The 72,089-nt window shown below is 42.4% G+C and overlaps 2 protein-coding genes and 1 long non-coding RNA gene across 5 annotated transcripts; 1 reads left to right on the top strand and 2 right to left on the bottom strand.

Annotated features, from left to right (window-relative positions):
- Positions 1–18,402: 18,402 nt before the first annotated feature.
- On the top strand, positions 18,403–59,351 carry LOC306840248. The gene is made up of 3 exons (XR_013781301.1): positions 18,403–18,460; positions 47,628–47,718; positions 59,251–59,351. It is a non-coding gene; the product is annotated as an uncharacterized lncRNA (long non-coding RNA).
- Positions 52,619–55,442, bottom strand: ctsl.1 (cathepsin L.1). 3 transcript variants are annotated; one of them, XM_079369397.1, is made up of 9 exons: positions 55,358–55,442; positions 55,046–55,146; positions 54,598–54,740; positions 54,269–54,466; positions 53,996–54,187; positions 53,530–53,695; positions 53,325–53,430; positions 52,952–53,055; positions 52,619–52,832 (listed from the first exon to the last, which is right to left on the bottom strand). In XM_079369397.1, the coding sequence occupies exons 2-8, from the start codon at positions 55,143–55,145 to the stop codon at positions 52,956–52,958; spliced, it is 1,005 nt and encodes a 334-aa protein (XP_079225523.1). In that variant the 5' UTR covers position 55,146; positions 55,358–55,442; the 3' UTR covers positions 52,619–52,832; positions 52,952–52,955. The 3 variants fall into 3 exon arrangements, with proteins under 3 accessions (XP_079225523.1, XP_079225521.1, XP_079225522.1); XM_079369395.1 differs by having other exon boundaries at positions 55,046–55,150; positions 55,358–55,416; XM_079369396.1 differs by having other exon boundaries at positions 52,619–52,826; positions 55,046–55,150; positions 55,358–55,416.
- Positions 59,352–60,920: 1,569 nt separating the features above from the next.
- Positions 60,921–65,880, bottom strand: vgll2b (vestigial-like family member 2b). The gene is made up of 4 exons (XM_079369399.1): positions 65,549–65,880; positions 64,760–65,105; positions 62,530–62,976; positions 60,921–61,925 (listed from the first exon to the last, which is right to left on the bottom strand). The coding sequence occupies exons 1-4, from the start codon at positions 65,633–65,635 to the stop codon at positions 61,882–61,884; spliced, it is 924 nt and encodes a 307-aa protein (XP_079225525.1). The 5' UTR covers positions 65,636–65,880; the 3' UTR covers positions 60,921–61,881.
- Positions 65,881–72,089: the final 6,209 nt, after the last annotated feature.

The following is a 72,089-nucleotide window of genomic DNA, read 5'->3' as shown; positions in this document are numbered from 1 at the left end:
CTGTGACTGAGTGAGTTAGTGAGCGGCTGGCTGGAGATGCCAGCAGATTTACGGGGAGAGGACACTGTCCGTCTCTGATCCCCACAGCACAGAGCACCAACACAATGGAGTTAGTCAGTGAAGTCTATCTGCCATAAACTAAATCCCTCTCACTCTCCGCAACTCCCTGCATCCCCCTCTCAGCTGCCCTGTCCCCCCTTTCCCTCACACACACTCTCTCTACACACACACACACACACACACACACACACACACACACAATAAAATGCTCTTAAACTTTGCTGAATGCCACAGTGCAACACCCCCCCCCCCCCTCACTCGCCCTCACTCGCTCTCCATCCCCTCTCCCGTGCTCTCATGCCGATGCATTGGGTGGGATTATGCACTAAGGCTGTGCGCTGTGCCGTCCCCCTGCCGCGAGGGGCCGTTAGCCGCCGGCCCCTGTCTGCATGGCTGACTGTATTAAACATAAGCAGCTTTACTTGATAGGGCTCCATCCAGCTTTAATTACCACAAACTCATGAAATCCACGGACAGCACTCCTCGCTTGACAAACGGGCCAAAAGCCACTCGTCTAGAAATCTGCAAGAGGAGACAGGATGCTGATGTGACAATGAATATTCTGATGGTTAACCATATGCAACATATGCAACCATCTTCATAACAGTCAGCTCTCATAGTCTACAGCATGTTATCGTCATACAGAAGTGGGGAATACTCAGCAGCCAAATTGAATTAGTCTTTGCCTGCTGGAAGTTTGACCAAATAAGACAAAGACAAGTGTGAGGATGATTTGAAAACGTTTCATGGTCGGTCATGTTGGTCATGTTTTGTAAGAGCATGGATCTACCAGCATGGGTTTGAATCTGGCCTCGGCCCACTCTCTTCTCCATGCATGTCTGTCTTCGGCTATTTTACCCAACAAAGGCCAAAATGTAAAAAAAAAAAAAAAAAACGTGCAGAATTGTTAGGAAGGAATCCATTTTTAAAATTGGTAAATCTGGTCAACCATAAGTTGTACTCTGTATGGTTCCTTATTGCTGGAAACAACATTTTTAAGATTTAATTTTCTCTTTTGTCGGGTAGGAAAAGAGACACGGTTTCTCAACTATTCTAGAAAGTGAAATCCATGTTAAGAAAATGAGTATTAGTTTCTCTTAAGACAACTGAACAGAAATAAGGCTGTATTATTTAAACACATGGGAAAGGTGGCAATAGCTGATTTTTTAATTTCCATTAAAGGCCGTAAAAAGGAGGAAGAAGAAGTTTGTGATAAAACACTGAATTATGGGACATGTGGACAGAACAACAATACGACAGGTGTGACTTTGCAAAAAAAGACCCCCGAGAAACCAACATATTTATCTTTAAAAATCAAAGATAGGCAGAGGAGAAGGAGGTGAACTGAAGGAGCAGGAGTGCTTCAGATACGGCTCACCTGTCGGCTTGCTGCTTTAGGATTTGTGTGGATAAATCCGAGAAGGTCTTTGAGATTGTTCGGATGCTTCTGCTCAGTGCTCCTTTGTTTCTCTCATCAGGGTTATCACCGGGTCATATTTGATGAATGCACAGCCCATGTGCGTTTGTGCTGAGTGATGCTGAACTGTCCCTGGACCTGTGTTGACGGGGACGCTGTCCTTTGACTGTAAAAACACAGGAGCTTATAGAAGATTGAATCCAGCCGCGCTGACAGTACTCTAGTGCTTTATGAATGTGCAGCTAAACCCACTTTTCAGAGAGAATTAAGGGCATTTAAGTTCAGTCTTTGACAAGAGGACCAAGTTGACCACACACTGTAATTGCTCAAAGAGGACTTTAGGATGTCACAGGGCTGTGCCATAAATTAATTATCCTAAAGCGCTTAGTGAAAGTCATTATAATGGCTCACACTAAAGGAGAGAGGGTGAATGGAGGTGAGCGGGCAGCCCTGAGTACAAGGGGAAGAACTTCAGAGACTATAAATTCATACAGTAGTTATGAGTCTCATCAAGGCACTTTGACTGAGTTATGGCTGCACTAAAAATAGAGTTTACGCCCTGCTGCTCGCCTGCACCGTCTGCTTGTACACCTGAAGAGAGGAGGCCGAGGACCAGACTTATTGTCTTATTTTATCAAGAAAAAAAAAACCTGTTCAAAGGTTTGTGGCAGAAAATGAGAGACCGGCTGAGTCTTACTGTGTGAGTGTGAAGTCTCCTTAGCGCGGCAGCACCCTGAGCATCACCTGTCCACCTACTGTCAGTGGAAGTCTTTTTTTTTTATTTATCTTTTAATTTTTTAATCACATTGTTTCCTTTATCATTTTTGACCTCTCTCTGCAAGTGTTCCCAAACAAAAATGGATGATGTTGAATCGATCATTTTAACCTACGCTTCAAGAAAACAATACTATCGGCTGCATGGGGATTCAGTGGTTAATCCTGTAGCGAAAAAAAGGTTCCTGGTTTGAATCCCTGTTGAACAGGAGGTTGCATGTTTTCCCTGTGCGTGCTCGGGTTCACAGACATGCTCGTTAGGTTCATCGGTGTGAGTGTGGTTGCCTGGCAGCGCTGTGATTGAGCTCCCCACCACCCCAAACGAGGAAAATGGCATCGATAATGGATGCATGGAACTACGAATGTAAACACAACATGAAGGGAAAAGTAAAGCGCTTCATCTGAATTGTAAATATTCCGCCTGTCATCCAGGTTATAATCTGCGCTCGGTGCTTTCTATTTCACTCAAGAGCACTTGAGTGTGTACAGGTTAAGAGATCAAACCGGTGACTCATCAGCCACTCACTCGCTCATGGCCACACGCTCCAGCTCTTTAAATGTTGGTTTTCCCTCCTCGTGTTCGGCTCCAAGAACTTTCTGCTTTTCAAGGCTGTTGCCTTAATTTGGCTCCACGCAGAGCAGCGTCAGGCCATGGGAGCGTTTGTGCTGTTTGATGTATCAAGCTGACCTAATTACCCACTAACAAGTTACAGTGAGCTGCAGCTGAGCACCACCATCAGCTCAAATACCGCTCACTCAGCTCTGCTCTGTGATAGGCCGTTGCTAGGCTACCTTTAATTGCAATTGCCTTTTTTTCCCCCCCCCCGTTTGGTTCAAAATGTTATTGCCTGAAGGTTTGCCAACATAGCTCACTATGAAAGCTCTTCAACAGTTTATGGCCCCAATAAACATCAAATATTTGGTCCAGTTGGATGTCATGTTGTTCAGCCAAAGCAATATGAAATAATTGTTGTTTTGTGCACACGAGTTCAGCGAGGTTTCAGTTTATCAAATAACAGCCTGCTGGCCAACATAACTTTTCTTTTTCTGTGTAAAGTGAATAATTAATGATTTTTCTTTGTGATGTCTTTAACTTATCGTGTTTTGAGCTCATCCACAACTCAAATGTGATATTAACCCCATGACGCCTGAATTAGTATTAAAACATTTTTTTTACATGTGTTTCTGCTTTCAAGTAGATGCTGAATTAAGTTCAGAAAGTTAATTTGACAATAGCACATACAATAGATATTACCTAAATATAGCGCATCTAACGGATGTTGTTCTGTCTCTGACTGGTCCTATGACAAACTAATGCTTGCTAAAGGTTCCTCGGTTTGTATTGAAAGTGCATCAGCCGGCAGTGGACGCTATTTTGGCTGCATTTGGAGCGGAAGCGGTTTGATGCAAATACACAACAACAGGCATCAAGGGGTTAAAATCATGTTTTTTTTTAAGTCAATGCAAAACATTTCTCTGTTTTTTATTGTTTTGCACTTTTGGGTCAAATAGAGCAAAAATCGGGGGCTCGATGTGAGAGGAAAATCTTTTTCTTAAATTGAGATTGTTTAAAAATAAACGCCATGGGGCGCTGGTGGCACAGCGGCAGCGCAAGCGTCCCATGTTGCAAGGCTGTGGTCCTCGCGTGGGCGAATGTGTGAGTTTGTTGTATTTCAACCAGAAAGTTGGATTTCGATCCTGCAACCACATGTCCAACGTGTCCTTGGGCAAGACAACTTGACCCCAAGTTGCTCCCACTGCTTTGTTGGCTGTGTATGAATGTGTATGAATGGGATAAGTTACTGCTGATGGTCACATCTCTGTCATCAGTGTGTGAATGTGAAGGAACCTTTGCTTTATCAGATGTTTATCAGATGTTCTCCCTGCGTCACAGTCTTTGTTAAAACAGGACCATCTTTCCCTGCTTCCTGCAGCCGAAGGTTTTTAAACATCACCATCAATAATGAGACGTTCGAGTGATGTGGGTGTTTCACCAGCAGAGACTGATGTTATAAATGATGGTGAGTGAGGAATGAATCCCCCAGACAGGTGTCAAATGTTCTCCAGGTGAAGCTTGAGCCAGAGATTCTTGAGCGGTTATAAGAACACGAGAAAAAGAAAATATTTCCCGTCACGTCTAAGTTATTGATGAGCCTTTAAAAAAAGAAGAAGAACAGAAGAGAAGAAGAAGCCTGCCAGCTCGCGGGGAGGATTCAGTTGCTTTTCCTCGCCATTCATTTTTGATTTTGCTTCAATGTTTCCCCCTTTTTCTTTTCTCCGTGACAGTTTTATCTTTATGTTGTCTATCAGCGCACTCACTCAGGTTTGATGCACACCACTTTTTTTTTTGGAAGAGGATTTGGATTTGTTTTGATGCAGGGATTGAACAGATGTTTTTTTTTTTTGTTTGTTTTTTTTTATCTCTACTTGTCATTAAAATGTTTTTAAGAAAAATAGTTCATTAGACACTGGTTGCAGGACTTAAATACTTTCAGAACAATTAAAAATTTGAGTGAAGGCAAATCCATTAAGTGGGATAAAACTTTGCTGTTCCAGCCACACACACACACACACACACACACACACACACACACACACACACACACACACACACACACACACACACACACACAGGTCTCTAGGGCACGAAGCCCAGTGCAGTGGAGCTCATCCCACTTTTTCCTCTTTGTGCTCTCTCATCCCTCATCTCCTTTGGGATTTCCTGACCCCGTCATTCCTTCAACTACACCCACCAGCTCCCATTCAGGATGCTCCACTTCTCTCTTTTCACCTTTCTACCTTTCACTCCTAATAAATTCTGCCATCCGATCCCCTATAATTTTACATCTTTTCTCCTCCTTTCTTTATCAGACTCCGCCGTCACCTCTTCTCTCTCTCTCTCTCTCTCTCTCTCTCTCTCTCTCTCTCTCTCTCTCTCTCTCTCTCTCTCTCTCTATCTCTCTCTCTCTGCTGGGGTTTTGTTCTTGTTGAACTGCCGCCTCGCACTGTTTGCACCGCTCTGCCTCAGCAGCCTCATCCTCATCACTTTCTGAGAATAGAGAAATCCAATATGAATTGCTGTCATTATTGCAAGGACAGGGTGAGGGAGAGGAAAAGAGACAGCGGGAGAGAAACGGAAAGAGATAAGTAGACCAGAAAGTGAAAAAAAAAAACGAGGTGGGAGGTGGAAAGGATAAAATCTATATTCACTCCCTCTAACATGTCAGAGATAACCACAGAGGCCAAGCTCCTCTTTTCAAAGCCGTCTAAACGAGGGCGCGACTAAAAGCCCTGAGAGCCTTTCAGCCAGGTCTCGGCACAGCCGGCCTGTCAATACAGTACGGCCACAGGCTCAGAGAGAATACAAAAAAAGAATACAATGAAAGAGGGGAGAATGCACACCCTGAGGCCCAGCACAAGTCTGACATACTGTTTCTGTATTCTCTTGTCTCTTGAGCCGGTCTGCGTCCATCATCGATTTACTCAATTACTTCAGTTTGAAACAGAAGTAACACAGGAGCGTTTAGAGAGCAGTTTATTCCTGAAATTACTCGCAGACGGAGGAAACGGGCTGAAGGAGAGAAAATGAACGTAGACACACGCGCATCGGTGTTCAGAGAAGGTGCAGCGCTAAGTACGGCCATGCATGGAAATAAAGTGCCTTGTTTACTTGTCAACAAAGACACGATGTGCTGACTGTTCTTCATCTAACGTCATGTGATGAAGCTCTCATCGTTAAACTATTCTTCAGTATTTGATGTTGTTTGAAGTCATTAAAGGTGTAATTCTTTTAACTGCCTGGTGTCGACGAACTTGTTAGATTTTTGTCGTCCTTGTGCTTTTGGTTTTTATAAAATCAGCATTTACCTGAGGTGTTCACTAAAAGACTGAATACACCAAGCAAGGCCGCCCATAAAGGGAAAAGTTTGCTCGGATTTTAATCAGCAATTGTTGCTTCAGTAAAAATGTCGGCTGTTTCAAAAGGTCAGTGTAGACTCTGGAGGAGCTGCACACAGTGAGGATGTCAGAAAAGAAAGAAGGAAGGAGCCCCAACAAGAGTTTACTTCAGTCTGCTCCAAAGGCAAACAGAGCTCATGTTGGCCAGGAGAATTTGGCACAAACACATTGATTGAGTTAAATCGTATCCTGGGAGGGTCTGTGCAGCAGCTCAGACCTGACAACAAGCAAGAAACTACAGACTCACACTTCACAAAGTCAGACGGCCCAACAAGGACAGCAGCGAGCGATGTCAGGGGACAAACTGAAGCGGGGAGGTTTCTGTTACATCATCATCATCAGGAAAGCGAGAAGATGATGCCATGGAGCTTCTGTTATCTTTGACATGGGAGGAAAATGCACGACGTCATCAGGCGTGATGAAAGTCGTGAAAAGGGGGAGGGACTTTAAAGACGGTGTTCAGATATGTCAGCCTCCTCTGAAGAGATTTCATTTTTATTAAAGATGAATACATAACCGTGTTAATGAAGCACTCGATCACTACTATTTCAGGGACACCGTTTATCCACTATCTTGATTTCAGAGCGTTTAACAGCATGTTAATGTGTTGTTAACAATGTTGTTAATGATTTTGACAGCACAAACTCAGCGGAGACACAACAATAGATGTTTTTGTGCTGGAGGCTCCGTCGTGCACCCCACACAAATAAACATGAGCCCACACACTGCTGTGATCACAGGGGAGCACAGCTGATCAATACCAAGTAAATGATGAACTCTGGACCTGCTCGAGGATTACTATCACAATCACTCTGAGAATATGCTGTTTGAAAGCCAGTGGCAATAATGTGCAGATGGCCGCTGCGGTGCTATACCTTTAAAAAACAATATTGTGACAGGGCAGCTGCAGTATGGGTCAGTGCTTCTGTTGAAGCAGCTTCGATCTACAACAGATGGGCCCCGCAGCCGCGCTGGAAATCCCCCTGGTATCCTCCATGAAAAAACAACACTGAATGCCCGGCCTCCACTTTAAATCCTGGGACTGTGTTTATTTGAATAACTCCTCCAAAGCCATTATCTAATGACATGACTCAATGAGTCACTCTCCCCCAGGTACTGCTGAGGGAGGAACATGAAGTTTTTGGCAGCCAGCGGCTTCAACACGGTGGAAAAAGGGGAGTTTAAAATGAATTTTTAGACGAGCAGAATATTGGAACGATAGCGGCACTTTGGCTCTGCAGGGAGAGGATGTGACTGAGAGAATTACCTCGACGCATGTGTCTAGTGCCAAGATGGAGGAAGTTAATTTACACCAAAATCTACCTCTTATGAAGGTGAATGCTTCATCCTCATTGAACTCTCACGGCATCCAGTTTGAGTTCACCTTGAACCCACCGGAGAGGCTGTTCCAGCTGAACGTGTTCCTCTGGAGACACATCTGTGCCGAGCAGAAACCACGGGACGCAGATGTGTCTCACAGAGCGACGAATGACACAACATGACTCAACACTGAACCACTAAAATGTTGAATTCCTTAAAGAGGAGTTATCGACAGTTAGGATGTTGGTCATCATGTGACATTTCAGTGAAGGTCGAGGAAAGTCCTCCTGTTGGCTTTCCCGTCGGAGAAAGGACACAGAAGCACAAGTGCTTTAATATTGAAATCATCATCTAGCCTGACCTCGTTCCAATCGCTCTGCAGCTTTAAAATGTCACGCCATCCATCACAAGTGCTGAGCAATGTTTTCCACAGAGTAAAGTCATTATTTACACGAGATGGCTTCCGAGTACAACAGAAAAACAAGTATTATTTAACGCCATTTAAACAAGCAATCAATTCTGTTGTTTAGCCGGTGATAACTTTTTCATACCGTCGGCCAAGTAGACAGAAGATGAAGCACAGAATCTGAGTTTACTGAAGATTTAGACGCAGGAACTTCTTCATAGTTGTGGCGTAAGAATCTTTTGGTTTGTTTGCTGTGATTTAAAGTTACGGGGGCGAAAGCCCACAGCAGCTGTGAAAGCTCTGCCACAGCTTTAATGAGAAACTTTGTATGTTTTTATGATGACATCGGGTGGAGTAAAAGAACAATGTTTTTCCTGCAAACCAAAGCTCCCTGCATGTTTCAGTCTTGTAGATTCTTGCTGCTTTTTTTTTTTTTTTTTTTACAAGCTTTTCTTTACGAGGAAAACATACTTCTGCATTTTTGTTAACTCGCCTCCAAGGACAGTCGTATCCAGAGGAAGCAGCTTTCTCGCCGAGAGAAATCAAAACATCCTGTCTGATAACAAGCGCTGAAGGACGCTGACTCTGAAGGCAAGCTTGCTTTCACATGTATAGTTAGCGGGGTGAAGCTGGAACCAAACATTTAAGGGTTCCCTATATGAGCCAGAATATAAAAAAAACAGAATGATGTCTTGTAAAGGTAGCTGAAGGTCCAACACAAACATGGACAAGAGAGTTACTTAAGGCATTCCTCAACATCATGAAGAGGACTTTAGCGACCCCAGCACAAACTTTCCATGGCTTCTCTTTGCACAATGCATTCTGGTTTTTGTCAGCTTTTAACATACTGAAGTAAACAACCCTTTTATCTGTTTCACCTTCAGCAGCAAATAAACCTTAACTGTAACAGCTCAGCTTATAGGAACAAGATCTTTATAAATGCAGTTGCAAACTGAAATGATGAGAATTACCTGGTACTGAGCTGGGCAGTCTGTTTGTAGACGCAGTGACATCTTGTCAAACTAAATGTTATTTCAGTAATTTGCATCTCATTATACTTATTAATAGCCCTCTGATATACCCAAGACATAATTTTATCCTAATATCAAAACAGAGGACTGGGATTCAGCTACGTTCAAACCTGAAATTTAACAACTACCCAAAATGTCATTAAAAAACCCAAAACGTAATAATTGGTAATAATAATCGGTTGGTTGTGAATTGTCACTATACAAATAATGATTGATTGACTCTTATCTGGCAACCCGGGTTGAGGTGTCCAATCATTCGTCTCCAAAACACGAGATGAATATGGCGATGTAAGGAGCGAGTTATTTGGTCTACTGACTTTCATTTTGACAACATTGGAACGGTTTAATATTTTCCAGGAGCAATTCAGTGCTCCAGCCCACAAAGCATATTTACCATCTGCTCAACATGGAGGATCTGAGCTGCTGTGTTCTTGCAGCCATTAGATCCATTGATCACTCTGCAGGGTCGCATAACAGCAAAGCAGTATGAGGCCTTTTTTATGTGAACAGATGCACCCCATGGTGCCAACACTTTGGCTCCATTATGTTCTCCATATTCAGAGATGATAATGGATGCATATACACTGCTTAACGAGGACAGATCCATAATCACTTCATCAATTTTTGATTTTATAGCGTCGAATCATTACATGAGGGATCTCATGACACATATCGGGCTTTCAAACGTGAAAAAAAATAAATACTGATATTTTCAGGAGGAGTTTTTTTCCTGCCAGCAACCCGAGCGTTCTTCTGCAACAGGTCCAAGTGAGCTGATGAACACAGCAGGATATTCTCTGGTAAAAATGGACTTTGAGCCGATGGGAGGGGGTGTTGGCGTTTTAATAAATAAATAAAACGTGTGTTTTTGTTGCTGTAATACTGTAATGTTAAGTATGTTAAATAAAATTCAGCCATAGTTCCTTAAAGGAGCGTTCGTGTTTTAGGACCCCTCAATGTGACGGGGACACAGAAAGCTTCCCCTTCTATTATGGGCAGCTTTGAGACAGTTAAGGTCAAAAGAGAATGAGGCGGCTTTATGAGAGTTTTAAATAGCGAGCGGTTCCTTTATTGAATCTGTGACATTTGTAACTGCTTGAATATGCATAAATGTGTCTCTTGTTTGCTTCTCATTCATCTCCGGTGATGTGAAAAAGGACAGCAAACAGATCATATATCAAGGGTTTCTTTTTTTCCTCTCCTTCTTCTTTTCAGTTCGTTTGGGGGGGTCAGAGAGAAAAATCCATGTCAGGATTAAAATGGAGAATTCATCTGGAGTCCAACATGTTACGCAGACATGACACCTTGACCTCCAAAGAACAAAAAAAATAACATTTTCAGAGTGAAAGGGGGGCAGTACATGTTTCAATCGATGAAAATGTCATCAGGGACAAACCTATTTTCCTCAGCTCTGTGGGAGATAAATATTGTCCAATCCTGCACTGTCAATCCCCCCCACCCCTCCCCCACCCGCTCCACACATGGATACACTCACACACACACATATATCACATCAGAGATTTCATCTGAAGTGAAACACAAAAAAAAATCCAAGGAAGGTGTAGCTGCTGGTGATGGTGTTTGTGTCAGATATGGATTTGTCAAGTGCTGATGAATTACATGTTTTGAAACGATAACTCCTATCAATCATCTCAGCCCTGCTTTTGGCAAAACGCTACAGACCCGACGCACGCTGTAAATCGATAACACAAAAAAAAAAGTCATGTACACACACACACACACACACACACACACACACACACACACACACACACACACACACACACACATCACGAGAAAAGGGTGACAGAAATGGGTACAGAAGGAGATATGGTTTATAATACCCGCATAGCTCCATACAGCAATCTTTTTTTAATAACGGTGATCCGTGATAGTCCTACGATCCCCCTCCCCTCGCTCACAAAGACGAGTATCAACGGTTGAATTCAGGGCTTTGAAACATACAAACAACTTGACATTTTGCAAAGAATGGATGAAAATTGGTGCTCGTTACGCAGCACTGCAGCGATAGTCATTGGAGTAATGCATAATTAAGGATGGCTGGCGAACAGAATGAGAGGAAATGTTGCCGATGATAAGGGCTGTAAACGTTGAGACACTTTTTCAACAATATTTCCGCCAACTGCGACCGTTATTTTTTTAGTTTTTAAGATGATTTTTCCGTGTCTGTGGTCTTGCATGGGCTCATTTTAGCCCAAATTGTTTATTTGTGATTTAGACTGCAGGGCCATTGTGAGAATGCACATCTGTTCCTCTAGCACCACATAGTGACATAAAGGCAGGGCCTCAGCTGTACAAGGCTGCACAATGGTTCCATGTATCACACACACTGGTGTCATGGACCAAGTCCCTGTGTGTGTGTGTGTGTGTGTGTGTGTGTGTGTATGTGTGTGTGTGTGTGTGTGTGTGTGTGTGTGTGTGTGTGTGTGTGTGTGTGTGTGTGTGTGTGTGTGTGTGTGTGTGTGTGTGTGTGTGTGTGTGTGTGTGTGTGTGTGTGTGTGTGTGTGTGTGTGTGTGTGTGTGTGTGTGTGTGTGTGTGTGTGTGTGTGTGTGTGTGTGTGTGTGTGTGTGTGTGTGTGTAAGTCGGGCAGGTGGCCATCCCTGGCAGAGTCTCCCTCCGAGGATGTGTCTGAATACAGAAGGGCTTCCGCTGTTAATGGAGAGTCTGTTTCTCCATTTTTTTCTACATCTGAGGGCCCATACAGGCCTCCACAGGCAACCGCTTCACAATGTGAGTGTGCTGGCAAGACATTCAGTCCCATCACAGTGGGACTCTCTTCCTGTCTAACACCAGGGTGTCGGGGCTTTTCACACCACAGATCAGAGTCCGAGCCAAGAGGAAGAATGGGAGAAGGTCAGAGGGATGTGTAGAAGGAGGGAATGGTGCAGGATGATGGATGCAGGGCTGAACAAAACATCAGGGTATTTATACAGAGATATAATACAAGAGGAAGAAGCAAATTGGCCAATCTAACGCTGAATGCCCTTTGTTCAACAATTACGTTTGTCTCTTTTTTTCACTGAAATAAAAACGGCACAATTACGCAACATGGACAAGGCCATGGTCAAACAGTTTTACGTTGTAGCGATACAAAGACAAAAATAAGTTGCAAACCTCGAACTCTCTTTCTTCGTTTTTAACATATCAATGCATTCCTTGAATCTTTTTTTATTTTTTTTTTATGTGAACAGCCAGATCAGGTGAATAAACAAAAAATGTTTTGACGTTGGCTTAAGTAGCCATTTTACTTGCAAATCTAGAAGTGACGAGAAAAGAGATAGGCTGTCTTAAACACATGTGAGTGAAAGTGTGAGTCTGTTGTATGTTCTTCAACTTCAACCTCACTTGTATCGTCCCCGAGCGGACCAACGCCTGCTGGGTGGAGGATATAAATCATCCTGCACCTCTGAGAATTTGTCAAAAGAATGCTTCCACAAACAGCTCGCCTATCCCTGTGATGTTTTAACGCAGGGCTTGAAAAAACAAGCTGTTACCTCCATTAAATTGATCAAAGTGAAAATTGTAGCCAATCGAACCAGAATTAATCATAAATCGAACTAAATTTTTACGTCTTACCTTCTGACACACACAACTTGTTTTCCGCAAAAGAACATTAAAAGAAGATGACGAGAAAGAGAATGGTGTCCAAATGGTGAGTTGAGCTGTGGTTAATCAGCACTGATTTTCCATTACAGCTTGTTACCCCCCCTGCTCTGATATGAGCCGCAGGCTGGCTCAATCTGAAGAGGGGACCTTTGTGAATCACAGAGTTTTACTGGAATGTAAACACTAAGTCACGGCACAACGTGCGTCAAAACCTGCAATTCATGTTTCTAATTGTACTGTGAGTCAGTTGAAATAATAATAGTTCTGGAGTGACTAACAACACAACAGACGTGAGGTTGTGTCCACGTCTCTCTCTCTCTGTCCATGTCTCATTTTTTTTAATGACACAAAAAAATACCCATTTGTGTAGATTTTAAAGGAGAAATATGTAAGATTTATGATCAATTAAATAATAAAATGACGCTACTACATCATCAGACATGAAGGAAACATGTTATGTTGAAGCCTCTGGCTTTTCTGACAACAATGCAGCAGCCAGTACGTCCTCCTTCTAACGTTACATTCTTGTCCTGAATGGTCTGGATTTGTTTTAACCAGAGAAGGTAGGCGGTTTTGGACGCCCCTCAGTTTGCCAGATATGAGAGCAGTTATCGCTGTAAACCAACAGGTGTTGCAGGAACCTGGCTGCTAAACTGCTTCGTATATAACCAACCTAAAAAGCCTCTGCATGTTTCTAATAAGCTCCAGCAGCAGAAACCTGCTCAAACTAGGATCAATGTTGGAGATGCTTTTGAAAAACGGAGAGAGGTTAGAACGCAGGACGGTTTACAGACTGATGCAGAGCTGGCTAAACACTGAAGCTACAGTGTCTGCAACATGGTAACCCGTCTGTGCTTGGAGCGAGGGAGAGCAATCCTTGCTCCTTTAACTCATGATTCCTGACACAATGATTATTAAGCTGGTTTTCAGCAGCACTTTCAGTTGTATGATAAAGATATTCAAAAAAAAAAAAAAACACTATTCAGTGCACTGTGGGTAGTGCGGCCAGGGAGGGAATACAGAAAATAATTTTAATATTAACAATGGCAGCCACATGGTACCTTCATTTGTACGCTTGTAAGCAAGTTAGCTTCCTGGATCACAGTAGGGAAAAAATAATCTCACAGGCCAGATTTTTAATTAAGGAGCTAGCTCGAGGGTTTATTCTTTTCACTCTGTGGCTGAAAATAAGTTGAAACTTCTCCACATTTCCCTTAATTGTGCCAGCCTTGTGGACTTGTCTGTTGTGCTCTGCTTTGCTGTTTTTGTTGTAATTTTGCAGTATCAGATTGAACTAACCAATCAGATGTAATTTAATGTTCCTCAGTGTGATGATGAACGCTCAACAGACATGGTCTCTAATTCATTGGAATGGTCTTTCTTATCGAAATTAGATCGTCATAAAGACCTGTTCACGTGTTTAGCTAGTGCACTCAGCTACAGGAGGAACTCTCACTGTTGATAAAAGGCAGGTCAGAAGTTAGCCTCTGTAGTGAATACTTTTTTAAAGGTTGTTTTATTAACAGGTGTACATTTCTATTCATATAGAGGCTGTTAGCTCTGTTATTTTATTAATGACCAATACACATCTGATCCCAGTGTATTTCTGGATATATAGAAAGGTTTACAGACCGATGCAGAGCTGGCTAAACACTGAAGCTTCAATGTCCACCACATGGCAACTTGCATGAGCATTGACTCAACAGATCTCACCAAAGTTTTGAATACCCATTTTAACTACTCAACTTGTCAAACTACATATAGTTGAAATTATACATTATACATATATTTTGCATGTGATCTATGACAGTAACTTTCTGTGCAAAAAAACCTCAACAGCACAGTATTATTTTATGCTTTATTATAAGTTACACTTCACACAATGAGGAACCTTTAAACCCTCCTTTGTGCGTCCTTCCCACCTCACTTCAAGCTTCTTTCAACTTTATCTCCTCATTAAATGTTCCTCCTTTTTTCCCCCCCTCATAGTTTGTTGAGCACTCGTCTGACTAATCAGAATCTCCTGCTGTTTGAACGAGGCTTAACGCTGTTAGGCAACATTGTTTCATAACACTAATCATTAAGTTCAATTGATTGGCACATTAATCAGAGGAGTTAATTGGACAAGCCTGTGAATGCTAATAGGTGTCTGATTTGACAGAAGCAGAAATTTGTTATTAGATCGTACATCATCATTACCCACAAACTACTGTACCCCGCAAAAAGTGTGAATATGTAATTTCATGTTCATCTCTCGGATAGAAAGAGTAGCTTATAATTAAGCTCTAATTGGATGTGTATGACTGAGAATCCAGGGTGGGAGTAAGTGGGGTAAAGTTAATCTGGGAGTCCATGAAATTGTGTTGAACTGAAGAGTAGGAAAGGTGTAAGGTAATGTTTTTTCTTTGTCTATTGGTCTTTGTCAGCACTTTCCTCAACTTGCTTTATTTAGGCACTTAGCGACATCATTAGTGCAAGTCTTGGACAGTGTCTGACCTTCTCACCTCTCTGCAATCACACCCTGCATCATTTCCTGCAGACTACCGACTTTGGTCAGGTCCCCATGGTATTCTTTAAGTTCATTAGTGAGCTGATGTGAAAGTGAAGCTAATGGCTTCTTCCAAGAACGCATGAGGCGAAAAAAAAACCCTTGTAAAATCTAATAGGAAAAGATCTCTGGGTTTACTGATTACTTGTGAAAGTTCCTATGATTGTGATGAATTGAGAACAAATATTGACTTCATCTCAACCTTTTAGTGGCCCTTCTGATAACGAGGCTCCACTATCAGTCCACCAATCTGATCTAAGAGTCTCAAATTTGAAAGAAAGACAGAAAAAGTACGACAGATTCTTGGATTGCCAAACAAAATAAAAGCAAGAGTAATGGTCATTGTTCCCAGGGGATAAATCACTCTCTCTCTCTTGAACCCGGCATCAGTTAAAGATTTTTGTGTTGAACAGAGATAAACAAAGTTGATTTATTGATTTCCTGTCAGACAGGAGCCTCTTTGTGTGGCGTTTGCATGTTGCATCGTCCCAGAGTCCAAAGACATGCCTGTTAGGTTCATTGATGACTAAATTGGCAGAAAGTGCCTCTCGCCCAGTGACAGCAGGGATCAGCTCCAGTGTTATTTTTCAGTACCTAAATCTCCTCTGATTCATAACATTGATTGACAACATTCAGTAGTATGCCTCTATTTTTAGGATGGTGAAGGGAGGGCTCTCCGTACTCTTACGAAATGCAAGAGTCGTCTCAACTGTTCATAACAGAGGCCGTTTATTCTCTGCTAGAAGGGTCACTTACAGAAATAAAAAACATGGGGGTGTGATTGTCATCAACTGTTTGATGAATGAAATTTGGTAGATTCACATTTCCTGCAAAACGACATCCCATTCAGCGTATTCTTTACTTTCTTTAAATTCCCTAACAGCAAACGTTTGCGTTGTAAACACGTTTTTCTGTGGAACAGTTGTTGGGAACACTCTGGGTCGTGTTCGCTTTAAGCACCGTCTGATGATGAACTCATTCAGCAGCTTTGGCTGCACACTTTCAGTCTTCTGTCAGTTCATTAAAACATAAACAAATCCTTATATAATTGGCTTTCTGCTGCACTGAGGGTGCTGCGTGTACACTTTATGTCATGTTGCTGGCTTTCTGTAAGTCCCCTGGGTTGTCATACAAAGCGACAGTGGTTGGACTGATCAGCTCTCCTCTCCAGAGCACTGCTGGCGTTCTGCCCAGTGGTAAACTGTGCGCCCTGCAGAAATAGCTGAATCAATTGATAGATCGTCGGCTCGTGCAGCTGCAGGGTTTTGAACTACGTTAGGCACAATCCAAGCATGTGGCACCCTCTTCAATTTATTTTATTGATCCATCGAACCTGTGACTACTTCTATTACTATGTTAATGGGCAATGTGTACAAACAAATAAAGTGCAATCAGAGCCCATACTTTGTGTGTACAGTTAAATAATTTATAACCATTAAACCATACTGAAAAGCACAGCTCCAGAGCCCTTTTCAACATTGTTGGCTGTCTTTTAAATCCTGTTTTTTTTTGTTTTTTTCAGAGCATCTAGTGAGGAATGCATATTTTTCTTTTCTATTCCCAGAATCAGTGACATTTAATCCAAATATTCTGCCTCCTGATTCTTTTTATTGATATCCCCTGAGCCAACCGTACAATTTTATCAGTGTCCTTTTTGCCAGTTTCTTTTTACAATCTTATGACATACTGACTCCTAAATTCTTTCTGGATCTTATGAATGTGGTGGCCCCTTGGCTATTGGCAATAATTAACAGTTCCCTATCCTGTCGCTTTGCAACAACCCCTTATCACAAATTGTTGCGGCCTTGAACCATGAGACTGCAGCAATTTCAAAACCATTTCAGAGCTACCTTTAAATGCAAAAAATCTACAAAAGACTGTCTCTCTGAAGCACTGAAATGAAAAAGATAGACATGAAAAGTTTCAATATGGTTTGCTGAGACTGTTATTAAAGTAACAAATGCTCTTCTATGAATGGCTGAAACTGGTGTTTGCTATGTCCTTGTGCTGTTGGCCTTTGATGCTGTTGAACACAGAACTATGATTCAAAGGCTGCAGGACTGTGTTGGTACATCAGCTCTGAAGTGGTCTTACTCTAAATTCAGAGCAGAATCAAAACTGCTGTAAATTGTACAGTACCACAAGGTTCAATATCGGGACCACATCTATTTTATATATATAGGCTCCGCTTTTTAATTTCAAAGCTATGCTGATGACACAGTTATATTTAAACATGTAGTGCCACCACAAACCTCTTCATTGTCTTATTGATATTATGGATGTATACACAATTTCTCAAATTAAACCATGACTTAACAAATACGACTTTTTGGCCCATTTACGTTGCAGCCTGTTATACTTCCTGGTTCTGTGTCACAAACAGCCTGGTTGAAACCTTTGACATCAACCTCACTTTGAATAATCACACAGTCATCCAGTATGTTGCCTTGTATTTAGTCTTTCCTGTTTATTGCTTTATGGGTTGTTTTTTTATTGTTGGGCTTTGATGCTTTATAAGGACTTTGAAACCATAGTTTTTAATACGGGCTATACAAATACGCATTATTATCATGATAGAAAACTTCACATTATGAGCCTTGAAAACCAAAGAGTTGATGTAACGGACAGTGGACAGTGCAGCACGACAGGAAACTGGCATATATATATATATAGTCACACACACTTCTGCCAGGAAACAGGCAAACAGGAAGCGGAAGAGGCTGAAGCCACAGTCGTGGTCGGGGACAGAAGGCTGAGGTCATTTAAAGGGTTTTGTTGGAGAAGGTGAGTCCAAGGCAAGCAGGGTCGGTACCAGGACATCAGTCCGAGGGGAAACGCTGGAAAGACAGGCAGGAATGTGATGACGGTTAATGAAAAAGTTTGGAGCAGAAGCTTATGTAGTGGCCTAATTACTGATTAGCTGCAGCTGAGAGAGCAGGTGAACTGATGAGGAGCGTGTGGCTGACAGGTAGAGTGAGAGGGAGGCAGAAACACGGCTATGACAGTTTATGTGTGTCTGACTAAATGTCACCAACATGGAAAGATTTTGAGACAAGGTCTGCTTTTGTCAGTTTCATTTGGTTCTTCCACCATCATCATCATCATCATCATCATCATCCTCCCATAGTATCGGTATCAGTTGGCTGATTCTTGATTGCTGTAGCCAACATGACTGGGTAGATATAAGTCTTCAAGATCTTCAACCAAGTCCATCTGCCTTTGGATCAACTTAACCTCTGGACTGTCGACACTCTTTCAGAAAGAACATGTGAAGAAGAAGAAGAAGAAGAAGAGCAAGACCTCCACAGGTGGACAACAGGTAAACTGCATTTAAAGGCATCTGCTGCTTCCTTACTGACCATTTCATTATGTCTGTTGACCGGCGCCACATATACAGTAGATGTAAGGTACAGTGCACACTGAGACGTAACTGCAGGTGCTTTAATTAGAAGCTAAATAATGAAACGGAACAGACAAGTGAGCCTTAAGCATGAACAAGGACTGGTGGTCAGACGGAGGGTGGAAGAAATGTTTCTTAATCATAGCTTGTGCCTTGAAGCATGGTGAGTTTTAATGAATGATTGAAAACCAATCATAAATGGTGGTACATTAATGCTGCAGGAGGCCAGCTGACCTTTTCTTTTGAACCGAGTGAAAAATTACATTCCATCTGAAAATTTTGATGGCTTTTTTTTTTTTTCTCTCTTCTTTCCTGTCCCCCCCCCCCACACACACACACACCCCTCCGTGTTACAGCCACCCAATTCCTTAAGAGATTTCAATTAAATTGTCCCACTGAGTTCTTCACTCACTCTCCTTAATCTCCCTCCTGGCTTGTGGCAAAGTGTGATTTTGTTTTCTCCCCGATGTCATTTCCAATTTAATGGAAGTGCATTTTTGTTCGCCTGTGTTATGAATTAAAATAGAGTTCTTTATGGGCGGGGAAGCATGCTGCCATGGTTGAGCACACCTTCATTCAAACTCTCTGTACCTTGAAGGTGACTAGTGCATTGCCTATGTGAACTCCATAAATTGAGTTGTAAGAGTTCTTCTTTTGGTGTTGTTGAAGGTAAAGCTCCAGACTTGCCCTTGGGAAATTGTTTGCTCTTTGTGAATTATAGATGCAGTCAGTCTGGATGAGTCGGTTCACTCAGAGGGTTATATTTCTCAGGAGACATTAGACTCTCTGTGATGAGTATTATCTCCATTAAGAGAGACAATGTCATGGCCATTTATGTGATTCATTACACAAAAATCCAAATTAAAACCAGAGCGTTTGATGCCACTATGGTAATGCTCTAAACAAAATAACACAATCATCGCTCATACATCTCATGACTCAAGTATGACTCATGGCAGCTGACAGTTTAGAAATCTTTGAGATTTTCTCCGCGAGGCCTCGTGGTTCTTGGCTTGACATTCGGCTGCATTAGAGGCTCTAATGAGGACAGCCCAGAGATCTGTGGGCCGTGTAACCCATCCTCACGTTGCTCCACAACATGAAAAGACAAGCAGAGAAAAAAAAAAAAAAAGCCCACAGCCCCATCCTCGGATAAATGTTGACGCTTTTTGTGCCTGTAACACTTCTTCGGAATGATCCACAATTCCCTGAAAGACGAGGCAACAACACATGAAGACTAGAAAGACGTTTTGCTTGTGCTGCCCCTCAAAAGTTCCCAGCTGACACGCAGCTTGTTAACCCTCCCACTCCACCCAGAAGCTGTCCCTGGGACGCTTGGCATGAGGAGAGAAACAGTTATGTAAAAGCTAATGAGTGCCTGGCATTGGACTGACAGAGCCCATGGGTGTTCTCTGCTGTCAGTCTTTGTGTGTGAGAATGTGTGTCTGCGCATGTGCATAATTACCGTCCTAAATTAGAAACATGCATCCGTCAGTCTGCAGGCCCGAGCTGATGGCTTGTCATTCGTGGTTGATTAAACAGGGCTGGTCAGTCAGTTTGTGCCTTCTAGTTGCATTCAACCTTGTCTTCAGCCGCATCAGCTAACAGCTGACAAGTTGCCTCCCTCTGCAGTTTGCCAGCGATGTCCTGTTAGGGGGGGGGGGTCATGGGGGTTATGATACCATGTTGACAAAAGTTTCCCAGGGAACTTTTCATCGCACAGGGCATCAAGTTATTTTCAAAATAAAATACGATGTACAAATTATGTATCCTAGTTTTACTTTATTAAAAATGTAGTAAAAACCAAATGAAGACCAAATAAACCTCCGAATGGTGAAGTAATCTATTTCTTGCGTATTGTTCTCTTTAGTCCCGTGTGATCTTAGAGTTCTCCTGTGATCTTGTGAACACATGACTTGAGTCTCGCTGCCCACGGCTGTACTCTCCCCCTCGCTCACGCTTCAGAAACTGACCCAGTGGATTAGGGCGTGCCCTGACAGACGGAGCAAAACCACAGTGGCTACGGAACGCTGCACACGAGCCTCCTGTGCAATCTGCCCATTACTTCCTTGTTGCTGTAAAATAATTGTAGCCCTTTTAAATGTAATCAATACATTAATGATGTTTCATTTTAGAGATTTTTTTGGGGGCACATTTTTTGCCTCTGTTAAATAGGACAGGTTGAGAGAGAGTCGGGGGTGACATGCAGCGAAGGGCCGAGGGAAGATTCACTGGCTGCTGAAACAAGGACAATAGACTCTGTACATGAGACATGCTCGGCCATCCAGTGCCCAACTCGTAATGTTGCATTAAAAAGATGGTGGACATGAAGTTAATTCGTCTCAATGACTTGATTTACTCATTGAGATTTCAGTGCTCATTTAAAGAGACAAACATTTAGATTCAGGACAATCACGGGATTGGTTTGAAGGCAATTTGTAAGGTTTTAAGGTAATTAAACAAAATAAACTGATTCTGACAAAAATAGCCTTCCTGGAAAACTGAGTCAGTCGCATCCAGAGAAGAGCAGAGAGGGGAACTTTATGACTCGCTACATCAGCGAGGGGTTTTGAAAATCGAAAACAGATTGAAGTCATAATTCTTTCCTTTTCCTGCTGTGTAATTGCAGTGAAGCAGAGGGAGGAGGCAGCATCTAAATCTAGATTTCTAGACTTCTGTTCCGGATCGTTGTATCCTTGGAAAGTTTTTTTTGTTTAGTTTTTTTCTTTCTCAGCATTTTTGATAGCCAGATCATTTAAGACAGCCTGTGTATCTGCCAAGAAAATACTGTTACTTCTATTTTGCGACAATTTCAAATGTTTCTGGTATCGCTCTTGCTATATTGCATCAATTTGTCATGAGACATATTTGCCCATTCTGATGCAGGTAAAGGCTATCATTTAAGATGAACATTTCCCTCTAAGCTCAGAGAGCAGCTGCCATTTTCCAAAGTGCTTTATATCTCCTTCCTTTTCGCATCAGAGTCGAGAGCCGAAAAAATGCTCAGCAGACTATTTCTGCCATTATACAGCCCGTGTCTGAACTCAGTCATTTTCCTGATAAATTCACCTTACTCTACGTGTTCTACCTTTCTTTACTGCTTCTGTAAGTTAAATCCCTGCAGAGGAAATTGCAGTTTCAGCTTGTGTTTTTAGTGTACAACCTAGTGCTGATATTGCTCAGCCATAAAACATGATAGACTAGATGCATGAGCAAAAAGCACATCCAACTTGGCTGGAAAGCTGTGTTCTGACAAGCATACATCACAGATGGCAAATTTGGTGGTTGACTGAAGAGCAAACGCAGAAGTGAAATAAATTAAAATTGCTTCGTGCTGATACAAATATAACAGAAGGAACGAAGCGAGGAAAGACGTGATGCATGAAAAGTGACGCAGGAAGGCGCATGTGAAGCAAAGGTGGGGCTCGAAGGATCGTGATGTCGCATCAAAACTGCGTGAGCTTAGTGTAGACACGACAGGAGGCCGATGGAGGAAAAAATCATGTTGGGGAGTATCACGCTGTCGCAAATCACATCGCCAACTCCCAGCTGAGATTGATCCGCCAACCTTCTGCTACCCAGCCTTCACATGCCTTTAGTTTTTTCCATCCCCGTGGTACACGAGACACATTTCTCTGCGAGGAAGTGCTGAGCTGTCATAAGCAGGTGACAGAGGTACCAGTGTGGGATCATGAGGTCAGAGCTGCGACTGAAAGTGGCAGAAGAGGATTAGTGGCATAGCGGAGGGAGAGAGCGGCCTCCCTGCAGTGGGGAACCAGCTGGTCAGCAGGCCTGCCAGCCCAGCTCCATCTGTCAGTCACCTGCCTGACCCAACTGGGAGCCATGGTGAATCTCTCGCCTCATGTAGCTCCAAGAGATTTGGTGGTCAATGATGGAGCTCCCATAGAAAGTATATGAATGTGTAACCTATACAGACCTTTAAAAAAATAATGTTATTTATATTTTATGTTGGACTTTTAGCTAATCAGCATGATAGAAACTCGATCAAATGATAGGAACATGTTTGACATGTATTTTGATTTGAGAGTTTTCCCCATAAATTTACAAGAAGAAGAATATAAGGTGAGGCTGAGGGGTGATGACAACTTTGACGAAATATGTCAAATCACTTTATCCCCCGATGAACCCCTTTCTTAAAGTAAGAAGTTGATGAGGAGGAACGTTTTTTTTTTTTAAACCTGTCAGGTTCAAGTGCATACCTGAAATGATGGGAGTGCGCTGTAACGCATCATGTGTGCCTGGCTTAGCACTGAACATTTTCAAAACATGGGACTTCGACAGACTTAATGTTGTAAATTTGCATCCAAAACGACAGTCTTTGTACAAAAAAAAAATCTGTTCCATAATGTATTTAATGTTCAATTCAACCCAGTTGTTTTGAGAATCTTTGAAGACTTCCCAGGAAATGTTATTTTCCCAAGCCTTCAATCACCCCAGTTCTGTCACAGCTTCTGCTCCATATCTCATCCTGTACCCGAGTCGGGTACCAAAAAAAAAAAAAAAAAAGATGTTTTTCTTTCTCTCCCTCCTCTATTCCAAAACGACGCTGCATTTTGTTTTTACTGCTGAATCCCTCTGACAGCTGTTGTGGATTGCTGTCAAAAAGTGTTGTTCCATTTATTTATTTTTTTTTCACGTTTATTTCCCAGTCTCAGTCACACTAACAAGCAGTGAATAAACAGAAGGTGGAAAAGGAAAACGCAAAAGTCTAGAATCGCTTCTGCCTGAGAGAGTCAGCAGAATCCGGGCGCGGCGAGAGGTTGAACTTTAAGACATGATCATCTGAATTGTTTTCCTCGTCATCCGATATACATGCGGAAACGTCGAGGCAAAAAAAAAAAAAGTCGGAGGAGCAGTTTTTCGATAATGGCTCCGTTTCGCTCATGTCGAGGCGGCTTTTGTGCTGCACGCTGAAAGCTGCTGTCTCTACCCAACAATAACAGATGTCAAAATCATGTTCTCCTAAAAGTTTATAACTGCTGCACACACATTGCAGCCATCTTAGTAGAAAGCCAATTGTGTTTGATTGACTGTGACTGTGATTGGCAGAAACTTGGCTCTATTGTTTGGCCACTCATGTTATCACATTTGTGAAGCGCGGCTCGCCTGCAGCAGTAAAAAGCAAGAGGGGGATATTGGCTCCTGAGTAGCTGGCATCCAGCCTTTCTCAGACAGGCAATTCCAGGGGAGCAATTGTCTGGTTTAATTGCTCCAGAAAAGAAAGACAGAGAGGCGGTGAAACTAACAAGCTGTCTACAGAATCAGTAATTTACAGGCTCTGTGATAAAACAGATTTCTATTTTTTCCCCCTCAGTCCCTCTGTTGTCTCTCTCTCTCTCTCTCTCTCTCTCTCTCTCTCTCTCTCTCTCTCGCTCTCTTTCTTGCAGTTCCAGTTATTGTACATCATTCACAGGGTGGATTATTGGGCTGCTGTCATTTGCGCAGTGGGAAATACACTGATTTCACTAACTCCCTGGCTGATTTGATGGGCTGAAACTGTTTATTGCCTCATCACCTGTCCCATTTTTTTTTTTTTTTTTTAAACTGGAATGAATATAAGCACAGTCGCGTAAATTTGTTATTTCGAGAAATGTTTTAAAATGCAAAATTATGCATCAAAGAGACCCGAAGGCCCTGGATATTTTTCTCTCTTCAATTTGATGCAATATTTTACAAGAAAAGAAAAAAAAAATCTTCTTATGTTAAAAAATCTCTTTGAATATTTTGATCTCATCCAACTCAGTTGTTCTTAAGCACAGAAATATACTGAAAACTGTGAAAGAGTTGTTAAATATCCTTAAAGAAGAACATTTAACACATACAGTTAAAATAACACATGAAGGATATCCTCTGTAAATGTCCCTCTGCGTCTTGATTGGATGCAGTAAGTGAGGAGGGTGAAACCTGCTGGCTGTGTTGTTGTCGTCACTGTGTTTACGTGGACGTGAGGCCGACTCCTCTCCTTGTGTCTAAAAGCTGTTTAAGAGAACAAGAAACAAACGTAATCGCTGCTTATTTGGATGTCACGTATCCAATCAAATTTACATGCCATGTAAAGCTAACTTACGAGCTAACTAAAGTGTGCTAACATTAGCAAGCAAGCTAACACAACAATGCAGTTCAGAGGCAACAGCAGCTCAAGCTGAGGACAACGTTGTCCGCCGCTTGCACTAAGTAACTTTTGTGAGAACTCGAGTGGAGAAGGGTTTGAGGTGTGTCGCTGGAGGAGAGCGGAGGCTCCAGTATGGCGGAGGTGTCGCCAAACAAGTTTGTTTTGGTTTCATGATGGTGCTCAACTGGATCATATCAGAAATATTTCTCTCTTTATCATCATTATCTATTTTAGTTCCTTTTAGATCTACTCATGATCACTTTTCTAATCCAAGAAAGTCCAAGAAAAAGTTTTCTTTTTACAAAGTAAACTTTCAAACTACAATGGAGTCAAGAATTTTTCTGCTGTTGTCAAAAAAAAAAAAGGCGAACACTGCAGTCGTCTAAAGTCTGACATTTCAGGGCAATTTTCTGCTAAGTGTTACCTGGTTTTGGGGCAGTACATATTATAACCTGCATTACTGAGGCAGAGAAACAGCAGGCACCGGAGCGTCGGCCAAATGAAACACGATCCTTTGATCCCACAGCAGACATACACTTTTCCAGCTATTATCTCCACAAAATAGCTTCACTTTTACACTAAAATATTGATTGTTTTTTTTACCCCACTGAATTAATGACCTGTGAAATCTCATTTTGGAACCTCAGTGGTGAACACAACTGAATACCAAGATAGGTTAAGAGCAAAGAGAGCCAAACTACAGAGGTGAATCAATGTGCCACAGACACAAATAAGAACAAAATGTTGAATAATCATGTCAAGAATTCAGGCCTGGAACCATGCGGAAGAAAATGGACATTAAGGGGGCGCAGGCATACTTGCAAAAACAGTGTGTGTGTTGTAAGGTTGTAGACCATTGCCCATTCTTCTCCCCTCTGCAGCAGCCTCCATCCATATTCATAACCTCCCACAGCGATAGCAGAGCGAAGGCGGTGGGGGAAGAAAAGGAGTAGGAGGAATGAGAATTTTCAGTGTGTATAAGTTTAAAGGAAAAGAAAAAGGAACATAGCGCTGTGTGTTTGTGTGCATATTTGTCATCATGCCCTGCGATCCAGGACAGCGTAGGGTTTGCTAACATGAATCGGAGTGTGGACTCGAACGTCATAAACCACACGGCTAATGACTCGGCTGATATTATCAATCTTTCCAATAAACCGTTTGCAGCGTGCATGAGTTGGACTTTGTGGACTCAGCAACAATAAGCAGGGTGATTTAACAGGGGTATGGGAGCATTTTCTGGTTCATAACCGTTAGCGCCACAATTAAATTCAAATGGATGTAAAAGCTAACACAAATATGCAGGAAAAAGCATGAAACAGAGTCGTATTAATCACCAGCAGAGGAGGATTTGCAGTTGACCTAAACAGACTCTTTTTCACATTTCCTCGCTGTGAGAAATCACAGATCAATAAGGTAGCGATTGATTTTTGTTGTTCCAGGTGTGCGATTGTGTAAGACTACAAAAGGGCTGTAATTTGACCTGCAGGGGGTTTAGACTTGTGCTTGTTCTTTAGTGCATGTGCATAGGTTAAAATGTAAAAAATGAACAAAAGCAAGGGTTGCATTGAGCAGGTCGTGTTGTATAAAGTGTAAAAGAAATAGTGATGTTGTGTTGTAATAGCATAAGGCTTAAATAAAAGCCTTTTCAAGAACATATAGAGAGGAGTGTGTGGGCATTTGTCCTGTCTCGCAGCTTGCCCACGTTTTCCTCCATTATTTGTTCCTCTATGCGCCGTGCAGCAGTAACAGTGTAGACGGCAGTAGTACAGTGTGGCTCAAGGTGAATTCACCGGAGCATATCCTCAGCTCACTCGGACTTGCTGCATAAAAAAAATCTCGGGGTGTGGCAGAAAGCAATTCCGAGAGAAGTCCAGAGTGGAAAATTGATCAGTTTGCGTTCACATAGACGGGAAATATCCTGAGATATGTGAAAGCCCTGCCTATTTAAATCTCCCTGTCCCATCATCTCCATCTCGTCATCGTTCACATCTTATCTCTCCTGTCACCTTTCCCCTTGTTCCATTGTATTTATCTTCAAAAGATTTCAGTACGTTAAAAAGAAGTACGTCATTATCCACGTTTGATCTCCTGCAGTCCCAGTTTTGTAGCTGAAGCATCGAGACAGGCTTGAAGTTGGTCTGGCATTGATTGCTCCAATCGTCTCACATCTACTAATGGCCCTTGTCACTCTGCGCAGAGTTTCTTTCATGTTTTGATTTCAACGGTAATGGAAATGATATGATTCATAGCTGTGTAGTGCAATTAGCACACACAGGACACACACACACTCTCTCCACGCAGTCCCTGCGGACCACTTGCTGGGGTGTATAATGTGTTTTCTCGTTCAAAGCGGGCTACAGTAGACTTTCTTCAGGGTTTTAAAGCACGCCAGCCTGTTTGATCATCCACTTGACACTCTGAGGAGCTTTTCTAAGCCCGTGGAGCCCACACACCCTCCCAGCAGCCCCGGACAGCAGAAAAACCACGAGTCATGCTGATGAGGGAGTTAGGTTAGTGCACACATTTGTGAACGTCGGCGACGAGAAAACAAGTAAATATTTGCTACTTTAGTAAAGAATAATGTTGCTCTTTACTTGCCCAGATAATCTGTAGGCCCGGGAGGGTGTTTTGGACACACTTAAGAACGTATTTATACTGAACAGCAGCGGGGATAACTTAACGCCTGCTGTGCTGCTGTTTATTAAAAAGCACAGAGGACAAATAGAAAACACTTTACAACTGGTCACAAAACCACACTTAATTTTAACCACAGCATTTTATATTTATAAGCAGTTAATTAAGCAGTTTCAAGGAGGTGAACAGACACTGCGCGTGCCCCATGTACCGAGGCTAGAGTTCAAGCAGGAACCGTCTCTCACCCACCTGGTGTTTTAAGACTCACCTTAAATCATGTTTATATTCGGTTTCATTTTTAATAAACCGTCACGCTCAGGGATGCATAGCTTTGTATGTTTGTATATTTCTTTATTACCTGTTCTTTGAATTTGAGTTTTGTTGTTCTCGTCTGTTACTTTCTTATTCTTTGTTTTTTTCTGCACTCTTCCGCTCTATGAATCAACTTTAATATGATATATATATATATATATATATATATATATATATATATATATATATATATATATAAAAGTTGAGTACTAATTCTGTAAAAATAGCTCCTATTGTTGTGTATCTGCTAAAGAGGTCTTCATAAATCAGCTGCGTTTATCTCTGTCAGGTGTTAAATCATGCAAAACCAAACATTGCTTCTCTACAACAATTCATTAATTGGTTGATTAATAGGAAATCCACCAACAACAATCATAATAATGAATAATTAATTATTTCTTTGAGTAATTTATCAAGCGGGCTGAATGGTGGTTAGCACTCCTGCATCATAGCGAGGAGGTTCCTGGTTTGAATCCCTGTTGGACCGGAGCCCCTCTGTGTGGAGTTAGATCATGTGTGTGCTCTCTGAGTACTCCAGCTTCCTCTCACAGTCCAGACATGCTCGATAGCTTAGTGGGTGACTCTAAAGTTGCCCGTAGGTGTGAATGAGTTTGTCTGTCTTTATATGTCAGCCGTGTGATTGGTGAACAGTCCTGGGTGTAACCCCGCCTCTTGCCCAATGACACCTGGGATCAGCTCCCTCCCCTCGCAACCGTGAACAGGACGAGTAAAATACATTTAAAAAACATACAGATTCTAAATGTGCTGTGCTGCTGCCATCGTTGTTTTCAGTTGAATATTTTGGGGTTTGGAGGGATTTTTGTGCTAAAAAAAAACAAAAACAACAACAAAGACTATGACGAAGGAAAAACAAGTTATAAAAGACACCTGACGGATGAAAAAGAAAACGAGTTGGCTGCAGCACTAATTACTTCAGTGTTTTCCTCATATGTGCTTCTTTTGAGTTTCCTCTGCTACCCCGCTGCTTCACGCTGCTTGACCAAATATGCATCATAACTACTTTAACCATCAGACCAACACGAGCCAGCGAGTAAAGCTGACACAACCAGCGTCTAATTAATGTATTTATGTAGCTGACACTTCAAGTCGAATGTCTTCAATCACTTTCAGATGGAAATTCCAATTCATGTACAGTATGTTCTCTGCCCACGCTAGCTATTAGCTACCTCCGCTTGTCTAATTACTGTCATTCATCCTCTATCAATGAGAAGTGGTGGGAAGCAGCTGCTACCAGGCGGCTGTGCTACTTATGTGCATGCAAAATCACATGCATGCACACACACACACAGGCTGAAAATATGATATGAAATATAATTTTTGTTTCACTTTTAAAATGATCTGCATAACAAGCCTGTTTGAGTTTGATGTGCAGAGATTTAACTCCAAGGAGACGGTGTGTTTTATTAGTTTGTACCCAGCAACATCCTCACCTGAGGACTCAGCTGTGACATTGTGGATCCTGAACTCCATCGCCCTCCTCCTCTCGCTGCTACTCCGTCCTCAACTTCTCATGCCTCCATTTCTCCCCGCCCCGTTCCTTCCACGCCATAATCCCCCTGTGTCATTCTTACTTTATTTTTCTCTCCCGCCTCAATCCTCCTCTCGCTCTGCCTTTTCGTGGCATCCCCCAACAACAGGTGCCGTTTATCTGCAAAATGATCCAGCCGTGCTGCGCCTCCTCTCATGACAACTGGCTAATTAGGTGTCACCACGCTTAAATGGACGGGAGATACTGTGAAGTCATAAAGCTGTCAACTCTGTCACTTTTGGAAAGAGAGTAGAAGGAGAAGGGGGGAAAAGGAGATGATGTAGATTAGAGGTAGAGGTCAGGAAAGAAGTGAAGAGTGCCTGAAGGACGATGAGTGAGGGAGCGGATTGTGGGGAATTAGAAGTGGAGAGGCTTAAACGATTGGTACATGCAGGAGAGAACGAGCAGATGAGGAAAAAAATAGATGTGCTAAGATACATGGGAGGGTGAAAAGGTGAGAATGTTTTGTGAGAGAAAAAAGGTCACTGCTGCAAGACCCTCTGCTTGCTAGTAAAACCCTCCAGTCAGACCTCCTGTATGTGTGAACATGCATGAAAACACACCAACACACACACACAAACGCACAAGGCAGGAGGACTTCCTGATCGATTGAGCCATGCCCTGCTCTGACGTCTCTGCAGGCCTCAAGATGAATGAGCTGACCTATGAAAGGAAAAGAGGAAGAAGAGAAAAGAGAGGGAAAAAACAAACCTTTGGCTTTTAAATCTCAGAGGTTTGTGTCATGTGATTTTACAGAAATGAGTGGTACGCTGTGGCAGCTTTTATTTGACTTTGTGTGTGTGTGTGTGTGTGTGTGTGTGTGTGTGTGTGTGTGCGTGTGCTCAGGTAGGTTAGCATCGAAAATGATGTTCAGTTCGACTTTCTTTACCACCATGCGATCATAAATGAATTGTGGTAATTTCCACGTTATTTTTGTGCATCTTTAATGTTGTCTGTGTAAATCTCCACATAAGCTGTGTGACAGTTTTGAGCTTCCTCTGTCCAAACCAGCACTTGAGAGCCATCCATCACCTGAGCTCTGACGCTCCACCACTGGCCGACCTGTCGCAGCCACTTAGACCGCTCACACAACGCCAAAGAGAACGACTGTTTTGCACTGAAAAGGGCACATTGACTAATAATTGGAACTGTGCCTATACTGAGCTCCAGGCTAATTAGCTGCATATCACCAAGAGTGTGACCTCCATACTAATAGAGGATCTTTGTTTGCAGCTTTTCAGTCTCCAGCAGGTCGCTCACAACAGACCCACCTAAAAGCCGCACTTCCTTTTGCACGATAATGTATAATAACTCAAACAAATATTCATTGATTGAATTAATTCTTCATTAAGGTAGTTTGGAAAAAAGAGCGTCCAATCAATCAATCTCATTAGCGCCTTTGTTAAGTAGTCGGTCTCCCTTCCCTGCATGCCGTACACTCTTTATTGCTGTTATACTCATTTAGTGTCAGTGCTTATTTAAGTCATTGAATAGCTGTGAAAATGCCTGCTCGCAGATGGCTTCCTATTAAGTTCCATATACAAAGTATAAATGAGAATATCAGTCAACGAGATGACGACGACACTGTTTCATGACTATGGCTCTAATTTTCCATGCACAGTAATAATTGTGCAAGTCATTGTTAAAGAGAACAGCAGGTACAATGCCTGACAATAATGTTTTTAGCTTTCTGCGTAGCAACTCTAACAAAAGCACACATAAACCGTCGAAGCATGCAAACAAAGCTCCTGTCTGCTGAGATTGGAACAAAAACCATCTGAGAAGGAGGTTGTGTGACAAGAAAATCACAGAGGCGCATCATAATAATACACTGCATACAAGTGTTGCACCATGTTTTACTAAACGTACCAGTACATAACAAAAGATACAGTTCAACAGATTCCAAGTTTGGCTCCTTGCAATGCCATAATATCCTTAATTGTGACTTTCCTTTCTCTGAATTTTCAGCTCATTAGGATATGAAGTCAGAATGCACATCAGGAAAGGGCTCAAGACTTTATGTGTGTAATTTTGGTTCTTCAAGTCACAAAAGCCATCTAGATTTGTGTGCATAGACTGTATTTTTGAGAGTCATTGTGATTTCAACAAAGTCTCGATTTTTTCCTGGTATTTAAGAACCATTAATCTCCCCCTCTCTCACACACACACACACACACACACACACACACACACGCACACACGCTGTGCTAACTGCTAGTCTGATAGTGAGTTGGTGTAATATAGCTCTTTCTGCTAGTTTGCCGAGATTTGCGTGCATAGTTTTCTGAGAACTCGGCCGGCTTTAAAGAGTACATTTCTTGACGTGCACGGCAGGCAGAAAAGAGAAAAAGTACCTGAACACACACACGCACTCTTACACCTCGACGTGCAATAACCACAGGGGAACATCACTCAAACCACTGAAGAGCAACAGGAGGTGATTACTGTGATGTAGCTGTACTCTCCTTGTACTCTAGTAGTGGAGACGGCCTCAGTGATGCCCGTTGAGTCAATGTTTTAAGAGCTTTAATGGACTGGCGAGCCAGAGATGAGAGGCTCTGCTCTATGCTGATGATGTGCTGATGTAAATACATCGTTTGGGATATGATTAGATAAACCTCACAAGTGTAGTAACCTATCAGGGAATAAGAGTTTTCAGTGTTTGGCTATGCAAATGAGCATAAAGCTTCAATGTGTACTCGGGTCACAAAGAGCAGCTTCGCCCTCTGGGATATCTTGTGACACTTGTCGTCTTCAGTGTTGATTACTGCTTGTGATTCACAGAAAACATTGCTTTTTCGGGTTTTAAAGGCACCTTCATTATGTTTGGTGGAAGGCTACAATCACATTATAGCTGCAGTTGGATACGGTTTAAGTGTGCTTTTACAAGTAATGTTCTGAAAGAGCAGCAGCTGGTGATTTAGTCTATCTTTAGTTCATCTCTATTACAGATAATGCTGTGTGGCTCTCCCAAGGGCCGCGTTAGTAGCTCCGATTCCTTTGTATCTCCTTTAACTTCACAATCCACCTCCTCAGTGCGTTTTACTTCAGAAAGTCGAGTCTTTCTCCTTCTCCGTCATGTCTTCATCCTCCCCTAATTCCCCCATTCCCCTCTGTGCTCCAGTCTATTATAGTCTCGAGTAGCAGATTCAATATTGATGAGGTGGATCGATCAGGGGAGCAGCTCTCGAGCTTTTTTTTTGTTACTGAAGGTCTTAAATAATCTATCCCACGTCCAATTTTCTGATACAAGCAATAATGGCTGAAGTTAGAGAATCCTTTCAACGTTGGATCAAAGTCTCCCGAGCAGAGAAATGTGAATGTAGAAGCTGAAGTGTTTTATCTGCGGTATGCTTTGCATCCTATAGGACAGGCGGTTGCTGCCAGATAATATTCCCTTAATTGATTAAAAATAGACTAGATTCTGCAGGTCAATTATCAGCATGGCTTCTGTCAGTACCTCCAGATGTTAATGAGATTAATTGGACAGCTTGAGAAAGTTTTGACCTTTAACTTACAGATCTCACCTTTTATTAATACACTCACGGTTCCGACACTGTCAGTGGTCAAGATAACACAATAATGATGAACAAAGTAATTATATGTATGGGTTTAGTTTTTTAGTGTTAGTGAAATGTCAAAGATGAGAAAGAAAACATACAGGAAGATAATCACAGCTCTTTTTTTCTTTGTTTTGACATTATCATTAACTATTATTAATTAAAGTTGATGTAACTCAAATCAGTTGCTATGAGTAGATTTTAAAAAAGCGCACAAACAAGTTAACCAAATTTAAACAGAAATATGAAGTAGATATTTTGTCTTGATCTGGATAAAAGATGTCAAACCAGTCGAGAGACGATAGTGGCAACAATGATGATACTCCTCTGACCTCCGCTGAACCCGCCTGCCTCCCACACCCACGACGGAGGGCCGGCGAGGAACTTTGATGATACTTCAACTTATCACAGTTTACAATAGATAAGCACAATAGATTATAAAAGTAAAATTCACTAAACTGAATTCAACATTTTTAAAGATTTATAAAATCAGTGCAACTAAGAATACAACTTCTTTTTCTATAGGCGACACAACAGGTGTTAATCACGGGGGGCGGAGGAGGGTGAGGTCGCCCCTCTTTCCCTCTTTTTGCTCCAGTGAAGTTCTCCATGGTAAGTAAAATACAGATTAATTTAATTAATCCAACCAAAATAAGCAGATACTATCTCTAACATGTTTGTTTGAAAGTTACTTCAATAATTGCCACAAAACCAAGGAAGCATTTATATTGAATACATTTAATCAGATATATTGAGTTAAATGTACATGACTGCAGAATCATTTATTACAGTCGTGTCAAAGTCTTCTCTTTCCTGAATTGTGTTATAATGTCAACGTGCGGCCTACGGGGATTTAACCACAGAAGCGATCCTTGACTGCAGCACCTTAGTTAATCACAGAGGATTATTAATAAACCACATCATGCCAATATCACAGTTTGCACTACATCTGCCTTGTCTGCAATTCACCTCGATACAAGACGCTCTAATGATTGCCTTTTACCTCAGAGACTGTAAACTGAGTTACATTTTAATCTTCCGTTGAATCTGAGCACCACGACTAAATTAAATGAATTGTTCTGTTCCCGCAAAACTGACACAGAGAAACAAATCTGGCAGAGGTGTTATTGTGGGAAATTAAAGTTTGTGAACTGAGATGTTAACTGCAATTTTAGCAAACGTAAGCATTTGGGCGATGAGTCATTGAAAACACAGTCCATGTGTTTCTGATTTAAGGTTCCACACTGCAGGTCACTACATGTATGCAGACGTCCGCCATATTCTTCCTATTGAATAACGTCCAATCGCATCTAGACTCCTCAAGTCTTTGTGCATTCATTGGTTGGAGGAAACACACAAGATCCCTGTCCAGATACTTCATGTCAAGCAAAACAACCAAATACAGGTAGAGGACAGAGTCTCTGCAGACACAGTCACCACCATACTGGTGATTGAGCAGCATTACTTTCATATAAGTCTACATTTTATTTTTTGGGTAAAAGCTAATGACTGTATTTTAAATGTATACAGATAGTCTTAAAGTTTTTGTATGCTGATCAATCAAGGAGCCTTTAAATAATCATGACTCGTCAAAGACCCCAAATTCACTTAATTAAAATACGGTATAGGACATTATAAATGCATTTCTACTTCCCACCCTCTGAGCATAACGAAGGAGAAAGTTGGCCGGCGTGTGAATATAGACGATTTCCATCAATTCTACAATGGCTCCTCCTGATGGACGTTTTTGACAACCCTCATTCACAGTGGCTTTTTTTTTTCTTCCAGACAAGCATTCGTTCAATGGGAAATAATACGACAGGCTGCTTGATGCTTATTTGCTAATCTGGTCACTAACTGTTTGTTTGTGTTCTTTAAATCCTTTGACAAAAAGCCGTTAATAATGGAAATCAGTTTAATTATGAATATGATGTGATTTTTAAATTTAGACTGAGAGTTAGCTCTCGTCACGTCTGGATAGGTCTGATTGTTATTGATTGGTTTAAAGCCTTGTGATCTTCCGGTATTGCAGAGGCACACACACAAACGTACCCTCCACCTCCACCACAACCAAGACAATGTTGTCAGATGAAATGTTAATCATTCCCTTTCCCATGAGGACTTGAGAAGTAAACAGGGCTTACATAAATGCTCTCATGCACTCCTGCACTTATTAGCACTTGTAAATGAGGCAACGAGGAAATAAGCTCATATAACTGTGCGCTCTTCGTGACTTTCTTTGTCTTTTTGAAGTTTATCCAGTCATAAAAAAAAACATGCAGAGGACAAAGGAAGAAGAAAACAAAAAAGCCCACATACCCGTTGCCAAATTCATAGAATTACCCACAAACCTTTACAGCAGCCTGGGTAGAGGTCTCAGCGACAGGCGTGTGTGTTATGATGGATGTGTTGTATCTACTTCCTCCAGACAGCTGGTCTGCAGTGTGGACGGAGGGACAGGAAAGGCCACTGGTCAACACACACGTTAGCCCCCATTTTAGCTTGTGTGAGTGTGAGTGTGAGTGTGTGTGTGTGTGTGTGCGCGTGTGTGTGTGTGCATCCTGGCTGCTGTCCTGTGTCTGTTTCTGACCATGGTTCCTCTGGTGAAGGACTCCAGGCCGCATCCTCCCTTCCCATCTGCCCCGGCACAGCCTCTGCATCCCCCGGCTTGCTGCGCTGACAGGAGGAGTTGCCACTGTGATGGATGACTGTGCGCTCGGTTTCAGTGTCAGAGACTTAAACCTCTGCTACCTGCCGTGTGGGCCCCTGTCAAAGACTTCCTGTCGGGTCAGCTATACTGTCCCCCCCCCCCCCCCCTTCCCTGCCCATCCCTTGTCCCAGGCGCTCTGTCTATGCAGCTCTTCATCTCCTACTACTCTCCTTTATTTAGCTCACATATGGGACCTATTTTAAAACTTGGAGCTGAATGTAGAATTTCCCAAAATAGGTCCTCAACCTGCTTCTGGTGCTGGTGGAACAAAGCCTGATTAAGCTGCATTAGCAACGCAACAGTTCAAGATAATTAATTCAATCTCCATTCTGTTCCACCTTTCAGTTTTCTCCGCTCACTGCTTCTCCCACACAACCAGTGACTCTATATATCTCCAGCTCTGGTCTTTATGTTAGTCACCAGACTCCCTACCTTGTTATAAAAAAATAACCCCCTTTAGATGTGCTATGTATAAAACATCAGAGAGTATTGGTTGCTGTATCTTTTATATCTTTGGAACCCAACATGCTAGAGGCTTACTTTTTGTTAGCTGTGAAGCCGACAGCCGCACCGTTCTAATGAGGCTCCGGTTTGATCATGTCTCTGCCAGAAGCTTTCTGAGTCGAGCCTTGAACTAGACTCTAGACCCATAATCAACCTGTCCGTTTTTCTGTCCAAAAATATAGACATGATGCCTCCGACAAGTTTGCAAATTAGTAAACGGCAAAGTGGTGGTTGTACGCCATACGAGGAAAACGTTGGACAACTTTACAGCTCTGTATATTTCATGCATTCTCTACGCTTTGACACAAATGTGATGCATACATCCAAAGGCAGATAACAATGTGACAAAGTGTCCTCTGCTAATGCTGTTAGACTTCCAGTTAAAACCATATGCAGGGATTGTGGCGCGTGTGCAGAACACTTTATTGGCTCGATTGAGGCGAAAAATGTTTCAAGGGTAAATCCATCTCCATCCGCATTAAGTGTTGGAAATTCAGTTTAGTACCTTGTCAGTCTGACTTATATGTCTCCATGCATTTTAAAAGTCCAGTTTTAGTAAGACTGACACTTTAAAATCTACTTTTTTTTTCAAAATGCAAAAACGGTTCTGACTGTGTGGTCTTGTGTTCATTATACAGCAGGGTTCCTTGAGAGTGACCTCAGTTTTCCTCCCTGCATTTTAAGCGCTGGCCCTTCGAAATGAGGTCCATAAGTAAAGCACTCACGAGCTTTGTCTGTGAATGTAATTAGCCAATTAGTCTGTCCTTTATTAGAGACCTGCCGCAGCCATGCATCTCTGCTACCAGGGACTAGTTAGTGTGCTCTAATGAGCCGTTAGTTTCTAACCAGAAGCCCTGTCAAGCATTATTAATAAAGAGGCTATTTGTGCAGGCCCTCCAGTTTAAACACTGTTAATAACAGAGCGCCATGATTATTTCATCATTTATCTCATGAACCATGCTGCACTACAAAAAACTAAATTATTACAGTTTCTAATGTGAAATCTTTTATTTTTGCATGTACTGCATTGACTGTGATTTTCCAGTACCACTGCCTACTCTACTATTACAAGCAGAGATTTGTTCATTTGCTACATCTACTGTAAATGTCCTGAGGCTGTCTTATGATTATTTGAATAATATACCTTCAACTTCCCAAATCATAGCATTGCACTGTAATAAACTGTCAGCTGGAACAAGTGAAGCTAAGACGTGTTGAATTATTTATTCTTTATGCAGCAAAGAGAATATGCTTTTGATTAAATCCTCCATTCTGGATGCACAGTTAAAAAAAAAAAAAAAAAAAAGGGCTATATGATGATTTTGATAACACAGCAATTTGTGACAGGTTTGTTTTAGAGTAATTGCAGTTTGATTTTTCTGAGCTGAAGGGGTAGATGAATAAAAAAACCCACCATTAGCATACATAAAGGGAGGTGGGTTAAACATGATTGGAAAAAACTATAGCATCAGTAACAACACAGCTACGACAAATAGTACAGGATTTGACGATAACACATGTCAGTAGGAGAACTAATACCAGCATAACTCCTGATATCCAATCCGCTCTGGGTATGAAATACTCGTGAGCTCATTTAAGTGATTACTAAAAGGATAAGCAGTGGTTTAACACACCGACATGAAGAGAGCCGAGCTCAGAATCCCTCATGAAATGACAGAGATAATGTCACTCAATATGATGCACTTTTTTTTTTTTCTTTTTTTTTTTTTTTAAATTATTGGATTATATGATATAGAGTCTGGTGTGGTGACGAAATGAGATACAACTGTGATAGGTCGTGCTGTGATGATGTAACCTGAGCCTGATGAGAATGAAGCATGGACACACAGGTGACAGTAAGGGGACGCTTAGAAATAATAATACGATGGTTTGATACTTTGTAGGCAGAAATTTAATGGATTAAGATGATGAAATAATATTCTAAAAAATGTTTTCATGTATTGGGATGTTGTAAATGGCGACAATCTACGGTGGCCAGGAGGTGTCAGGCAAATACATTTACAATAAAGAAGCTTTGCAAATTCCACAACACAAATGCAAAAGAGCCACAACGGGCGTTGAGACCGCCGAGGTGTTTGTTCAGTATTTCTTCTTGTAAATATTCCCATAGACAACTTCTGCTTACTTACACAACTTTTTCGACATGTCCGTCTTGGAAAAAGAGTCCGTCAAAAAGACATTCATGTGTCCGTCTGGAATAATGCTACATCGGAAACACGGTTGACTGGATCAGTGTAATATGCTACGCAGGATTGGATCATTCATAGACATACAGGATAGCTACCATGAGACAATTGATCCGTGATTTTATTATTTGTTTATTTAAAGGTTACATGTATCTCCACATTATCTCTCACAAAGCCTCTGGGTGTAATGTTACAGATCATAAGCAGGACTGGTTTATGGCAGTGGTGGGGGTTTTTTTTTTTTTTTACGAGTGTTGGATCAATGTGATTCATTTTGGTTCGTCACATTTCATTGACAGGGTAATGAGAAATCCAATATTCCTATTGAGTTACTTTAATCATAAACTGTTTTCCAATTGATACGACAAAGCAAAAGATATGTTTTCATAAAATAACGTTTATCTCACGTCATAGTGTTTATCCATTTTAATCTGATGGTGGTATCTCAACCAGAGGTTCAGGGGGTTTAATTCCCAGCACCTGTAGCCACATTTAACCCCAATTTGCTCCCACTGCTTCGGTGGTGGCATATGAATGCATTAGTTAAAGGTCACGTATTGTGCAATATTAACTTTACCATGTTTTTCTAACACTTATGTGTCTAATGACCTCCATTTTTTTTTTTTTTTAGAAAAGCTGTCTATTATCTGCTCCACTCTTCAGAAAATGTGTTCTCAAACAGGCTGTTTGGAGATTTTCCCTTTGTGACATCACAAAGTTGAGGCTAGTTGCCACCCAAGCCCTTATAGAGACGGGCGTGGTCAGACTCATTTACATATTTAAAGCGACAGACACAGAAACGGCCTGTTCTGAGCAGGGCTGAAATAGAGGGATTTATAGGAATGATCAAATACAGGACCAGAGAAGATATACAACAAAAAAACTTCACAGACTTGTGTAAAGCTGTTTATAAAGAATACAATATGTGATGGAACCTAAAAACTTGAAAAGCACTGCTCAAGGAAGGTTAATTCCATTCACCATTGTTGGTGCTTTGCTGTTTAGTTTTAAATGTTGGTTTTATTGGTCCCTACAACAAAGCTTGCGGTCTATGCAGCTTAATCGTATACTCTCTTCCTATTGGATGTGAAAACACCTCAAGCTGCCCCTGCATCAGAGCACAAGTATTCCAACTGTATGTCAATTCTACATAACAGCAGTCAAGACCTTAGCTTATCTCAGGCGCACAACTGTGTAAACCACCTGGGACTCTTTACAGTAGGAAATGTGGCTGCTGCCTCTCTCTCTCTCTCTCTCTCTCTCTCTCGCCCTTCCCTCAGCTTCTCTCCACAACACAGGCAGGAGTGATGCCGTCTCTGCCTCGTCTTTGACTGGCAGAGTAAACAGTGTTACCACAACAGCAATGCTGGAAGACAAACTACGAGCAACAAGAGAGGATCGCAGACAGAGTAACACTTACAGTATACAGCAGGAGAGATAAAGGATTGACAGTGTAAGCAGAGCTAGATGTGTGAGCCCAGTGATGACAACAAAGTTAGGAGGCAGCAGATATACAAGCATGACAGCAAAGGAGAGGATTCCTATGAATATCAAAGTACAATAGAAGTCTGGGAGGAGAAGCTTGAAAAGATGGCAGCTGATGGAGGCCGAAACAGTGAGGCTAAAGGCTGTACTTGCAATATAATGACAGGTAGACTTTGTATTTTACGTTATATATGTATGGAAAAGTGAATAAGAACTTTAAAGACACTGTTAGATGACACTCAGAGGGTGTTTGGTATACAGAAAAAGGCATGCTATTAGCAAACCCAGCACTTCAGGGAATCAAAACTTGCATAAAAGAACCTTTTTAAATTCCCACATTGCTCCCTGCAGCCGGTAATTAACACAAGAAAAAAAGATGGAGACGAAAAGGTAAAGGAGGATGTGGGTAAACGGGAGCTGGAGGGAGGTGTCGAGCAAGAGTGAAAAGCAAACAGGAGTGAAAGATGGAGATGAAACACTGAAGGCAAAGCGCGGCATGAGCAGAAGGAGATTTGCACAAAAAACAGTTTAGCGTGCCAGAAAAATGCAGCGAGAATAGAACGACGGAAAGAAAGAAACAAAAACAGTCGAGACGGAGAGGGAAGCTGCACAAACAGAGAGACATAAAGAAAGATTGACAGGCCAAAAGGGAGACCACGGAAATGTGCGCTCTGCCAGGCTGATATTGTCATTCTGTGCAGCAGCCCAGCTCCAATGTGCTGATTATGAGAGCATCATTTGAGACTGACAACCTTGTTCCTATAGTACAGCATGCCAAACACATTCCCAGCCCCCATCTTTCTCTCTGCGCGTTTCTCCCCCCTGTGCTCGCACAATAGCCGTCTGATGAAGACTGAATGATTGGAGCAGGGTAACAGAAAAACACACACTTTGAGAGGCTTGCGATGGGGAGGGAAAAGAAAATGCAGAGATAGTGATAAAATGTGTCGAGGAGGTGTGAAGAACACAGGGCTCGATGAAGCTACAATTAAGGCAGCGATTTTGTGCCAGGGAATATGCTAATTCCTTTTTTTGTGCGAGCGGTTGATTGGCCATTGGAGTGCACACCAGGCGGCGAAGGGAAGCAGAGGGCTTTGACGCCACTGACTGGTTCCTCGTCCATCACAGGCCTCATTTAGCAATACACCTTCACACCAGGGGGGGGAAAAAAAGAACCTAGTTTTATCAGCTGTCTCTCTGTACAACTGTACGTACATCTAAGGGATGTAGGGAAAGGGATGCTAGCTCAATTAGCACGCTCCAGAGACAGACACCGGTACAAAGATACTCATTAATAGTCACATATGACCTTTATCTATATATAAGTGCGGCCGCAAACCACTGAAGACTGGTGGTAATTTTGGACCGGAGGTGTGATGGGAATATTGGAGAAGTTCAGGCTCCATAAAAGGAAGCGACTGTATTGTATCAACTGCAGTTTGGAGCCGACTGGTGTGACCAAAGCGAGTGATGAATGTTTTATGTTAACAATCAAAAACCAGCGCTATGTTCCTTTTTTCTTCCATAATAATAACATGGTGGTGGAAGTGCAGGAAGAGGACGTGCTACACTACTAAAAAATGGGAAGAATATACACCCGATACAGTATAGAGTTCAAAGTATACGCCCTATTTTAAATAGATTGATGGATAGAAAAGACCCTGGATGTCACGGAAACACACAAAGGAAAGGAAAGCTGAAGCGAGTGGGTTTTAATGTAAGTCGTTACGTTGTGCCGTTTCTGTTTCTTGAGCTAAAGAAGACGAAGTCGAACTCAGAGCTGCTGGAGCATCTGCAACTTCAAACTCGTCAGTCTGTTCCCACTTATCACTAACGCCAGTGTCCACCATTGTTGCTGAACTGAGGCAGAAAGAAGAGCACAAGGGATGATGGTTTATGTAGTTCTTCCCCGCTCTGCTCCACTGCGGATTTAACAAAACTAAATGTTTGCCCTGAAGACCTTTTTATTTTAAACCATCACAGGTACATGCTGACAGTCGAGACACTTTTGTTCTCGCAGTACTGACGATAGCGCTACATCCTCATGCCACACCATCATGGATTCTAAAATTAGCATTTGGAGACTTAAATATCTTTAGCTCATGGCCCACGAGTTGCTAAGTTGTGTTGTCATTCAGCGTGTTATCTTCACAACATCGCGAACAATTAGACGTTCTTCTGATAAAACATGGAGGCAAAGCATCACAAGGCGGCGCCGGCCTGTCAGCTAAGTTAGGCTGGTGATTAACATGCCCTGTTCCATTCGCACACCTGTCACCATCACATCGAACATGCGTGATCATAGATGAAGAAATGTGTTGCTGTTGCTGATTAAGCACTGTAGCTGTCATTTTCTTGAGCCTGTGCAGGTTGACATGAATCTACTTCAAATAGTTCTCCTTGTCTCCACGGTTTCAGAAATAATAGCTTCATGTTAACACTTCATTAAATATAAAAGCTGTCATTAGATTTAGACTCTTATAAAAGTTTATCTATAATTAATCACTTACACAGGCAAGAGAAAAGCAAAGTATAAAGTTGTAATCCTCCATTAGAGATAATTAGCTGGAGTCTGATCCTGCTGCAGTATGGGAAGGATCAGGTCTGCACAAATGCAGACATTAATGTCTGTGTCACTGACTCAGAAAACAGTTCAGCATTCATCAGAACAAACTACAGCAACACAAACAACAACCTCTAAAATGCCCATTTGTTCAGAATTATCACCTACAATAAACGGGTTCACCCAAAATTGAGCGTTTATGTGGATATGATTTGTTGCAAGACTTTTGCATTTCACCCTCCGTTTTTTTCTTCTTCTATTTTTCATTTGATGTTTTTTCACGCTTCAGTTTTGAAAATAATAGTCGAGTTTCTACTTGATGCTGACTGCAGAAGTGGCAAATACACACATTCAAAAAAGCCTGTTTTAAAGCCGAATTTTTTTTTAAAACATTTTAAAAGCCTATTACAAAAAATTATACCAATTGTGATTAGCTCATGTTTTGATTGGCTCACACTGTAGGGGGGGGTGAATGTTTTGATAACTCATCCGTTGTGATTTGACGAAGGATAAGCGTTATTCACAGTAAGACGAGTAGCTGATCTGATTGGCCAGTGGGTGTGATGTAACAGCTTGTCAAGTAGCTGAAAACCCGCCTCAGCTCCAGCTGTTAGCTTGTTGTTAGGTCGACTGAAAGTTTTGGCGAGACAGCATTTCCAGCCTGGAGACTGACATCGATGGGACTCCAGCGCCCCCTGCAGGAATGGGCTTTTAGGAGTATTGTTCACTGATTTAGAAATACAGTGCATTGTGCATAATAAGGACAACACTTTTTATACTTTTAACACATGGTCAATGTTGACTTTAGTATAATAAATATTCTCCAACCACTTTATCTTCATGACGCTCTCCAAAGTATCGTTTGGTTTTGGTCCAAGAGACAAAACAAACTGTATACAACAAATAAAGAATAAAAAATGTACGGTTTTGGAGCAGTGACGGGTGGTAAACAAATCCATACATGAACCTTCACATGCCACCGTGAAAAAAGAGATTATTGGTTAGAGGTCAGAAAATACATTCGAGTCACAGCATGAAATCAAATCTCTCTCTCTTTCCTTCTGTTTGTGAGTGATGATGTCAGGAGGACTTGGGTGGAGCTACCAGCTCTGTCACCATCTGGTCCCCAAAAGGAGGAAACACAGCAGTGCTCTCACGATGCACACCCACTCACCAGCAGCTCACAACACACAAACACACTACTTTACTCCAATGCAAAAGCCAGGATCCTGCAGTCGCACCTACATGAACACACACACACACACACACACACACACACACACACACACACACACACACACACACACACACACACACACACACACACTGGCACCAATAGGAGCATTACAGGGACGAGCTGACTTCACCACCCACTCTTTCTCCAATGTGGCGTCCATCTGCTCACTCTACCACTCTCTTCTCTCTCCATGGATTAACATGGCAGAGTCCAAAGCGTGATACGTTGGCTGCACCTCCCGCTCCTTATGTGCTGGAGTCTGAGGTGCAAATACAAACACATCAAAAGTTAAAGGACGTTAACTGTACAGTGTCTCAATAAGACAGTTAAACACTGAATCCAGTCAGTAGAAGTAAAAAGTAAACAAGGAATCAGAAAATGCTTTCCCTCGTATTTACTGTCTTCTTTGCTCGATTACAAACAGTTTACCTGGACTGGTACCAAGCTATCGCTACGTTTGGTTGAAAAGGAATTCCAGTATTTTTGTTTGTTTTTGATACTCAGTACACAAAAAATTTGCAGGAAAATGCCTCTTTCTAAGAGAACGGATAACTTCAATGAATTTATTATTGGATTTTTATCCCCTGGTTTCAGCCCTGACCTTCCTAGTGATAAGGCCTAAGTCCAGCTGCATGCAAGATGATGATTTTTCTGTGATATTTATGCTCTTGGTTTAGTTTTGGTCTTGCCCTCTCTTGGTCTTGGTCTTGTCTCGGTCTCGATCCCTAAGTGTCTCGGTCTTGCAGCACTCTGGTCTCGGGTATGTCTTGGTCTCAGTTAGTGTGGACGACACTACTGTAAAGTGTCATGATCTGTATCAGGATGCCGCCTGCTCACCTCCTTCTGGTCACCTCTCCAGGCATGTCCAACTGACAGGAGACCAAGAGCTGGCTGGAGGCATTACATATCTCTTCTGGCCTGGGAATGCCGTCTGGGGCAACTTGCTTAATTAACCTGCTGCCCCAGACTCAATTCATTCAATGTCTCTTAAAAATCTTTTCTTCCTCAAAGCGACAGCTATAATCATCTCGATTCTTAAAAAATCCCCAGAAACAGATAACATGTAGGAGAAGGTTAATATAGATATTCTGCAGAAGGAGGCAGCGCTTAAGGTCATACAATCGCCCCGAGGTATGTTAGAGAACATACAAAGATCCATGAATAAAATATATGTCTGCCCTCTAAACAGGACCTGAGGCTTACACTGTGAAAGCTACACTTGTGTAAACATGACGAAGACATAATGTGCCAATAAAGAAAGGCTGTGTGAAGGATTGTCACATGCACGCGCGTAATATAAATTCCCAGAGCAATTTAATGTAACACTCAGAGCAAAGTGAGGCTGAATGCCAATTGAGAGCAGACTACAGAGGAGATGAGCCGACGGTGCAGAGCTCTGAGCTCTCAGGTTTGCTCGCTGCGGCTTAAAACATCACTGATGGCTGTTTCACCCTCTGACTCACTAAATTAACTCCAAATCCATTTACCAGCGTTGCAGCTTAAGCCCTCCAGTTTGGTTTTGGTCTTCAGCGGTTTCTTCTAATTGAGTTTCTAGTAATTACCACAAGGCTAATGCATTGTAAGTGCCTTCTAAATCAGGGGTAAAGATTTTATTTCAGACTACAAGTGCACATAGTGATCGTATGCATAAGGATGTTGGAGATGCTTTGGGATGTTCATGGAAAAAAAACCCCCATCATGGACCTTTGATAGGCAGCTCACATCCAAAAGAGAATGACTGCCTGTCAAATGGCCTCCAAAACACACTCGCACACGCTTTTCGTTAATCCGTGACTTTGATTCAGAGTTCCAGGCAGAGGTAACCTGGCTGACATGCTGCAAAGCGCCCTTTGATCTGCGCTGGCAAATTTGACAACAATGAGTGGGCTGACGCTGGTTGGATAAATACACTTGAAGCTGAACAAATTAGCTAGTTCCCCCATGTTAACTTTTTCTTGATACTGCCAAAAGTACAGAGCTAGAAGACTTTGTTGTGTTGGGACAGGATTGTGTGTACGGCTCCTCAGGCCTTTCATTATCTCTGTACTTTTTTTTTTTTTCAACTTTGTTGTGTTGGTCAGGAGAGAGAGCTCTCCTGAGACGTAGGTAAACATACCGCTCCTTTACCCTCGTGAAGTTGCCCGAGACCTTCCCTCTTCCAGAAGACTCCTTTAATTAGGCTTTAATTGCCTTATTAGCTCGGGCTATTGATGGAAGAGGAGAAGCAGGGGAAGGAAAAAGGTCAGTTGAGGTAGAGAGAGCTGGAGGATAGGGAGGACAACAGGGCGAATAAACAATTGTGGGCAAATACCGGCAAGATAGCATCCACCCACATCTACACACGTGCTAACACACAAACTTGCATGCAGAAGACGAACACACGCTCTCATACACGTGCATGGAGAAGGTTACTGCAGGTGAAAGTGAAGCCTTCTCCTGTGGGAAAGAGATGTCAGACGATAGAAGACCAGGAAGGAAAAAAAACAAAAAAAACAAGACAGAGTGCAGACACATGACCACAACAGGCTCCAGGTGCAGCCCAGGCAATTGACCCCACACCCTGACCTCAGCAAGGCAGGGGGAGACAGACAAGGTGGAGGAGAGGTCTGAGAGGAAGGGGAAGGGCAATAAGGAATGATGAATGGGGGGGGGTGGGAGATGCAAAAGAAGGACAAAGAAGAGGAGGGTGAAGAAGGAGGAGGCCGCCGCGGTAAATTCTCTTCACGGGATTCTTTGCACACATTCTTGGTCTGTAAAGAATCCTTTAGTGCTGGAATTAGAGTCACTGAAACAAATACTGTGGGAGGAAATCGGACCCCATGCGTTATCTTCTGCTTATCTGGAGCCAGGTCGCGGTGGCAGCAGACGTCCCTCTCAAAAGCAATGTTTTCCAGCTCGTCCTCCTGGGAGATCGAAACGTGTTTATATTAAACCTCCTGAGAGCTGGCTCCACCTCCGGTTCTCCTCCCAGTTGGACGTGCACGGAAGACCTCCTGAGGGAGGCAACCAGAAGGCGTCCTGATCAGATGCCCGAACAACCTCAGCTGCTGGCTCCTTTCGATGCGAAGGACCCAGCAACTTGTCTGCAAGCTCCAACCGCATGACCGAGCTCCTCACCCTGTCTCTCAGGCTGAGCAGCCATCCTTCGCAGAAAACTCATTTAGCCTGCTTGCTCATTCTTTTGGTCACTACCCACAGCTCATGACCATAGGTGAGGGAGTGGAGCTCAGACTTAATAAGCATAAGATATAGATGATTAGCCATGATTAAATGCCTGGCTTGTTCACTAATGATTTATGTGTTTACATAAACGAAACTCAAGTTGAAATTTTGCAAATTCGTCCAAATGATCTGCTGTGCTTCTTGTGCACTCCCTTGTACTTTTAAAATTCAGAGGTCGGACCTCTGCTGCAAGCTTGTTTCATTTCAATTTGTAGTTTTTTTGACGCTGATCTTACAACCGTCATTTCATCACTGGCATTTGTTATTTTCCCTTCGCCTGTGGCAAGTAATAACCATTTCAACTTCATTTTGCTGAGAAGGAAAACAAAAAAGGAAAAAACTTCAAAGACGTGGAACCGAGCACCGTCGAAAACTGTGCACCCAGAAAAACACAGAAATAAAACCAACATCTGTTATACAGGCCTCGACAAAAATCACGGCTGACATTTTTTATCACTGCTGTAGGCTTTACCAATCCATCTGTTGCTATATCCAACTCTACCTAGTGAAGTGATACTATAAAAGGATGCCAGTGGGAGTGAAGCTCTCGCTCAGGAGCATCTGCAGAGGCAATACAGCAAGTTACCTTTTCACTATATCCTCTTCATCTGCCACCCACCGCACACGCTCTCAGGTGCACATAGAATACTTCACAGCTCGAAACCCTAAAGAAGAGAGATGTCGTAGCATGTATTTTGTGCTGCAAGTTTTATCAGGCTTTAGCTCTGTAACTGTACCGCCTTTTGTTACCTGCATGTGTTTGTGCGTGTGAATCAATCCATCAGGGAGACGGAGGGAGTGTTCCTTCCTCTCCTGCACTGCGTTCCCCAGCCTCATTAGAACCCATTCACTCAATCAAGCATGAATCCCTAACACAATAACATGCAAAGTGCTTTGTCTGGGTGTAATTGGCCTTGCCAGAACTGTTTTTCTCAAACGGTTTGCTTCACTCTCGCCCCTTCTCTCTCAGACCGCAGCCAGAAGCTCCATCCAAGAAATGCAGCTGGCTGAAGAGAAGGAGGAGATGGAGAGATGGAGCGAGTAAAGAACAGAGGGAAAAGGTACAGAATATAAAAGATGGAGGGGTTCAGTTTGGATCTTTGCCCTTTATTTTAGACGCATGCGATGTGTAGTGAAATTCAAACCATTTTATGAAGTTCTGCTAATTTTTGGCATCTTGACATTTTGTATGTGTTACGCCAGCGTGTGTGAGTGTGTGTGTGTGCGTGTGTGTGTGTGCGCGCGAGTGTGAGCCTGTTTGTGCACATCGGGTCTGTGTGCGGTCATCCAGAACTCCTGTCTGTCACAATCACACATGTTCGCCATTACCATGACAAACCAGCTGACGTCCTGTCCCCCCCCCCCCCCCCCCCCCCCGCGCACACACCCACACACACACACACACACCCACACACACACACTTATTGGGTGATATAGGAGATGCATAACACGTGGATGCAGAAATGTGGCCCCCATCTGCATCACCCCAGATGAGAGACTGTTTGTGTGCTATGATGGGTGACACGGCTGACTGACACTTTCCTGCATACCAACCCGGCAGCCAATCTAACACAATTGTGCGCTGACATTGTTGATTAAGCAGACACTCAGTGTGTGTTGTAACGGTGCAATGGCTTCAGCGGTGCAGGGAAAGCAGTCTCTGTGTGTGTGTGTGTGTGTGTGTGTGTGTGTGTGTGTGTGTGTGTGTGTGTGTGTGTGTGTGTGTGTGTGTGTGTGTGTGTGTGTGTGTGCGTGGTTGTTTGCACTCAAAGTGTGTTGCATGTGCGGTCCAAGGGCATGTGATGTAACAATCAAAGAAATACTGAAAAATAGCTTTTTTGCATGATCCAAGCGAGGCCACAGTGACCTAAAGCCTGCTGAGATAATCATCAGCAGTCGAGTACTGCCACCTAGTGAACTTAAAAAAAAAATCCTCGTCTGACACCAAAACAGCCGATAATGAATAAATGTTGAGTCACATTTAGAGGAAAACTGAACTTTACCTATAAATCAAATTACTTGAGACAAACTTTGATCATTAAGGTCATTTCTTAAAGAAGACAATGGGATGGCTCTGTGTATTTTTCTTCCTTAAAATCTAAATCTGTGTGTTTATCATCTCCCCCTCACTCGGTCTCTCTTCCTCCCTCAGATCAATAGCTTGGTCTGCTCCAGCAACACTTCCCCCGTGTTTTCACTTGTCCCTCTCTACAGGACGGGAATTGGACGTCCCGTCCTGTGCCGCGGTTATGCTGTGAATCAAAAAAGCCAAATTAAATTGCCTAATTGGTTTCCTTGGGAAGGGTAAAACAGATTTAAATTGATTACCGGTAATGGCCTTTTGTGGAACCACACTGGCTTCTGCTGTTTGAGGAGGATTTAGCAAAACCAATTAATTTGTTTCACCTCTTATAGCGCCCTCCCTCTGTTTCCTTTTGTCTCTGATTGGGAGCTTTTTCATCTTTGCTTCTTCCCCTCTGTCTAATGCCCTCCTTCAGACATGCAAAAAACAAAAGGGATGATGATGATAATTCCACTGGATAACAATCATCCAGACTTAATTGTCACATTGTGCTGTGCTGATAAAATGGCAGAGATTGTTTTTTTTTCTTCCAGTTCTACTGTTCTGAGATTCACCTGACAAAAGATTATATAAATCTGTCTTTCATTACTTTGCTCGTGTCTGTGTGCTTTCGCTCGGCAGCTCGGGCTCCGGACGCTTCCTCAGCTAAAGGAGCTCAAACGAAGATGTCAAGGTCACATTTTGTCACACAAGCTGATTAAATTCCTCTCTCTGTGTTCCTCCGTCTTTCATCAAATATTATCACAACCAGACCTATTGTGACATTTAGAATGGGAATATTGCAAGCACTTAATGTGATTTTATTAATTACATTTAGACAAGACAGGGAGGAGGGGGGGGAGACATTTATTTCTCACTGATGACTTTTGTTAGCAAAATCCTCTTTTTTTTCCAGCAAATTATGAAATATCTTGAGGCAGAAAATGCATCCAACGTCATTCGTTACTTTGTTCTGTCACTTAAAAAAAAAAAAAAAAGACAGATTGTTTTACTGAATTTTCTTCGGCTTCATTTAGTGCAGTGAAAAATTAACTGAGTTAGGCTGAATAGCCCATGACAAATGGACGAAGTCATTTCAAGCATTGTCAGTTTATTTATAGCCGACTTCATGGATTACAGACGAGCGAAACAACCTTGTGCCTGTGGTTCAGTACGCATGGAAGAGTAATGGTTTAAGTGCAGGTATTTAGTTGGATTACACAGAAACCCTTAAGCATGGGAATTTACTGAAGAAAACCCCGCCCCAGCTCCAGCTCTCAGGCTGTCGTTAGGTTGACTGAAAGTTCGGCTGAGACAGCATTTCCAACATGGCGGCTGCTGCTGATGAGCCTCCGGAGGCCCCTGCAGGAACAGATGTGTGACATCACTCAGGCGTTGTCCTTTAATATTTATAATCTATGTTTCTAAGACTCTAAAATCACAGAGTAAATTGTCTTAGTTTCAATCAGTAGTTTTGAAAAAGGAAGACAACAAATACAATTCATTTCATGTCTTCTTTTTGACATTGACACCACCACTTTTTATGATGAAATCCATCTTATAAATATATATTTTCATAAACCTTGACTGTTGCATCAATGTCCACAGACACCGGCTCGATAGAGACCTTAATAGTATTATATTACATACTGCTAAAATATTTCTATCGAATCTGTAATAGCTTTTTTTCCCTGAGAGATTCTACCACAATATTGTTGTATTAATGCGATTCCCTTTATGTTACCATTTCTCACCATGATCTGGTTTCACGTTGAAATCTTATTTTTCTTTGGCAGCGTCTCAGCCTGTGTACGAGGACTGAATCTTAAATAAACTGTAACAAAACCGCAGAGAAAGTAAATCTGTAAATGGGAATACAAGGGAACAGAAAGTACAAAGACAGATAATGAATGTTCCACTTCTGAAAACTGCTTTTATCTCTGGCCTGAGGTTTGTAAGCCAAAGGCTGCAAGCCGGCATCAGAGGCTCAATCTGAGTTTAAACGTGTGACTTTTTGAACAACAAACACTGTTTGGTTTTTAAGTAAATTATTCACGTCACTCAAAAGGAGTATAAGCAATGAATCTGGATTCGACAAAGAGCCCCGAGACACAAGGATTAAAATCTGCTCTCAGAAATATGTTATCTATAAACGTCCAATTTATCCTCCAGCTAAGTTAAAGTGAAGGCATCGAAAAAAAATCTATGACTGAAGGTTGTATATTTATAATAGTTAAAAGCCTCTTTTATGATTTTAGCACAGAGCACATGTATTGTTAGAACTTTAACTCCCGCTGGTTTCAGACTGTTTGAAAATGTGCAGTGCAGAAAGCTGCAGCTCCTCTCCTCATCCTGAGTCCTTTATGATCTATCATAACATTTTATTTATACCCAGTGAGGAAAACTCATTTGCCACTTCGTCAATTCGTAAACATAAGAAACTGTTGAGACAATACACAACAAGTGCATCAATAACAAACACTGCAAACCATTTGAGACCTACTTTACAGCCATGAATCAGAGATTCAGCTAACAATGTTAATTAAAATATCTGACTGCTGCTGGAACAAACAAAGGACCTCCTGAGTCACCAGTCGCTCACTGAAGGAGCTTCTGGCTCATTAAAAAATACAGTGCAAAGGGTTCGCCTTCAAAGATCAGAACTGTTTTTAGTTTTGTTCCTCGTTCTCTTCTCACAAAAAGTAACTTCAAATGAGTCTGGAGAAATGCCAATCAAAGAGCCCGATCTTTTTGATTAGCTTATTGTTCCTATCCTACGCTTCATGATCACTGGGGAGACGCCGTCCTTCCTCCAGAATAAGTTTCTTCATCTCTCCAACATTCAATTGAAAAAAATGTGGATCACACCAGCAGACAAAAAACTAATGCTGTCTCTTTTTTGTCTGCAAGGTTGTTGCCTTAATTAGGTCAGTTCACAGAGGAGAATAAAAGGGAGATAAACCTGCCCTGTGGTGCTCCTGTGTTGGTGAAGTCAGTGTTAGTATGTCAACTGTAGTCGAGACAACAGGAAACCGAAAACCCAAGCAATTTATCATCGATTCATGTGTTCCCTAAAACATGGGGTTGAATCGTGTTCAAAGGTTTTGAAAAATCAAAGGACATAATCCTAACAGAGCTAGCTTAAAAGATGAACATACTCACTCAGTGTGGGTTGTTTCATACTTTTTCACTTAGATGTGAAACCATTTGTCATCGCCTCTTTTTTTTTTTTTTAATGTGGGAGTTTTGTAAATGCACAACCTGGAGCTTGATTAAGTCAAGTTTCACTTCCTGTTATGACCGATTTATATGAACGAATGAGTGTTGCAGATTTCTTCAGTCCATCAAATAATTGATTTGAAGAAGTTGGCCGAAATGTTTTTTTCTGTCACAGATTAACTTGACCTTTGACTCTCACTAACTTTTTCTTTTTAAAGATTCATTTTAGCACAGTGGATAGAGCTGGAAATCAGGGACAGAGAGATTAGGGAATGACATGCAGGAAAAGAGCCACAGGCTGGAGGCCCGCTCGGAGCATTACCTCCATACATGGGGAGTGCACCATGACCACGACCTGCGCCCCACTTGAATTTCCCCCGGGATCAATAAAGTATCTATCTATCTATCGATCTATCAAAATCAACCATTTTTAACTTTAAGCTTTAATGCTACTTTGATTTGATGTCAAGCCACAGTCCAAAGATGTTTGGACATGTTGGGCTATATTTTATGGGACACATGAGTGGACCAAATGTTACAGCAGCAACCCGTCAAATAAGTCTTGCAGTATTGGATCAGATGTGGACAGTTTGAGACGAATGAAACCAAAATGAACTGTACTGCTGTGATGATACTAAACATCAGTGTGGTCTCTTGAATGAAAGACTTGAACATTCATGTTTTGTTTTTTTATGTTAAATGTTTTATTTCTTTACACTTATTTACAATCTTCATAAAAAATAGTGATTTTATTCAAAGTGCATCAGGGCTCAGACGGAAATACACCTTTCCAACCTGCACAGACATTTTGCTCCATAATTTATTTTTTGTGTTGACGAAATTATAGTAAATCATGTGTTGCTTTTCTCCTCCTCACTGAGGGAAGTCCTGAACCTGAAAAAAAAAAAAAAGACAGGACAATGAACAGCCAGTAAATAAACAGATGCAGATTGCACACAGACTTTTAATGCTCATTAGGAAAGGAGTACAGCTAATTTAAAGTTTGACCTGACCTGCTCAGACCAAAGGGTAGCTGGCTGCGGTGGCAATGCCACACTGGTTGTCTTTGTTCCTGGACATCATGATGTATCCCTTGTCTCCCCAGCTTAGACCCCAGCTGCAGAAACACAGACATTATAGAAGCAACGTAAACACTGCAACTGCGTGTAATGATGGGAGACATGATGGTGATAGAAGTGAAATAAACGTGAGAATTCATATAAGTGCAAGTTGGCCACATCCTGAGAGGGTTTCACTTCATTATAGCAGCTATAAATAATCTGCCTGACTGTGTGTGGAAACAGCAACTTAGCTTTTTGTCTGCTTTGTTATACAAGTGATTGTGCATGAATAAAGGAGTAGATCTTAATGTGTGACGTGTTTTACCTGTTCTTAACCAGCCAGTAGTCCTTTCCGCTGTCAGAGCCGTAACCCACAGCCAGAACACCGTGATCCAGCTGTGTGCTGCTGCAGTCTGTCTCATCATACACTCCTACGGTCACAGATCATACAGTTAGCAAAACTAGTCAGAGTACGGATCGTTTCATCCCTCAGCCCTTTTTTTTTTTTTTTTTAAGAGGACGTTCTTCACCTGATTCATAGAGCTGGAAGGACATCTGGGAAGCATCAATGCCCACAGACACGGGCCCGATGGTGGCCACAGCTTCCTTCAGAGCACCTTCATCACCTACTTTCACATCCACGTAGCCTGTGCATGTGGCTCCAATGTTGGCGGGGTTGTAACGGCACTGACCATCCTGATGGAGAGATGATGTTTCACAGTTCAGCAAAATGTGCCAAGATACAAGAGAACAGATCATTTTCAAAGTGCTAAAGAGACTGAAAATAAATCTGAAGAGACTGACTGACAGTGTCTTACAGGTTATTGGGCCATTCCCTATTTTGTCCACAAGATGGCAGTGTTATTCATCTGTTACACTGTAGCCAATCATTCTTGGAACTGAATCAGTTTATTTGTGTCTCTAACTTGTCTTTTAATCAATATAATACCAAAACACACATTTCAAACTGTACAAAATAAGTGAACTTCCTCTGACCTCGGCTTCATAAGGATAGGAGTCCTCTGTGTCGATGCCTCCATTGGCCTGGATGTACTTGAAAGCGTTGTCCATCAGGCCTCCGTCGCAGCCCATGTTGCCATAGTCGCCTGAGCAGTCGACCAGCTGCTGCTCGCTCAGAGACACCAGCTTTCCAGTTTTCCTGAAGGTCTGACCCTCAAGAGAGCCGGTCTAAGAGAGAAATCCGTTCATTAGCAGCCAGAACACAGATTAATCCTGCATCAAGAAAACATGGGTTAATGTTGTACATACTGTACTGAAGGCCCAGCAGGAGCCACACTGCTTCTGGTCCTTGATGTCAGTGACGTATCCCTTGTCTCTCCAGTCGACGCTGTTGGGCAGGTCGGTCAGATCAGACAGGCGGAGGAAGGTGGAGCCAGTGCGAGGTATAGACGCATTGAAAGAATGCAAGCAGCCCTGGGAGATCAGCTGTTTGTACTCCTCGTTTTCCTGTAGTGAAAAGACAACAATTCAGATTGTCCTGTAAACAGAGTTTGGTTTGTTGTTCCTCACAAACTACGAGCAAAAAAAAAGCCAAATGATAAAATAAAAGGGCAACATTTCTGTCTTTTTGTGTCTACCATGTCAGCGAAGTAGGTCATGCCAAGGCGGTAGGACTTGATGTCCTGGTCGGCCATCATGTTGTGCACCAGCACAACTCTGCGATTGTTGAGCCAGATTTGTTTGCGGTTCGCCTCCTCTGATGGAGAGCTGTAGGTCCTTCCTGTAAACCAGAGAAGAGAATCATTTGGATTAATTACATTTTATTTAATCCAATGAATCCAAAAAATAGATGAATATGGTTTATTTAACTTATTTAATCCTTTTATTTTGTAATCGTTTTAAGATGATTTACTTGTCCTGAATTTGCGGGCAGTCTAGAAAAGCTCCACAGGTGTTGTGTGATTACAAATGTAAGATGTGTGTAGCGTGTGATCACACTGCATCTCAAGCCGCACAGGCGGCATCCTCACAGGAAACTGATCGAGATCTACTGTAACAGAAGAGACCACAACTGAGTTCTCTTACCGAACTTGAGTTTCCAGGCGTGGAACTCCAGGTCCTCCAGGGAGATCCTGGCAGAGCTGGCCACGGCCAGAGCGGCAGCAACAACCAGCAGCAGCTTCATCCTGACTGACACACACAAACGCACAGACCCCGTGTGACTCGCAGGAAACCACACAGGTTGAGGCGAAACTCTTTCACTTCAGTAACAATGTCACGTGGACTCGAGCACTGTATTCGAATTGCTTTTATCTCTCTCTGTCTCATCTTGTGTTTGCATGCGAGCTCCTGCAGTGTGTGTGTGTGTGTGTGTGTGCTCCTGCTGTAGCTGCTTACCTTTGTCGGTGTGGGTTGTGATGGTTGAGGCCCTTGCAGGTGATGCAGGCCTGTCAGAGACACTCTCTCTTATATAGCAGAGTGCAGTTATGACCTGCAGTGTGTCCTGTCAGGTGGATGTCAGCAGCTTGTAAAGTGAGAACGAAGAAAAAGGGGGAGTCAATGATTGAAATAAGGAAGGAGGGTTATTCATCATGAGAAGTTCTCATGATGACATTCTTTTGGAAACATGTCAGCAAAACAAGAAGCATCAGGCCCATGAACTACTCTTCTAAACCACAGTGTGTTTTTTTTTGTTTTTTTTTAGGATATGAGCCGTTACTAGGCAGTTTGGTGGTGAGGAATTATCCAGTGACCTCAGGACCTGAGTGTGAAAACCCCAGTGTGAAGATTGTCCTGATGTCTGTCACTTACTGATGGTGATCCCTTTGGGGAGAAAAATACAACAGACACAAAGAAACAAAAACAGCTAATGTGCAAAACCTCCTTCTCCTTCTACCTCCTTTTTTTTTTTTATTTGAACTTCAATCATGAAGCCGCACTGGACAATGTGTAGGTAGAAGATGTGGCTGTTTTTTATTTCTCTGAAACGTAGGTGGCTCTTTCGCAGACACAGATTCACAGAATAATCAGGTTTTATTTGAAGTCTTGTGTCTCTGTCTGTCCCTCTTTAAACGCCGCCTCCACCTTTGACTCGATATGTTGACAAAAAAGGTCAAAAACTTCAAAGAGAACGCCGTCCAAATTTAAGGCCCAGTCTCTTTTTACTCGCCGGCTGCAGGTTGGTATGACCGGCCTCGGCTTACGAAGCTCAAATCAGTCATTTGAAATGTTAAGTAATCGATATCCTAACAATATTCACATTGACATTTTACACACCCAAGCAGAGAGGAAGACACCCAACCTGCTCCCGACCAGTTCTGGAGCACTCGCAGTGGGAAGCCCCCTCACTCTGACATCACTCCATTAGTGCGTGTGTGTGTGTGTGTGTGTGTGTTTGCCTGTGTGTGGCATGTTCAACAACAGTGTAAAATTGAATTTCCCCTTGTGAGATTAATAAAGTGTATCTTCTTCTTCTTCTCCTTTGATGTGATTGTATAGGCGTTCCCATTTTTGCTTTGCACCTGTTGTGTCTGAAAAGAATTAAAGGCCCGTCTCATATTGACGGCTGTCTCTGATTAAAGGCAGAATCATCTTATAGACTGAAGTGAAGCCTAAGACATACGGTACATTTGCTTGGGGAAAAAAAAAATGGACAAAAAAACATTTACACACGTGATGTGATGAATCAAACCTTTTCTTTCATTTCATATAGATTTATGGTTCATGAGAATTTCCATTGGCTGCTGTTTCGAGACTTCCTTTCCATTCACACATCCTGTTTTCAAGTCGACTGCAGAATGCACCCATCTGTCATTGTCAGGAACACGAGAATAAATGGTCTTCACCAACAGAATAAATGAAAGGAGACTGAATGACAAGGGGAACATCCAAACTGGTTCTGTGAATTTAATTTATTTTCCCTTTTAATGAGAAGGATGAAAACTCAGATTCTCATCTTTGGCCTTATTGACTCTTTGAACTGTTCATCTTTTTTTTTACTGTTGTCTGGCTGTTTCTGCTTTGTCATCCTGTTGGCCCTTCATCTGTTCGACTATTTGTCCGTCTGTCACAAGGCTTTCGTGCCATTGCGAGACTTAAACTCATAAAGAAACTATGAAGAGGGGAAAAAAAGTCCGAGCTAAGCTTAAAGTTTACAGGCGTCATTAAACTCATGTCACCTCGTGTCATGTTTTTCTCCGTCTGCGCCAGTTTGCAGTCGGCTGTGTTTTGGTCTCTTCCTGTACACGCTGTGAAAAAATGTACATCAAAAGAAGAGCAACCACTGACTGAACAGCTCTTATATTATAAAGACTTAAAAATCCATATAATATATATAAAATGACAGAAATATTATCAGCAGAGCATCGTGCAACGACCCATTTAAGAACCATTTAAATATGTAAATTCAGTCTGCGGTACCGGCCCTACATGAAGTGACCCGTGTGACGCATTGATTAATAATAATGATCCAAAAATGTGAAGGAATCATTTTCCTGTTATGGTCAGTCTAGTGGAAGCCAAATATTGACTTTGTGTGCATCCATGCGCTTAAGTCCAACCCCTAAAGTTTCAGGAAATGAATGTGGAGAGACGAGCATCAATTTTATGATGTATAAAATATGTAAATTCATTGTTATTTTATTACATTTTCTCTAACCTTTGCTTTTAAGATGACATTTTTGGATACATTTGAGCTTCAGGTGGCTGCAGCTTGAAGGCCTTATTAATCCCAAGCTGCATGAACACCAGTGTGTTAACGTCATTCGTTAATACAGATGTCATCAGTGTGTGATTATGGTGCGATTGGTTAATGTGACATGTGCATGAGCTCTGAGTATTCAAACACACATAAGTAGCCTACTATGACATCTAGTCAGATGAGAAGGTCAAAGGTTAATAATCCCTCCCTGATGGGACACTCACACCCAGTTACCACATACCATGATGATTGTATATCACACAACACATTATCTTCACATGATCATGAAGCGTGCTCAGAGACATTTGAAACCCAAGAAACTTTCCACACGGTGTCACTTGTCTTTCGGGTCACATCAGAGGATTCTTTAACCTCAGACAGAATTGATTGTGTGATCCTTCAGAGCTTCTCTTTGGACGTGTTCAGTCAGTGAGGGAGCAGGTTGGTCATAGGGAGCTATTATAGGTGAAGTCAAATGCACCTTTATATAGACAAACAGTTTGAGATGTACATCAATAAAACCATTTACAACACAAGTCAAGTGACAAGCTCAAGGTCGTGTGTGTGTGTGTGTGTGTGTGTGTGTGTGTGTGTGTGTGTGTGTGTGTGTGTGTGTGTGTGTGTGTGTGTGTGTGTGTGTGTGTGTGTGTGTGTGTGTGTGTGTGTGTGTGTGTGTGTGTGTGTGTGTGTGTGTGTGTGTGTGTGTGTTTTCTTGTTTGGCCTTGAAAAAAAGCTATAGGTTTTATGAGTTCATGTGCATTTTGCTGTTCTCTAATATAGAATTCTACAAAGCTTTCAGCAGATGTTTTTTTTAAAGCGACACATCAGAGTAACAAGTCCGTGCACAGAGGCCGATCACCTCTCTTAAACGGGCTTTTTAATAATAATCATGTTTGTTTGTTCCCCTTATAATGTGGTCAATGTTTTATTGCCGCCTGCAGTCATGTCACATCAGCAGTCATAGTCAGTCCCAAACACTGATAAGGGTCATCTAAGTTTTTAGTGTTACTGTAAATGATGACGCAATGTGTCAACGCTGACCAGATCAGCTGTTCACAGGAAGTGTTGGTTAACTCCCCAGACTGCTCAAAAGACTTATTTCCCCTAAGTAAACTCCTCTATATAAAGTACAGTACAGGAGGGAAGTACCAAATGGGAAACTTAGAAGTAAAAATAACAAAAATCAAGTGTTTTATTTTTTGGACTTCCCTGAGCTCGTCTTGTCCCCGACTATCGATGACTTCCAGAACTCTGTGGTTGGGGTGTTTTTGAAGAGTTTACCGGCTGTGTGTTTATATATAGTATACCCATATCTTGTAAGACATTGTCTTTCAATCTCAATGTACGATAATATTTCAAAATGTCTGTAAAGTGCTTCTTTTGCAGGAACGAATTCGAGATTCAAAAAATCTGGCCAAAATGTGGTCGTAGCAAATTGCTTAGTAAACCCGTCTATGTATGTATAACTGTTAGTGCTCCAAGCAGGCCACCCTGCTGAAACCCTGGGTTTGAATCTGTGGCTTCTTTCCAGCATGTCATTCCCTACTCTGTATTTGACTACTGACTCTATCCACTTTCCTCTTAAATAAAGGCATGAAACGTCAGGCCAGGCTTTGTGTTGCTGTGGTTCCTCCACACTGGCTCCGTATGGACTCACTGCTCTGTATACTGCCAACAACATCCAACTTAACCAAACGGACAAAGTAAGAACATCAAGCTCACTGAATTCAATATGTTTTTCTGACTCTATCCACTGTCATATCTCAAAATTAAGGACATTATAAACCTTTTTTTTTTAATGTAGATGTCAACTGAGAAGAGCACAATGAAAATACATTTTAACCTTTATATTTGTCTTGCAAATTCCAATGATAACGATCCTTCAGTGTAATGCTGTACACCTCTACAGAGCAGAATCTCTCACACTCATGAACTTTAGCTGCTGTCACTACAGGTCATTGTGACGTCTGTTTGGGCTCTCTCAGTTTGCGTTTGCATCACAACAAATAAACCAGCAGATGGCAGCATATCCATAAGCTTCACTTACAGGTGTAACGACGCCCGCAGGGATTTCATTCATGATGGTTGTCGGGTTATTCAAACTGTGCAGAGTGTCAGTTTAGCATTAAAGCTGTTTCGAGTTTATTGAAATGCTAGTGTGTAAAGAAAACTCTCAGGCCCAGTGACACAACTCGTGTGAAAAGTCTGTCACAGTCTTGGCACAGGAGAGTGAAAGGAACGCCATCCCTGGTGAACTCGTCTAATTTCATTACTCTACATGTTTCCTCAGCTTAGAGCCAATCACATTGTTGGCTGCTCTCTGCAAGAGGGTCACACATAACAGCCGCTAAATTGTGACAGTGGATCAAAGTGGCATACCGGAGCACATAATGTGATCATCGGATCAATAACACAGCAACATTTGGTGCATAGCTGGGATGGCTGTCTTCTTCTCTGGTTACACATTGCCGGCATTCACCAGTCATTCCCACTTTATAGGTGACAAAGTGTGAATGCAGGCAGGAATTCAAACGGAAAGCCTTTTGAATAAGACACGCCGCAAAGCGTAATCTTAAACACATCTGGCTGTGTGCTACTGCAACACAGCTGCTGTACATATCTACACGCCCCGTACAACAGTGTGAATTAGAGGCTGATCTAAAAGTGTTTTATTAGGTTTCTGCTTAAAATAGAAACTAACATGAGTATTTATCCTCGAGAAGTTTGAATTGCTCTCTTGCTTAGAAGAAGAATGTGCAATATTTGCCACATAAAAATGTAGGAAATCAAGTATATAGATGTCTTGTCTGTGACAGTGAGAAGTGCGAGTCCTGGCTGTGTTTAACTGGACAGGACGCCGATCTCCATCCATGAGCTCCATCTCCTGTTTATTTCAGCGCCGTGTATGTGTTTTTACATCACGCTCATTTTTTGTAATTTTTTATGCAATGTGTGCTAACAATAGCATGCTAACACAACAATGCAGGACACAGGTGATTCCAGCTCCAGCCAAGGACAAAGTTGTCTCTTATTGTCTCTTTAATGATGCTTAATTATTGTTTATTCTATTTGATCACTTCTTCAGGGTCAGGGTTTGGAGGTGTGCCGCTGGAGGAGACTGGATGCTTCAGTTTGTTAGATGTTTGTTTTGTTTTCATACTGGTGCTTCAGGGCGACATCGACTTTAAACTAGAATGTCTCTTAAATGAGGAGATTGGATGTCGTGTGATGTAATCCAAGGGAGAGATTGAAGCGATGTCATAAATTACCATAAAAATATTTATTAACATCACAATCTTCTTGGGCAGAAAAATGAAAAAAAAAATGGCACACAGAAAACAAATAATTATAAAGTCCAATTTAAAACATCCAAGAACGGTGCAGAGAAATAAGAGAACCAAAATGGAACACAGTGAAATAAAAGTCTGTTCAGAGCAAACAAATGTTTGATATGTCTTTGACCTTTTTCTTCCCTTTTCCCACTTTCTTCAAATACAACAGAAACTTCACCAGGATCACAAGGTTTGGCTCATTTTTCTCTCCCTAGATCACATAATCTTCACAGAACACTGGCCTAACCAAACACCTTTAGAAATGCACATACACACCAATAAATAGAACACTTTATTTCAGAGAACAAAAAATGATATAGTAACAACCAAAATAAGGGCATCGTGAGGACAGTCACAGAGAGAAAACCAGCAGAATCGTTGCTCCTGTTTATCGCTGCATGTTGCATTTTGTGGAAAGGCAGATAAGTGGATGACGACCGAAACCAGCACAGGACATGAGACAGAGATAACCAGGGATTTTGGAGGGAATCCCTGCTTGCCGCCGTCCCTCCATTCCTCCTTCTATCTCTCTGTTTGCTGCTAAAGTCTGTTGTGATCCTGTCTCTCTCGGTCCAAACAGGTCACCGTCGCTCTTCCCCCCTCGCCAAGGCAGCACAGAGAGCGGAGGAGAGAGGCAAAAAAAAATTAGAGAAACTGCACAGATTTCTCTCTCTCTCCCTCTCTGGGCTTTATCTCCATGGTGCACACACGTCAACCTGGAGCGAGACTGTGTACTGGCAGGGGGAGGCCGTGAAACAGAGAGCAGAAGGGGGGGGGTGTAGTGTGTGTTTGTGTCAGGGGGGATAAAGGGACACGCTGCTTCAATAGCGGAGCAGGTCCAGGGACTAATTGGATCTAGTAATGGCTGGTCAATGTGACTGAAGGGCTCGTTAGAACCAGTACAGCTCCTTGCCTTTCTTGTGCTGCTGGAGGCCTGAGAGAGAAACAGAAAGACGAGGAAACAATGATGAGGACAATGGCGAACGGCAGAAAACAGGTTGTCATGGAGTCTACTTTAGTCAAACATCCTGTTTTAGAGGAGGAGACAGAGAGGCCGTGTGAAGGCGTATTGTGTTTATGTGTGTTTGAAGAGCTTTTGGAAATACAACATCACAAGTGTGTGCATGTGTTACCCGCGGTAACCGTGGAAAGGTTAAAAGTTACAGATGTGTGTTTATTGAGCTCCCTCGTTTGGAGAATACCTGGATTCAAATCTTATGTTTCTCAAAGTGTTTTTAGAGAAGAGTCACTCGCACAACATCCAAAGTTCAGTTAAATTCAGTCTGAATCAGTTTTGCTGAGGGGAAAGTAGCCGATATCTGCAATAAATAAATAAAAGTAGCGACTACTTTTCCTGTGAGATACGGATTGTTGCGATTTTTTGTCTTGTTCTCCTTGTTCTGTATGAGGGGTTTTTTCTATTCATTTTTGACCACTTTCATAGCAGGTTCGTTGAAGATATTTATGAACTGTGAACAAATTAACATTTGTATTTTCCACACAGTGTTTGCAGAAGCCTGAAATGGTTCGCTGGGTACCTGCATCCATGTTGAGAGCCAGCGTCTGGCTCACGTCTCCCGGCGGCAGCAGGCCGTGCCAGGAGGCAGTGGGCTCCAGCTTGCTAACTTCATAGTGGCTCTGCAGTGTGGGTAGGTGAGGGGGCCTCACCGTGGGCATCAGCAAGGGCCCGTAGTGGGGCTCCAAAGCCGACGGTGAGTACAGTTCATGCAGAGGACGTGGATGACCGTAGGCTTGGGCCTGAGGATAACCCCAGCTCTCCGGTGGGTGCGGGTGGGCGTGAGGATGAGCGTGCGGATGGGGGTGAGCGTGTGGATGCGGCAGACCCGGGTGCAGCCCTGATGCGTACGGGTCCATGGAATAGGAGGGCGCACTGGTCTCACAGTGCGAGCGGCTCTGAGGCGAGGAGTAGTTACTATCCCAGAAGGATGGAGGGAAGCTTCGTCGGCTGCTAGGAGACGGTGTATCTAATGAGAGAAGGGCAAAGGAGGATAAACCACGAGTGGATTTAGGCCAAGGCACAAGTGTCTAGTGATGCACTTGATTTATAGAAACAAATGGAAAGGCGGGAGCAACCCAAGGTAAAACGTTTATGTCACTCACATGACTGCTACACCCTCTGGCCCAAATATCTTCCCAATTGGATCATACTGTCACACACAACCCTCACCCCCAACAAGACACAGAAATAAACACGGCCATGGTTTAGTGGACAGAGGGAAAGCGAGAGAAGGGGAGAAAGAGAGACGTCCCCAATATCCTGGAGTTCTATATAAGGCAGACGCTCTGACCTGGAGGGAGACCAAGACCTGCAGAGCTTTAAATCTTCACTGTGGTGACATCTCTCACTCTCATGTCAGCCCAGTACTTCTGAAAGTCTCACAAACCTCTCCTACACACACACACACACACACACACACACACACACACAGACACACACACACACTCAGTCATGCAGCTCTGGCCCAGCTCTTGCAGCCGCTTCTCCTCTCTTCTGTCTCCTGCACCCCCACCTGTTGTTTTCTCTGTTCCCCCCTCTCCTCGCCCTTGACAGAATGTCAGTGGGCCATTACATGTTTTTAGCAAGGATCCTTATATATTTAGATATTCCTCTGAAAAGAGACACCGTCCGACAACCTGAGAGGTAGTGTTTCCCTGTGCGCACAGACCACAGCATACGTATATAAATCTGACAGGCAGGCAGGCGACTGACTGACTGAGCAACAATTGTGGGGCGAGAGCTGGAAGGAGAGTCAGAACTGCAGCCGCCGAGACGTTTGAAGGGGATACGCCGGCGAGGCTGTGCGCTTACGACGATGTATAAACATAGCATCTGTTGTGAGGCAGGAGGCTTGTGTTAGTGTCGAAATGAAGGAGTACGGCTGAACTAAGAAGCTAGTGGAGAGTGGAGGCTCTCGGCACTGCATTGATATCAAAGGGACGTCTTCAGATGCTGCTACAAAGACACTTCTGTCTGTAATAGATTTTAAAATGACACATTTGGATTTTGTTGCATTGATTTTTTTTAAATAAAGTTTGATCAATAAATGAGTTGCAATCTGCCAAAGAAGACAACACAAGGTGCCACAACTTTAAGCCTGATCATCTGAAACTGCATCTGTTCATTTTTGGATTCCCAAATTTTCACAGCAAAACCTTTAAAAAAAAAAAAAAAAAAATCTAACCTCACACAGTTTGTGTATTCTTTCTTTTCTCTAAATCTTTTCTTAAACCAGCGTCAAAGAGGTTCCTTCTGATACCTAACCGCCCCTGACCCGGACGACCTCTGAACTCTTCACTCTGACCTCTCCAGGGACAACAGTGCCAACAACATCATGTCACCTGATCACATCACCTGTCTGGCTCTCTGCTGTGCTCTGCAGAACTGTCAGCTCACCCTGTGTGGCCTCAAGAAGAAGCTCGAGTCACCACGCAGGCAACTGTTCAACCTGAGTTCACATAAATAAATGGCGATTGTGAAACTGCAGGAGTGGGGAGGACAACGCTGACCTACAATCAATACACTCACATTTTGATAAGAATTTTTGAATAATTCTATCTTGTTACAGCCAGTTTAACTGGTGCAATAACATACAGATTTTGAGGAATTCATTTTATAAATAGGTTTCTAAAATTAAAAAAACTATAAAGCTGGTTTTCCTTTTATTTGTTTCGAAACAAGATTGAACGATCGCAGCGCTTATATTAAGAATTCTGTGAACCTGTATTTGTATCCACGGTGAAGTATACCTGTGCCCGGTTGGTTTGACGCTCTCCTTTTGCCCTCTCCATCCATATAGGAGCTGAGAGCCCTGGAAAAGTGCTCGTCCACCACACTGCTGATGTCTCCCTGGTAATATGTGAACAGGACACAGCGAGAAGTCAGGTACTCTGCCTCTGGGGCCTCCTGCTTCTCCTTAGGGCCTTCCTCTGGCCTCAAAGCAGCAGACGTGTAAGAGGAAGAAGTAGAAGAGTTTGATGAAGATGAGGAAGTTGAACCTCCGGTTCCTGGGCCCCCAGACATCCCTTCGGGACCCCTGGGAGTTTCCATAAAATCCCGGCAGTGAGGAGAAGTTCTGCTCAGACCTGTGGGAGCCTGAGGGGGGAGGGGGACGGGGGAGCAGGGATAGGGTTATGACAGGTGCTGTAGAGGACAGTTCTAGAGCCGTCTTTGACACATTTTGACATGTTTTCTTTGTGTGTGGCCGGGCTGGTAAGTGTGCGCGCGCGAGCATAAAGTGAGCTCGCGTGCGTAAAAAAAGTTTTTTTTGTACAGCGACTTCAGCGTCTATTAAGACACAACATACTTTTTTAGATAGACACATTAGTAGAGAGTAAATCAATACAACTAACTAAATGTTCATATGCAACTAGTAATACTTTCTAAAGGTGTTTCCTTACCGGGGTTTGATTTTACGCACGAGCTACATGAACTAGCCAGCTAGACACCTTTGCAGTTAAACCCCCATAATCACTTTTTTTGCACAAACAAATATTTTAAATATCACGGTGACATTGAAAAATGTTCTCAGTACCTACCTGTAAGCTATTGATAAAAGCAGGAGCAGTCGGTGCGTAGGGTGCGTAATGTCCATAGGCTGGGTACATTACATCCAAACAGCTCATGGTAAATGAGCGTTGTATCACTGTTCTCTGAAAACCGACCTTGCAGACAGAGACAGTGACAACATTCCGTTTTGGTTTTTTTTTTGTTTTTTAATGAAAACTCGGTGATCGCTGATCAGTGTGAAAAAGCCTCCTCCAGACTCGACATAGTCAGACCAAAAAAAAGAGCGCACCGCTCTATTCCATGTGTGCGCCAAAGCAGCTGCAGCAGCAAAATGTGGTGAGGTTTATGGAGCGAAGCATGAGTGTGTCCTGTCCTGTACATCTCTGTGTCAACCCCTCCCACCTTTACCAGCCCCCATGCTCCGCACATCATCACCACCAACACTCCCACTACAGACTGTGGATCAGACGCATGCAGAGGGATTGTTTCCTTTTAGTGAACAAAAAAAATTTCTTCATGAAGAATATGACTGTTATCAAATGTATATGAGTAAATCAATTTAAAGGTATTAGATAGAACATTTTCATTACTATATAAAATAGGAAAGGTATTATCTAGAAAAACTTGAGACAACCTGTGACTAATCATGGCTCCACAACATCTGAATCCTGAATGAGATCTAGTGACACAAATAGATTAGTATGAAGTCATGGAGCTTTATAGCCACCTTCACAACAATGAACACATGATAAATGCTACTTTTTATTTCTTTCCATGTACTTCAGATCCTAGAAAACATTGTCCTCAGTCCAAGCTGGAAGTGTATCCGCGTTCTTAAAACAGCCATGGGTTGCCAAGTAAACCCTCAAGTCATCTGAAGTATTTAGTGTGTTCCCAGAATGACACATAGGTGTCAACTATAGGTTGCATACACTGGTCATACCAACACAGAGGAGAAAGGGACTCTGCACAAATCTATGACAAATTATCACCTTTCAGCAGTGCAAACAAAAAGATATTTTCACATGCACACAGAATCAACACAGGTGACAATCACAGACACAGGTGAAGAACAGAATCCAACGTGCATTCACGAAGAACACCAGAAAGAAATGTATCCTGAAGTCATCAAAGTAGAAAAGCAAAAAAAAAGTTGGACGCATTCTGAAGAAGGTGCAGTTTATTTCTCTGATTTTAAGGGCTTACAGGTGCCTAATGTCTAGGCATGCCAGTCTTTTTGACAGGCACTTGCCTGTTTGCCTGGGAGAATAGTGTGGAAAATTTGCAGAATTCCATGGACGAGTGTCAGATGAGGTGGAATGTCTCTGATGTATGCGAGTGGACGAGCTCCTCGGGAAGTTACATCGTCCCTCTGCTGCGTTCTCGAGATGGAGAACATGACCAACATGTCGCTCTGCATACATCACACATGGTATGAATAACTAGAAGCAGGTTATTGGCATGCTAATGAATCGACCATGCTCTTAAATAGCAGGGGATAAGGATGACATGCGGCTGTGTAGTTCTCACTTTGAGCTTGTCTTGCATCAGTGTTTTGATAGATTGATTTTACCGCATTGGGCTGCAATGTTATATAGCAGAATGCACTGTATTATGTTGCATGTAACCTCATTGGGCTATTAACAAAGTGTTAGTAACTAATACTAAATAATCTACTTTGCAAAAAGCCTTTTCTTACTAACATAGCGCAACTAATCAGCCCATTTCCTCTGCTGCATGATTTGCAACGTGGGTTATTTGATCTATATCCGCGCAGTGCACTGCAATGGAGTCATTGGGAAAGAGAGTGATGCAATGGTAGAAAGCTCACTGTTACACCAGCGTGATCAACAGCTGCAGCTGACGGAAGGGTATATGGAGGCCACTATTAGTATTAATGGCCATGACTAAATGTCTCTGTGTCTCTCTTTCTGTCTCTCCCCCTCCCTCCAGCTAGTCTTCCCTAGTGATACACAACTTTTTTTTAATCATACAGTGTTCCCCTTGGAACAGTCACCAATGACTGTGTGTGTGTGTGTGTGTGTGTGTGTGTGTGTGTGTGTGTGTGTGTGTGTGTGTGTGTGTGTGTGTGTGTGTGTGTGTGTGTGTGTGTGTGTGTGTGTGTGTGTGTGTGTGTGTGTGTGTGTGTGTGTGTGTGTGTGTGTGTGTGTGTGTGTGTGTGTGTGTGTGTGTGTGTGTGTAACAACACTTGACATCAACCGACCAAACTAGGAAGAAAGCAACCAGCTTGCACAGTCCTTAAACTAAGTTAGTCTTCACATTTGAGCTCATCACTAACTCAGAACTGTGCATGCTCCAGCTTTGCAAGCGAAGAACAGTATGTGCAAGAGTCTACAGTTGCTCGTGTGTATGCCCGAGCAAAACTGTGTGTCTACATTTACGTGTATATGCTGAAAATAAACACAGGTTACATCACTCCTTGTGACCCTGCACCACAACAAGGCCCCGCCTCTCTTAAGAGAGCTCTGACCAGGCAAGAGCCTCTGATTGGCCGAGATGTTGCAGGGCCAGTTGAGGTAGTAATGGCAACCTGGTTTTATTTAGAGCGCTATTCTTATTGCAACACCACCATTAATAGTTTATATTCGATGCTACGAATGCCCGTGTACGATAAAGAAATGAGGAAACACACTCTCCTTCATAATTCCTTTGTTAAATATGTCAACGTCAAAAACAAAATCATGTGCATAAATACATATATCAGGACAGTCTCAAGCTTCTGGTGGTGACCTGTAAAATATGGCATGCTGAGATATGAACCTGAAACCATATAGGCCACCTCCTGAAACAACAAGGCCTTTATTAAGGTCCCAGTCTGGCTTGGTCCCAAGAGGGTAGGACCTCAGGATTCCACTGTTGTTTATATGACTCAGTGTGTATGTGTGTGTGTGTGTGTGTGTGTGTGTGTGTGTGTGTGTGTGTGTGTGTGTATATATGTCAAAGACAGAGATGTACAGCTGCCCCGTTGTCCAGTTCCACACAAACTCATCTCAGCTGTTCAAAATCATCACTGAGTGTCATCAGACACACACACACACACACACTCTGCACAAAGGGCCACATATGGACAGGTTTGGCTCATTCATCCTTCTACACAAATGTTGGTAATAAATCCTCTGTGATAGAATGTACAAGTGTGCAGCTATTTTCTCCCTAAAACAACTCGCTCATTGTCCACGCAGACCACCAGCACCCCGGATACCAGCCCTGCAAGGGTTAGAGTCAGTTCAATAAACAGAAAGAACTTTAAGGATCAGAGTTTTTAAGCATGATTGCACATTTAAAAGTCATGAGCACTTTATGTTTGTCTGCATGCACTTCACAGCGTACGTTGATTAATGGGTTCTTTCTCATCAGGTTCAGTTCAAGGCAGCAGAGCTTTAAAACTAAAGTTTGGCGGGACATGAGACCTCATTGGAATCACAGAACACGTTTCTACTGTTAGATTAGCAGAGGATGTACATGTAATTATGAGGAAAATCTTTGTTTGTACGTATTAAAATAGAATTAGTTTTGATTTAATAGTTAAGTTTTTGCTGCAGATTTCCTTTTCTGGCTGTGGCTTAGTGGTTGAGTCGGTCACCTCTCAACTGTAAGGTCTGGGTCCCCAAATCCTGCAGAGGCAAACTCAACAGTACGTCGATGTAAAATGGTAAATGGACTTGTGCTTTTCTAGTCTTCTGACTACTCAAAGCGTTTTTACACCACATGAACACGTTGCTGTGTAAATTGACCATCAAAAGTAACTCAGCCCACTTGCTCCTCCTGACGCAGCAGGAGGAGCAAGTGGGGTTAAGTGTCTTGCCCATGGACATAATCTGGACACATTGGACATGGTGCTGGGCATCGAACCCTCGTCGTTGAGAGACAACGACTCTACCAACTGAGCCACAGCCGTGTCTTTGAATAGTTGTTCCCACAGCTGCATCAGCAGCGTGTGAATGTGTATAAATGGGATTAGTTGATACTGATGACCGAACTCTTTGAGTAGTTAAAAGCCTATATGACCTCGCGGTTGTGGTTGGTTCTGTCCAATGTCCCAGGTAGGTGGCCCTGGTTCGAGTCCGATCTGTGGCTCCTTTCTCCTTTCTGTTGCCTCTCTCCCTGATTACCTTTATCCAATGTCTCTCAAATAAAGGCATTAAAAGCGTTTATCACTGTGCAGTCCCAGAACATGCTGCATTATATTTTCTTCTTTCGATATACAGTATGTCCACTATTAAACTCAAGAAATCCAGCGTTATCTCATCATAATTTAACTTAACAGGTAAAAACACTCGATGTCCACTGTTCTTGAACGCTAACCATTTGAAATATGAATTCACAGCTTCCACTAAGAGGCTGACAAGTGCTACATACCTAACATCCTATCAGTGGGGGAATCCTGCCGCCACACTGCCACCGGGTCACCAGAGTTATGCACACCCAATCACAAATATACACGCTTGCATACAAACAGAGAAATGAGGGCAAAAAAAAAACCTAAACAGGTGAAAGATGCACAAAGAAACACAAATCTGGGCATGTTGGTCTGCCACCTTTCTGCATTTTATTCCTGCCTCAGCGTGCCAGAGGGGGGCTGCAGCTACATGGGCTCTATGGAGGAGGGAAAGAGATACGGAGGGCAGAATCACAAATTTGGCATGTCACATGGTCAAACAGAGAAGATTTACGACTGATCAGGTTCCACATCGGCAACATGGTGTTGTGGCTTCAGAATGCTAGGTATGGGAGTGAGATCAGACTCCGGCTTTAGTTTGCACACCCTTTCTGGCAACTGCAGCCGGAGTGACTGACTGAAGATGGCAGTGTTATTGGGGTTTGGCGTTGGGACATGGTATGTGGTTGTCAAGTCTTTTAACGTCTTACTGGTTGCAAAGATTTACATCTGCCATTGAACATGCAACCTTGATGGTAATGTTGTTCCTCAAAAATGTGGGAAAAAGATGCCTACAAAGATATGCCAAAAAAAAAAAAGTGTTTGCAGGTTTGGCATGAAAGCGAAACGACATGTAGAAACATAACCTTAAAAAGAGACACAAGGTATGGCGAAACCTGAAACTGTTAAAAAAAAAAAAAAAAGACTGCCTCTGTTTTCATAATATCCCTCTACAGTCAGGATCTTTGATTTACTCACCGGTGACATCATGGAGACCACAGCTATTTTTATTGGCTGGTAAATGGCCAGCTCTGCTCCATGCAATGCCACCTGTCCAATCCACAGCAATCAACAAGCAAAAAAAAAAGAAAACAAACACCCAAAAACGATTGAGAGTTGAAAGGCAGAATATGATACAAGCATGCCAAGCTACTGTCCTACGCATGTTTCATGTGTCACTGCTACTGGTTTCATCCCTATTTGTCTGTGTTATTATTACACTGATGACAGTTCGCTCTGTCCTCTGCGCATACCTGTATGCATAGCTACTGATAGAAAAGCCTTTGTTTGTTTTACTTGGACTCAAATCTGTATAAGATATTTAACAAAATGTCCCCCCTGGAGAAGACGTTCGGTTCCCTCGACCCCCATGTGGGGGTGACGTAGCCTATGACTCCAAGGGTGATGTTATTCATGTCAATGTGTTTTGTGCTCTTTTGGTGACATTTAGTCACGTGCCTTCTGACCAACCTTCGGCTCTTAAAAAAGTAGTAGAAGCTTGGAAAGCTGTGCTTGATGTCGACTCTAAGCGGAGAAGTAACTAACGGGACACGTACACTTGTTCTGGAAATATGAACAACTCAGACTGTAGCTAATATTTGACCCAGCAATTTGGTTAAATCATAGACTGTGAATATTAATGGGTGAAGCCGTCTGTTGGTCGGCTCGGGAGGCTCATTGGTTACAGCCGCCATGCTGGAAATCCTGTCTCAGCCTAACTTTCAGACAACCAAACAACAAGCTAAGAGCTGGAGCTGAGGGGACCTCCTGAAACCGTTACATGATGCCAACCTGTCAATACTGTCAGCTTCACGCCTAACTAGGGTCAAGGGTCACCAGTTCAAGTCCCCATGCAGACCAAGTTTAGAAATTAGCATGCTAGCTGGAGAGGTGCTAGTTCACGTCCTGAGAACTGCCGATGTGCCCCTGAGCAAGGCACAGACCCCCCCCCCCCCCCCACCACCACCACCACCACCACCAGCAGCTCAGGACTGCTTACTGATGGCAGCTCTCCTTTAGTGCACGTCCATTGGATCATGTGTGTGAGTGTGTCAGCCTATGTGTGTGTGGCATGTTCAACAGCAAAGTGCAAAGTAACATTTCCCCTTGTGGGAATAATTAAGTGTATTTTCTTATTATTATTCACAGTAAAACTGGATTATTGTTTAACCAAGTTGGAGTTGAACAAAAAAAAACAAAATTAAGTTAAATTTAAAGATCACTGGATAAAATGACGTTTTTTTTCTTTAAAAAAAATTAAAACAAAATCATTGTGTGCTTTCAGAACCATCTCATGAGACTCATGTATTCTCTTTGTGAGGGTTTTTGAATGAGCAGGTATATGCTTGGTGAAAAGGCTGTTTATAGGAAACACCTAATTAGTGTTGAAA

This window comes from Symphodus melops (assembly GCF_947650265.1).
Source record: "Symphodus melops genome assembly, chromosome: 19".
In the NCBI taxonomy this organism is placed as follows: domain Eukaryota; kingdom Metazoa; phylum Chordata; class Actinopteri; order Labriformes; family Labridae; genus Symphodus; species Symphodus melops.
Note: the sequence above shows the minus strand (reverse complement) of the source record. Positions and strands in the feature narration are given on the sequence as shown.

What these genes read in the sequence shown, in the direction of transcription:
- ctsl.1 (XM_079369397.1), bottom strand. Translation starts at nt 55,145, where the DNA reads ATGAAGCTGCTGCTGGTTGTTGCTGCCGCTCTGGCCGTGGCCAGCTCT. An exon ending in TGACCTACTTCGCTGACATG is followed by an intron (nt 54,467 to 54,597) that starts GTAGACACAAAA and finishes TTTTCACTACAG; the next exon opens with GAAAACGAGGAGTACAAACA. An exon ending in CCTATCCTTATGAAGCCGAG is followed by an intron (nt 53,696 to 53,995) that starts GTCAGAGGAAGT and finishes TCTCTCCATCAG; the next exon opens with GATGGTCAGTGCCGTTACAA.
- vgll2b (XM_079369399.1), bottom strand. Translation starts at nt 65,635, where the DNA reads ATGAGCTGTTTGGATGTAATGTACCCAGCCTATGGACATTACGCACCC. An exon ending in CTTTTATCAATAGCTTACAG is followed by an intron (nt 65,106 to 65,548) that starts GTAGGTACTGAG and finishes CTCCCCCCTCAG; the next exon opens with GCTCCCACAGGTCTGAGCAG. An exon ending in GTCAAACCAACCGGGCACAG is followed by an intron (nt 62,977 to 64,759) that starts GTATACTTCACC and finishes TTCTCTCATTAG; the next exon opens with ATACACCGTCTCCTAGCAGC.